We start from the raw sequence: 72089 nt of genomic DNA, 5'->3' as shown, positions 1-72089 counted from the left end.
GCTTACTGATTCACTATTATAAGTAAGATTAGCCAATAGTTGTACGAAAGTGAGGATAATCACTTGAGAAAAGATTGCCTTCCACACTACCCCGGGGCATATACTCGTATATTAGTACACGATGTTCATCCTCACAGCAGTAGCCGACCAATTTCACCAGATTTGGATGAGAAAGTTGCCCAAGAAATATAACCTCAGCCTACAAATTCACACCACTTAATAAAAGGGTTAACAAAACTAATAACTAGAGAATCCATCAGTGAATACAAATATAAAAATAAACAAAAGCCAATGTTTGAAATAGAAAGAAGTACCAGCCATTCTGTATGGCCTTGATAACTGTTATCCCCATCATGAACCTTAACAGCTACTGGAAGAGGCTGGATCCCCTCCCTTAAATCTTTAGATATGAATCCTTTATAAACACTCCCAAAACCACCTCCACCCAATACATGATCTTGTCTAAAGTTTTCAGTAATTTTTTTTAGTTCACTGTAATTGAATACAATCAATGGATTCGCAGCTGAATCTCCGCGTAGATCTTCTACTTCTCTAGGATTTGAAGGTAGCCTTCTATTCTCTTTCTTTTCATTGTGTGATGGGTTCTGATCTTTTGGAGATTCTGAAAAGATTGGAAAAGTACATCAGAATATACATACTTTCTAAGTCTTCCATTCGAACTTGTTTTGGCCTAATTAGAACTGATTTAGATACACAGTATATTTTCCATCTGAAGTATTATCCCTAAAAATAAGAATCTCAGTGAGTTAAACAAATAAAAAAACATGCAATGAAGAACATAAAAATATATAAATAAATAAAAAATCTAGGCTCTTAGACTAGACTCTCAATCGTCTTTTAAAAACAGTAAGAGCAGACAAAATTAATGGAAGGGGAAACGTCGAAGTATATGCTTTTCAGCATGTGATACCCATCTATAGACTTGTTGATCTAGGATAAAAAAGAAATAGAAACCTACGTCCCCATACTTGTTTACTCCCTGTGATCATGAACAAGAAAGTGATTTATGTATAACCAAATGGACTAGAAGAAACCAGCAAAACAGAGGAAAATAACAGAGTTGAGTCCTTAAAATGCATAAAAATGTGCAAGCACATGTAAAAAAATCATAGATTACACAAACTTACTTACAGAAACCTGATCAAACCAACCGAAAAAAAAAATGAAACAAATTCTAACCTGACTTTGTATTAGCTGATATTCTGTAAGTGGACAGTTTCCACAAACAGCAACAATTCCCCATCAAATGAAACACAGGAAAAAAAAACCAAAACCAAGTTTTTCACCAATAAACCATCATCAAACAGAGCTTACAACACATTGAACTTATTTACATAAGAAATGAACCATTTTTCTTGATTGCTTTTCCTTTTTTTTAGAAAGTGTTGAGAGATAAAGTTTCAAGGAATGTTGTGGGGTTTATGATTATGATATGGCATTTTTTTGAGTGTGGGGATACATGGAAATTCTTGATTACAATGATGTGCTCGTGTTGAGGCGGTGGGCGTTACTGGTCTCTTTGAGTTCTGCTGGAAATGCAATATCGAGGGCCCCTTTGGCTGGTTTTGTTTGATTCAAAAAAGCATTTTTTGTTATTCATAGTGCGTAGTGGCGCATTTTAATCTTGCCAGTCTTTTTCTGTGTTTCCTCTTTTCTAAGCGTGCACTTGTCTTCCTTCCTTCACTCTTCACTCTTCACACGCACACGTTCACAGTATCAAACTAACAACTACTTTACCGAACTTAATATCAGATACCATGCTCCAAGCAGTTGGATATAATCTGTCTCCTTGGTTCCTCTTGCTGCAAAGTGTCCCACTGCTTGGGTACAACGGCCCAATCATTTATTAAACAAAAATCAGACAATGGGTCTAACTGTGTAAGTGTCTTACTGGAGTTTTTAATTAGGTGTAAGAAATTGGAGATTTTAATTAACTGGAGAGCTTCTTTTTTTTTCGTGTGAAAACAAAACAATAAAGTAATAAACATGTTTAGTAGTGCCCTAGTGGATCTGTAAGGGGTTTGTTGATGGATAATTATAGTTTTAAAAAATTGAACATATAAAACAAAAATATTTGTTAATAGATTTAAAGGTAATTGATATTTTCGGTCAATAGTTTAATTGGTTGCTGTAGTTGTTAATAATGTTTTGACTATTGTTGTAGTTTATTAGAAATCCAATTTGTTCGTCACATCAGGGTGATTGTCTGCAAATCCAAAAATAAAATAGATGTCGGTTAGCAAAGTCGGTAAAATTTTTGGGTGATAACGCCAGATGTCTGGAGATCGAATCCCACCAACATCAAAGAATTATTGGTCTCATTTAAAAACAGGTTTGCCAATCTAAAAAAAATAAATAAATAATAAAATAAAATAAATGAAGGAGACTAGATATTAATCCATATTACTTCTAATAGTATCATTTTTGTGTTAATAACTTGAAAAGATAATTTTATGTAAAAACAAATTTATATTATCAATATAATGTATAACATATAGTATAGAATAAATTAACTCTTATGCTCTATTGACAAGAGCTTTTTAACTAGTACTTTTAATTTATCAAATTTTGCATATAAACAAAATTCTTATTTTGAAACATAAATTAGGACTGAACATCTTAATAAGTTTTGGAGTATATATTGGTCCATGAGAATATACTCCAAAACTTATTAAGATGTTCAGTCCTAATTTATGTTTCAAAATAAGAATTTTGTTTATATGCAAAATTTGATAAATTAAAAGTACTAGTATATTTCGATAATTGGACCAATATAGTTTATTCTATGTGCAAATGTTATTTTCATATCAGACATAAAATAAAAGTTACAGGCAGTTCTTTTAATTAATTAATAATAATAATAATAATAATAATAAATTATATTATAATTAAAATTAATGAAAAATATTATGTATGTATACTTGTATAGTGCAAAATGTAATAGTGGAATAATATTCACTATAATATTTAATTAAGATCCTCATGATGAAGATAAGCGGTCGGCTCATGCACACACATTACTAGTGGGAAGACAATCTGGATTCATATTGAGAGCATCTCTAGGTGGAGGCATCGACGGTCAATTTGCTTCCATCATTTCGAATTTTGGCCAAATCCAACTCTAGCTGCACTCAAATATAGAGGCATCTAGTGTTTAGGCGCATCCGTGGTGGCAAATTAGTTGTTTTGTTTGTGGATGCGGCGCGACAGTCCCACCGTCTCACATGAGTTTTTTTTTTTTCCCCAACATTCCATAGGACACTCAAAGTGTTGCGTGGGTTTTTACTATGACCACTTTTTATGGGGAAATGAGTATTTTAATTCCAAACAAATCTTAAATAGGACCCATTTAACCAAAATACACCATATTTTTTTAAGAAAAAGAATTTTAAAATTGTTAACTACTAAAATGGGTTCTAAGTTTGACTCCCACCTAGAGTTGGTCATTGTTTGTAAATGTTTGGACTCAAATCTAGTCTCAAACATGACACTTGATGCCTCCACCACCTAGAGATGATTTGAGGTTCCGAAAAAATAACGAATAAGTATGAGCTAGAATTGAGATTCATTAACACTGCTTTATTGATTTCTACTGTTGAGGTTACTGCTTTCTACTGTTGAGGTTACTGCTTGCTGAGTGAGCTGTCCAGTAATTGTCAACGAGGGGGTACGTGCCACTAAAGGCAAATGAGCTAGTGTTCCTGCTATCCAAATTCTAGTCTTGCACTAATTGATTATAGGGTGAACTAGTATTACCCCCTACTAGATGAGCCAATTAGGAAATTAGGGTCTCCCCCCTAAACACACGGTCAACTTAGTTTGACTGTTAACTTTCAAGTCAAACAACTGAAAATAACTTAAATGCCCCAACCTAATTAAAATTGAATAATTTCTTTTTGAAAATAATGAGGGCATTTGTGTAATTTTCAATTTTTTGACTTGAAAGTTAACGGTCAAACCAAAGGCCCTGTGTTTAGGGGAGAACCCTAATTTCCCATCTAGTGGGGAGAAATCCTAATTGGCTCATCTAGGGGATAATACTAGTTAACCCTTGATTATATATACTTACCAATAACCATGGTTCTCCTGTTATTCAACTATAAAATACAGTAGAAACATAATCTTAATAATAAAGCAAATAATTTAGCTACTACCATTATCCGATGACGTTCAACAACAGTTTACACGCACGCACATTGTTATATTTCGAAAGGCGGAAAAAGAAAAGTTTAACTACTAATAGAGATAGCTTTTGGATTGAATGTGTGCGGTGAATCTGGTTTATGCGTCACTTTGAGCATAATCAGGAATTGTTGTTGGCTTCCGTTCAGTTTACGTACCAACTTCATTTACACCATTTGTCCATTTTGATTGACGTACACTAGGATTTTGTAAAGAAACTCACCATATTGTATACTTTTGGTGTATCCATTGACAAGTTCTCAATAAAGTTTAGCAAACGAAAGCATTTTCCTTTTCCTCTTCATGGAATATAATTATTATTTGGGTTTTTTATTTCACCAATAAATTTTAAGAACGAAGCAAATATATCTTAAAGGATTGATGCTTTCTAGGAGAGGAGGGAAAATCCATTAAAAAATATAATAAATAATTTAAACACAAACACTTTTCAGTAACCTCACTACTAACTCATCGTGGAACCATTATTCAACAACCACTTCTAAAAATGCCAATGGCTAAGTTAGTGTGTGTTTATATATATATATAGATAGATAGGAAGAATATGTTTTTGCATGTATGGTGGTCCAAAGAAATTCCCTCCTTGTCTTGTTCCCTGGAAGTCCGTCTACTGATGACTCTGAAGTCTGAATCAGTCACACATTAGTTGGAAGTGACCAAGAGAGACAAAAGTTGAACAGCACTTAATTAATTGTTTCTCTTCTCTTCTAAATTTGTCCCCAAGGAATAATATATATGGTCTAACTATAGTGTTTCCAAGCAGATGAGTGGAGGTTCATAAAGCATTGAAGAAAGAAAAAATGTACACATCACACTAGACCTTATTTACTGAACTCCGCGCCATCACTATCTATGGTGCCTTTGTACTTGGATAATGGATACTATGTGTAGTGTGAAACAGCTGAGGACTACTGTATACTGAGAAAATTTGATAATTACTTTGGCCTTTCTGCCGAAATTCAGGACTCAGGAGTCGATTGGGATGGCGCTGAACTGGTGGGTCTGATCGGCCCCGACCACGCCCATGAGGAAGGCCGGTCTCTATGTAGATACCAGGAAGAAGCAGTAGACTCCCATAATTCTCGTGGTCAAGTTGAACTTTGGAGGGAAGATATCTTAGTAGCACCTTGAATCTTTTCATTTGAATATCTAAGACTTTTTTCTATGCAAATTTAGTTTTGCCTAGGAATTCACTTATTTCATGTATTTAGATTCAATTCTCACAGTGGTGTAATTATACTATTTCTCAGTTCAGTTATTAACATTAGCGTTCAGTTTCGATCTCCAGTTAGTTTGAGTTCTACTGCTAAGATGAGAATGAACTTTAACAATTCCGATCATTTTCAATTTCTTAAATTAAGTAGTTGCATTACTTCTACAGTGTAACACTTTTACAGTGATTTGTTGGGGTTTAATCTGATATCAATCGATCCCCACTACATAGATAATTTGTATTTGAACTCACTTCAACTCCAGACAAATTCTAAATATCAACTACAACCTAGCTAACATGTCCAACTCTCTAAACAACTATTAATAACAGATAATAATGTAAAGAAGTAAAACGCATACCACAACACAAAGATATACCGTGGTTCGGCCAATGGTGTCTACTTCCACAAGAGCTAATCCTTTTTATAAAGTGGGAAGGAAGATTACAATCATTCCTTTCAGTCTCTCACCTTACTAGATCACTTCTCTCTCTTTACAGGCTTATTTCTCTGTAAAGGTTATCTCTCAATCTTGATTGCTTTCAAGATTGGGTTTTCTCTCTCTTGTGTTGCCTTGGTTCGTGTTGGTTCTGTTTTTTTCGTGTGTTAGGTTTTTCCAAAAAAAACCCAAACCTTATATTGCAAACTCGCAGTTTTGCAAAAATAGAAATTCTAACGAAAATAGGCATGGGCGTGGGTGCGCTCTCAAAACACTGGAAGTCGTCCACGGCATGTGGTGCGTCTTGGCGCCTTTGCGAAAGATCAAACCGAAGGCTACAAGGCGGCCTCTTCTTCACGCTAGATGAACTTCTTTTCCTCCTCATGTGAGGGTAACTCCAACAATCTCCCCCTCTCGAATAGTGAGTGGGGATACCTCCATGCAATTTCCAAATCAACAGGAGGAGTCTGTTACCATTCCGCAAGAAGAATCTGACAAAACATCAAACTTACCTTTCGGTAAGACTTTGGTCATCATATCCGACCCATTCTTGTCAGTATAGATCTTCTCAATACACAAATGCTTGTCTTCGAGTACTTCTCTAATCCAATGATAACGCACATGTATGTGCTTGGATTTAGAATGAAAACTCGGATTCTTGCTCAAATGGATGGCGTTCTAACTGTCACATAGAACTACAAACTGTTTCTGCTTTAGCCCTAGTTCATCGAAGAACTTCTTCATCCATAGCATCTCTTTGCAACACTCAGCGGCTAAAATATACTCGACTTCTGTAGTGGAGAGGGCAACACACTTTTTCAACTTAGATTGCCAAGAAACTACTCCCCCTGCAAAAGTAACCAGATAACCGGAGGTGGACTTTATCGAGTCAACATCACCTGCCATGTCTGCATCAGTATAGCCTTCAAGTAAGGGCTTACTTCCACCAAAATACAAACATGATTTAGAAGTGCCCTTGAGATATCTCAATATCCACTTAACACCTTTCCAATGCTCCTTACCCGAATTTAACAGAAATCGGCTTACAACACCAACGGCGAAAGCAATATCCGATCTTATACACACCATTGCATACATTAAGCTGCCCACTGCGGATGCATAAGGAATCTTTTCCATCTAACTCTGCTCATGCTCACCCTTTGGACACATCTCTTTGGTCATACGAAACTGGCCACCAAACGGACAACTGACTGGCTTCGCTTGATCCATGTTGAATCTCTTCAACACCTTCTCAATGTAGCTTTTTTGAGAAAGCCACAACTTCCCACTCTTTCTATCACGAGTGATCCGCATCCCAAGTATTTGCTTTGCTTGACCCAAATCTTTCATCTCAAAGGACTTACTCAAATCTTTCTTCAGCTTGGATATCTTGTTGATGTTCGGGCCAACTATCAACATATCATCCACATACATGCACTAAGAGCACTATGAAATCCCCATCTGGAAATTTCTGAACAAACACACAATGATCGAAAGCAGACTTCTTATATCCTTGTTTCGCCATAAATGAATCAAACTTTATGTACCACTATCTCGGTGCTTGCTTCAACCCATACAAACTCTTTATCAGCTTGCATACTAGGTGTTTCTTGCCTTTGACCTCAAACCCCTCTAGCTGGTTCATGTAGACATCAATCTTTTTCAAGGTTTCTATGAAGAAAAGTTGTCTTAACATCTAGCTGCTCAACCTCCAGGTTCATACTTGCGGTCATATCCAATACCACCCGGATAGAAGTCATCTTCACTACAGAAGAGAAAATCTCATCAAAGTCAATACTTTTTCTTTGACCAAATCCCTTTACAACAAGGCGAGCTTTGTGCCTTGGGTGTGGATTATTCTCCTCATGCTTGACTTTGTAGATCCACTTATTCTTGAGAATTTTTCTTCCTTCCGGTTTCTCAACTAACTCATAAGTGTGATTCTTATGCAAAGAATTCATCTCATCATGCATGGCCTTCAACCACTTCTCTTTGTCTGTACCTTCAATAGCCTCTTGATAGTACATAGGTTCTCCACTATCCGATAGTAGAACATACGTATATGGTGGATACCTGGTTGAAGCTTGTCTCTCTCTGTCTGACCTCTTTGCCCCATATGCTGGTGCCTCAGGAGGATGCATTTCTGCTTGCTCTGGTGGTGGTTCATGCACTTCATCTGCATCTTCTATATCAATAGGTTCTATCCCATTATGAGCAATAAGATTCTCATCATGAGCTTCAAGCCCATGGTTCTCTTCATTCTCAATGCCTTCTACATGTTCCACAGTAAGAACTTCTGATTCTGACTCAACAAGGTCATTAGTGAAAGCTTGTAGCTTCTCACCCTCCTCAAAGTCTTCTATGGTTTGGTCTTCCAAGAACACAACATCTCAACTTCGGATTACCTTCTTGTTAATCGGATCATAGAGTTTGTAGCCAAAGTTCTCATCCCCATAATCCAGAAAAATGCATTGCTTGGCTTTGTCATCAAGCTTGGATCTCTCATCCTTCGGAATGTGCACAAATACCCTGCACCCAAATACCCTCAAGTATCCATAATCAACATCTCTGCCTTACCATACTCTTTCTGGATAATCACTATTCAGAGGCTTCAAAGGCAATAGGTTGATCATATGTACAGTTGTGCGCATTGCTTCTACCTAGTAGTTTCTAGGTAGCTCAGAGTGAGATAGCATGCATCTCATCCTCTCTACAATGGTACGATTTATCCTCTCGGATATACCATTTTGCTGTGGAGTTTTGGGAATGATCTGCTCATGACGAATCCCATGACTCTGGCAATACTCTTCAAACGGCCCAATGTATTCACCCCCATTATCTGAGCGAATACACTTCAAAAGCTTCTCTATCTCTCTTTCCACCATGCTATGGAATTTTATCAAACACGCCAAGTACTTCATCCTTGGTCTTCAGACTATATGCCCATACCTTTTTCGATGCATCATCAATGAAGGTCATGAAGTATAAAGCTCCCGTGGGACTTTACTTTTATAGGACCATATAAATCTATGTGCACTAGCTCAAGGATACTGTCCTTTTTGTGAGTCGGAAATCTTTAGAAAAAAATCCTATGTTGCTTTCCTACCAAACAGTGAGTACATCTATTTAAATGTGTACCTTTGATGTCTGGCAATGCCTTTTGCTTGGTAAGAACTTCCATCCACTTTTTCGCCCATATGACATAGTCTCTTGTGCCACAGTTCGGAGGAAGCTTTTTCTTCTGTCACATTTACTTCTGCTTTACACAAACTAGCCTGTGTTTTGTAAAGAGAGCAAATTTTATTCCCTTTGGCTGCTACAATGGAACCTCTACTCAGTTTCCATACCCCGTTACCAAACGAGTTTACAAAGCTATCATCATCTAACTTCCCAGCAAAAATTAGGCTTACTCGAATGTCAGGAACATGTCTTACATCCTTGAGTGTCAAGGTGTATCCGACATTGGTTCTATATGAACATCCCCAATGCCTGCAATCTTTGAGACTCCATTCGTTGCCCATCTTCACTTCACCATATTCACCACAGCTGTAGGTAGTGAAGAATCCCCTATGCAGTGTGATGTGATAGGATGCTCCTGTATCTATCACCCACTATGTATCCTGGCATGAGGTACTAAGACAGTACTCACCATAATCTGACACAATTTCCACTAGACCATCATCGACTAGTGCGGTAGTATCTCTGCCTGAGTTTACGTTCCTCTTTACCATGTCTTCATGTACACATTTATTATTCTTATCCCTCTTCAATGTTCTACACTCATACCTGAAATGACCTTTGGTGGCACAGTAGTAACATTGTCTCTGCGCTTAGGAGTTCTAATTTCACCCCTAGATTTGTTTCTGTCATCACCTTTAGAATGCGATGGTTTTTTGCTTCTACCTCTCACTCTTTTCTCTGTGACAAGAATTTCTATGTGAGAGGAGCTGCTTCTTGAACTCCTTCTAGTCTCTTCATTCAACAAAAACGCGATAGCCATCTCCATGGAAATGATTTCATCCTTAGCTGATCCGTGTAGAGAAACTGCTAACGTCTCCCAACTTTCGGTAGAGAGCCTAATATAAACAAAGCCTCAACTTCGTCTCCCATATTAATCTTCATCAATTGTAACTGATTGATGGTATTATGTACTTCATTATGATGCTCAAACATTGAAGAACCTTCTTGGTACTTCGTGTTGTCAAACTTCTTAACGAGCAGCACTTTGTTTCCGCCCGACTTCCTCTCATAGAGGTATTTGAGTTTCTTCCATAAGCCAAAAGTTTTAGTCTCTTAGGATACATGGTGAAAAACACTGTCGTCAATCCACTGTCGAATGTACCCAATTGCTTTTCTGTTAAGCTTGCTCCACTTCAGCCGTAGCAACCGATTCCGATTTTTCTCCTCCATTTTCAATGGGTTGTGCCTAGTCCTTGCAGTAGAGCAAGTCTTCCATCTTGGCTTTTCAAATGGTGTAGTTCTTCCTATTCAGACTCGTCATGCGAGTGTTCACGGAATGGTCCATCTCTACAAGTTATTTAAACTCAAATCTTCTCTCAGGGATTTTGTCAAACACCTTCCGGCCAAGATTTGGATAACACCCTAGGTTAATCTAACCAAGGCTCTGATACAACTTGTTAGGGTTTAATCCGATATCAATTGATCCCCACTACACAGATAACTTGTATTTGAACTCACTTTAACTCCAGACAAATTCTAAATATCAACTACAGCCTAACTAATATGCCCAACTCTCTAAACAACTATTAACAACAGATAATAATCACTACAACAGAAAGGGTTTTTTGCAACGCACCCTTTTGCAACGCCATAAAATCATTACTACAGGTCACCTATTGCGATGCCTTTTGGGGCTGCTAAAAGTTTGTCGTGCTATTAGGTTTAGAGTACATGGATTTATTTGTTGTGACGCCTCTTGTGTGGCAAATGGTTGTAATTATAATTTTAAGAAAAAGAAAATGCAATATTTTATAGGGGCTTTATTATTTACAATGTTGTAGTCACGGCTAAAGTTAAATTTATTATTTGTGACGCAGCGTTTGTTGCAACAAGTTTTTACGAATGCAAATTTTCTATTTGGTATAGTTTTCTTGCCACCATGGTGGTGTTGCTAATGAGTTTTTTTTGGGTGGGCCTTTTCTATTTGTTGGTGCTCAACCTAAAAACTGAAAAATTGAAAAACCCGAAACTGAAAAACCGAAAAAAACTTTCTTTTTTCCTAAAAAAAAACAAACAAACTTTCTTTTATCTATTACATTTTTTTTGCAACCGCCGCTCCCATACCCATCTGCAGGGTAACGAGTCTAAACCCTCCTCATGTAACTCTCTCTCTCTCTCTCTCTTGATAAACCATTTCTTACTTTGATTAATTTTGGGTTTCTTACTTTTGACTCTATTTGGATTGTTTCAGGTTGACTCGTGTAATTAATTTTACAAGTTGATTGCAAGTAGAGAAAAAAGTTTGAATCTTCAATTTTCCAGGTTGGGTATTCTTTGCTTTAGTATGCCTTTACATTTTAGTTTGTTTCAATTGTTTACTGTAATTTGGTTTCTTGAAATTAAAGTTTTGGTTTTGGTGTTGGGTTAATCTAAGCCGACATCGTCGAACTCTCATTATCTTCTCGCTAGCAGAAGAAAGTGCAGATCCGAAAACCTAACCATGGTGTTCATCAAACCACAAAGTCAAGGGCTTATTCAAGCGTTATCAAGTCAAGTTCAGGAGAAGGAGAGCTGGAAAGACTGATTACAGGGCTCGTATCCGTCTTATCAACTAGGACAAGAACAAGTACGGGACACCCAAATATCGTTTGTTGTGCGGTTTACCAACAAAGATATAATCGCTCAAATTGTATCTGCTAGTATCGCTGGTGATATGATTCTTACATCAACTTATGTCCATGAACTGTCCCAATATGGGCTTGATGTGGGTCTCACCAATTACTCTGCAGCTTACTGCACTGGCCTTCTCTTGGCTCGCCGAGTCTTGAAAACACTCGAGATGGATGAGGAGTATGAGGGAAATGTTGAGGCAACTGGGGAAGATTTTTCTATTGAGCCCATTGATACCGGCCAGGAGTTTAAATTCATTGCTAAGCAGTAAGATGGTCTAGTGATTATTTCATTGTATCATACCATGCCATGTTAGAAGCTACATCTCACTTTATGTTTGACTCTTCATTTATGTGTATGGAGTTGTCCATCTTTCGTGTAGCTTCTAAGTTGTGATTCTAGAGTTCAAAAATAATATCGCCAAGACTTGGGATTGTAATTCACACACTCTGACCGGTGTTCAAATTGGGACATCAGGATGATTAACTATTACATTTTGCTCTAGCTATAGTTCTATTATAGATGATCTGTACTAATTGGTTAATTAAGAGTGTCTTGTAGGGTCTAAAGTATTGGCTGCAAAGAAATATTAGTTCATCTGAAGGACTCAATGTGTACAATTTGATGCAGGTTGAGACACCACTTTTCGCAATGAGTTTAAATACCCCTCTAGCTTCCGTATCATCAAGACAAATAAATCACGCATATTAGATTCGGTACTTTCCTATTTATTGCACTTAACTTCAATACTTCATTATTTGTAATTCAATGTTGTTCCATATTGTCTTTGCTTTCTTGTTGGCTAAATATATATACGTGCTTTTCATTGTTCAGGATGGAAAGGAAATCAGGGGTTAGCTCAATCCAACAGGTTAGAATGGTTATATTTTCTTAGTGAATATCTTAAAGGTTCTGACTAGAAAATAGAATCCCTGATAACAAATTTGTTTTGCAATCAAAGACACTCTTAAATTCATATATGGACATCTTATGGTTTTGGTCTTCCGTTTTGACATGCAACTCAGTAGCCTTTTGCTTGCAGCTAGACTTTGCAGTAACTATGGGTTGTTGGCAACACTATTAGGTGTTCCTTTAACGTTTGGAAGGTGCAGTGTAAGCATCCAAACGATATTAGAAATAGTAGATAAAAGATATACACCGTCACTTCTGTTGTATAAGATTGCTATATTTATGCACATATTCATTTTTAGAGCTATACTAATATTACACTATTGGGTTTAGGTTGCTTGTGCTTGTATTATTGATAGCTCGTTGGTTGTTTGAGAAGGTGGTTGGTTATTGATAAATTAAGTCACAGCTAGATGGTGCGTTATATGGTTGGGGCTTCTAGAAAAGAATACCAAAGATGGAACTGTTGGAGTATTGACAATTGATCCACTTCATGTATTTCAATGGAGCTTTTTAACTGCTTGCCTGTTTTTTTTCTATACCGTCCTTTGGTAAGTTTGTTGAGATTTTGTTTGGGAATTGCTTGGCAGTTATTGATTGGCTTAGTAATATGAGATCAACCTCAACTCTTGATTAGAGGTTAAGCAACATTTAGATATTCTAGAAACTGTTTTGGGGTAGTATCTTTTGTCAACTTATATTGATATATTTGAATTTTTGTATTGTTGATTCCATTATGAAGGCCTAGCTTATAAGTTGTTTTGGGAGATCGGGAAGGTATATATATATGAACCAACAAAGCGGGTACCATGAATTGGTGACCTATCCCTTTTCCCACTTGGATCAAGGTATCAAGCTCGCATTACCACAATTGCTTATTGGTCTCATTGTTTCTTTCTTTTTAGTAATTATTCTATGTTGTTCAGTTCAAACTCTTTTGGTTTTGCTTGTTTTTTTATTCTTATTTTATTTATACCCTTTTAAGCTTTTGGCCGTGGGTAGAATATTGTTCTAACTGTAAAAGGTTGAGGACTTTTACCAATTGGTTGTAGTGGTGTTTCTACACCCTAGGTCTATAAATTTGATTTGGTTAACATATTTTCACATGCATTGCTTAATTGAGTGCATTTTAGTTTTGTTAATGGCGGTTTAGATAAATTCACTTACTTCTTTTTCAATTCATTGTACACTGCATTGGTCGATATATTGCCGGTAGATTCATGAAGAAAACATGGATGGATCTTTGTTCAAATTGGCAAACTATAGATATTTGTGAATTTTGCTAAAATCTCGATTCAAGAACTTTTCTAATTTAGTTGATTCTTTGTGAAAGTTATGTGATACAATGTATTAGTTGTGTGGCCGTGGATGCTTTAAATGATTTTGTAATGGATGATCTATTGATCTTAGTTAATGAAATATGTTTTGTTATGGCTTATTGTGAATTGACATGGCATTGTTATTGTTATCTGCATAAATTTCATTAGGAAGAATTCATCAAATTCAAAAGAATCAAATATTAAGCGAAAATACATACGGGTTAATTAAGAAAAGAACAAATGTAATGCAGTCTCCGAAAATAACAAAATGGACAAACAGTTATGTAAATCAGACAACAATATATATGCCAACAAATTCCAATATAGTTTTCTAGGCCAGCAATTGGAGTTTCATCAATCCAATGCAACAATTGGACTTTTACACTATGTGCACCATGCGAAACGTACTCCTCCAGTAATATTTGAAATAAACTCATCTGCTTCTCATTCAGTGACTTGAATGATAGGATCATGTTGATTGCTGATTGTTGCCTTCTACGTGGAGTTCGCGAATCCAGCAATGAGTTGGTGACGGGAGTAATATGCAGCCATGGAAAGAAAATTCAGAAGTGCCTCGTCTCCTTTGCTTGTACTGCAAGTAATATTATCTCCAGTAATGGTTCTAATTTTGTCTGCTGTGTAATTTAAGTTTGCATAACATTTCTGCCTTGTCGGCTTCCAAAGCATCATAAAACAAGCCAGGATTCAGCCCTTCTACCAGATCAATTTGGCAAACACCATAACCATAAAAGCTCATGTGATCAGAAAGCAACCTTGTGAAGGATATGAGTGCTTACTTACAAGCTCAACAGACTTAGATACAGGAACCTTTTGCAGATACAAATCAAACACAAAGGCTTGGTATAAGGGGAAGTTCGAGAAGCCATACACTGAATTTGAAGGCCAACTAAAAGGATTTAGAATGTTACAAACTGATGACCAATCGACAGAACGAGTTAGCTAGAGAGGTATATATTCTTAGATTTCACTTAAGGTGGTGATATTAACAGATTGACTTGTCACTTGAGTATATATAAAATTTGCGTGCTATAAGGAATGCAAGCTTTGTCGAACTAGGTATGGCGCTCTGGGGTTTTGTTAGCTATTCAATTCCTACAAGAAGGGAGTCGGAGAAAAAGTCAATAAATTTGAACAAGGTCATCAAACCAGGATGGGACTGGTATAGTCATATATAGAGTCCTTCCATTTGGATTTCTCTGAGCTAGCTATAGATTTATTGGGGGTCTGTATGTGGACAAATAATCTAAGAATTGATACAACTAATCTTAGTTATATGTAGGCATGCACAGTTAGCTTCTGAGTAAAGAGTTGATTATATTGTTGAGCTAGTGTGCAGTTGTGTTGGCTAAAGAAAATCCGTTGGGTAGTGGAGACCAGTGTGGATGTTGGAAAATAATTGGATTGTGCTTATTGTACTTACAGTTTTATGCGACCAAGCCAGTTTCAAAGGTTACAGCAAGCCATGAAGACTGTGAAAAGACTGAAAAAGGATAAGTATCACACCTTGTGGAAATTGGAATGCCGCGAGAGTGGGAGGCATGTTGGCCTTGTGGAAACATAGGAATAAAGTGTGGTTGGAAGGAGTTGAGAACTCAGAGAAACACCGCAAGCATTACTTTTAAAAGTTAGGTGATGCTGGTCACTGGTATTAAGGACACTGAAAATAGCCAACATGATCAATTTGGTATTAAACAACTAAACATTATAGGGGAAATTTGGCAGAGCACCAAGCACGCAAGCATCAAAGAAAGCTAGCTTCCAGTTTTCTCTTCAAGATGGCATTGGAAAACTCTAACACAAATGCAGAATCTAGCTAAAAGTAATCCTGGACCTGAAAATACAGGGGTGATATTCAGATAATATAATTGCAATTTCAACAAAGTTTACAACAAAGGCATGTATAAGATTGGCAACTAGTTACTTTACTGAATGTCTCGCAGTCTTTGAAGGCACTGAAGTAGTTATTCATAAAGGCGAAACTTGGCTATGAGAGGAATCATATTCGACTGCAGCAGTGAAAAAAAAATATATTTTAGGCGTTGTTCCGTAGAGATTAAAAGCCAGACACCAGAAATGAAGAAGAAAATGAAGTATAACACATATTACTGTCACAGTTTTACGAAACCGATGATGGTAACCACATTTTTAATTGCTTGAGTTTCTTATATATAAACACAGGTATACCAATTAACTTCGAAAAACATAACCCAGAAAAAAAATAAAATATAAAAATCTGCCCTCAAGGAGTTGGCCTATAACAGGTACTCAGATGGTTTTTTCTTATAATAAGAAAACAAAAAATATATACATATATTCATCGTGAAATGGGATTAGCCCGATGGCCAAAATCATTAGTCACGACTTTTTCGTTGACTAGCTAAAAGCTACAGTGATGCATAATGATTCTTTTGCTCATTTCTTTTCATGAATGCAAGCTGTTTATGTTCTCACTGGTAACGTAAATATGAAACTGGATTTTAGTAAGAGTTTACCATAATTTAGCTGTTATAGTAGAATCACAGACCTTCTCAAGACCAGAACATTTAATCTTGGTGCAAATGAGTACTTGCAAAGTTGTAAGCATAGTACAAAATATCAGGATAAGGGTATTTATCGATATTCAATTTCTTGATATGTATCGTGGATATATTCTCCTCTTTGAAAATATTTGATATTATTTCATATGCAAATATCGTAGATATATCCAAAATATCAAGGATATTTTTTGATATATCATGATATATTATTTATATTTATTTGAAATATAATGGTAAATATTAAATAAAATTGTTATATACATAAAATATCGCTAAATATCTCCAAATATCACAAATATCGTTGATATTTGCAATTTGATATATATCTCTCGAACATATAAATTGATATTTATATATTTTTCTCTAAAATCTCGATAGATATTCCCAAATATCACAATATATCACGATATTTTGTACTATGCTTGCAAGGAAGGATAGACATCGACTTTATTCTGTACCGACACAGTTAATATGGTTCATGAAATAAAAACTTGATTTGATTCTGCATTGAAGTCAGTCATCCTTATTTCTCATGGTTTGGTAATCTAGGTGAGTTGTTGGATTATCTAGGTTCGTATCATCGAGGGTCTTTGTGTTTGAAAACATAATTCACCGGCACTTGCCAATTAAAATGTATAATTTAAATGAAAACTTATATAAGGTTTTTTAGATTTCCACCCCCACCAAGTTTGCCAATTAGATTTCCACCCCCAGTTCTTGATTATTAGACTTCCATCCCAATTTCACAGCATGACTAAGTTAGCTCTCGTTGACTCAATTCCATCCGTTTGGTGCATGTGCAATGCCAAATCTACCCTCACCATGTAAAATGTCCAAAATACCCATTGACTCTTCTAAGACCAAAATCATTCCAATTGCCACGTGTCATCATCCTATCCATTTAATCCAACGACACCAAATTTTTTTATTAAATGGCACCCACTACCCCCTGCCACCAAAAAATTACGGAACTACCCTCACTCATGTTTACCCCCTTCGCCCGCGGTCATCATCCTAACTTATTATCTCAACAATGAGAACACCTCATGCAACACACGTCTTTAGTAAGTGATGATGACATCACCATCTTCTTCCATCAAACAAAGGGCACCGAACGTAACTTTGATGAATTGAAAGCCCCAAGTTAAACCTAAAATTCAAAACAAATCAAACCAATCGGTGATCAAAATTCATTCATAATTTTCCAATCAAACAATTTCAGAACAAATCAAACAAATCAGCGATAAAAATATTCCCACACGCATGGCCTTCCTAAACTGCTTTTTGTACTGCTTAGGCGAGACTACAGTAGGGGATGAGTTTTTTGGCCCACCTAAGATGCCTGAAGCCTTCACCCATGTCTAAAGGTGCTTGTCCCATGTGTACTATCTCACGAAATTGATAATCCCAAGAACCAGTTCGTGCTTCTCCTTGTCCACCACAACCAGTAAGGAGTAATCCATTACGTCAATAGACTATCAACAACAATGAATATGATACATTATCCCAATCCATCCATTACCAACTCAATGATTTTGCACAACAATTTTGGTTCTTCAAAGATACAGTAATATTTGAATCAACAATAGACTCGACTTTGAATAAAGAAGAATAGTGTTGGCCGAAGGATGGAGAAGGAATACTTTGTACATGATTACTTGTGCTAATTTGCTCCATTTTCTCATACTATTGGCTTTTGGAGTGCACTTAGGACTACGATGGATTTGGTACTACTGAGAACTATAGTGGTGTGCTATGTCATGACTGTTTTCTTTGTTCAAGTAAATCTTTAGTTTGTACTTTGAACTTCATATAACCTACTGTTGCATGTTTCATGTGTAGTTTTAAGTTGTCTGACCATGCTAAGTAACTAGTTCCATATTCATTCACCTTTGATGCATATTGTTTATAGAAATTTTCTTCTCTTTCATATCTTAAACCAAAGTTGTGTTTTCATATATCACTCTTATAATAAGCGGACCGCTTCAAGAGGTGGACCAGGTGGAGTTTTGTGGAGACAACAAAGTTGTAATGAAGGCATTAGGAGAACCATAATCAAGCTATAACTGGAATTACTCAAGCCTTAGGGATTGTATAGTAGAAGGTGTATCTAGTTTGAATGGTTGTAAGTTTATTTGGATTAAAAAAGATGTCAAAACTTTGTTGCTCACCAACTGACCAAATGGCTGTGAGGGAGTAATATTCACAATCTAATGAATATCAAACACGTGTCCAGTACAGTAGAGTTAACAACCAACCTCATATCCTCATCCTCAGAGATCGCTTCATAGTGACTCAACTCGGGAGGCGACCTATGCAACTCGCGCCCAAGCAATGCACCACCAACTGATCTCATGTACTCGTCCTGCGAGTTTGCTTCAAAGTGACTCGAGTACAGTAGATGATCTCGCCCAGAAGTGATCTCCTCGATACTCGCTCTCCCCATCCCACAACGGCTTGTAACGTATGACTTTATGATTGTCATCAAGACCAAAGCTTCAGGTACGCACCACAGTATGTAAATGCCCTTAACTTGCCATCATGGCTCTCGAGACCTGGATCTGACCTGACGTAAGAGAGTGGAAGGCTGGCACCTTGCCTATATAAAGAGGATGAGGAACTACGTCGACTGATTCAAGTCTCCCCAAGCCAGAGAGAACTTTTTAGGCAGTTCGTCCAATTCAATCCCAAACTAACTTCGGTCAATTCAATCCCACAAACACCTTTCTCTCTCGAAGATTGCCTACATCTCAGTAAGGTTAACCAAATAAAATCTTTACATTGCCGTGCATTTCGATTTCTTGAGATCACAACCATTCAAACAAAAAACCTTCAAACAAATCTCAAACCCACGAAGCCTGGAAAGCCTCCAGGATCAACTGAAGATTATGGCCACAAAGATGGAAGCCATGAACGGTAGCATCACCCTACTCCGGTAGGAGAACATAGCACTAAAACCCGTGTCGAGTCCCGTGAACCCCTAATGGAATCACTGCTGAGGATGGAATTAACGAGGTCAACCAACAAATCAACAGCCTCTTCCAGTGGATTGAACAAAACACTGTCAAAAAGGACACCACTCAGGTCGTTCAAAAGATGCTGGAGACGTATCGAGCGCCCCCCTTCACAACTGAGGTAATCAATAAACCCTCCCCCCAAGATTTCATTCGGCCCTCGGTTCTATAATATGCGATGGCAACACGTAGCTTCGCTATATTCAGCCTTGCACTCTACAAAGGCGCTAGGAGTTCGACCACCTACTGTTGCCACTTGTTTCCAATTCAACAAGCTTAAAAGATGGAGCTCTCGATTGGTTCTAGTACTCGTTTGGGACCAACTCAATTGACAACCGAAAAACTAATCGACCGGGGCCGGCCCCAAGATGTCCAATAATAAACATAAGACAACCGACCTCAATTCACTCTTCCAATTGTCTCGAAAAGTGACGAACCAATTCGCACCTTCCTGGGACATTTCAAGACAAAGCTATTGTCCATGGAGAGCAGCCTCAAGGAGTCGTTTGCCACAGTGGCCTTCACCAATATGATCAGGAAGAACACTGATTTTTCCGTGTCGCCATGAAGGAACACCCCAAACACGGGCCAAATCGACAATACACACATGTAGAGAAGTACATCAAGCTTGTAGAAGGCCTCGAAAAGAAAGATCAAGGCAGCAAGTGAGGCGCCGCGGATCTCGATAGTGTCGTATCTTCTAAGAAGTGACCCAGGCAACAGGGTCAGCAGACTAGCACCCGAACCCACACCAAAAGAGAGTTCGTGGTGCTTACAAGATCTCTGAGTTATATACTGGAGAAAATAAAAACAACGGCCTACATCGACTGAGGTAAAACGGCCGAAGACACACCAGAAAGCCGCATCTTTGCGTTTTCCATAAAGCAAAGTGTCATAAGACCAACGAATGCCGCGTGTTCAAGCACTACCTCCAAGACCTCATTAAGGCAGGCCATATCAAGCACTATACTGATATAGCTGATGGCGACCTACACCACAAGCTCATGGCGACCGCAGAGAGTTAAGTTGAACTCCACCACGCGACGATTAACGAGGGTCGCTCCCTTTCGAGGACGCAAATGGAACGATCTCGTCATGATCATCGCCAGCACCCATCTGACAGAGATAACAACAAAATGATCAACATGATCACCTTCTAGGACGACTCTATCACATCCACAAGGGAGAAAAGGAGACGGGTAGGCGCCTTACAAGAAGTCTACCAGTTCTCCTCACAAGCGGCTCTTGCCCCACACACCACTGACCGCAGCTCAGGAGATATCACTTTCACTGAGGCCGACCTTAACAAGGTGTGCCTCCCGCATAACGATGTTCTGGTTGTCCATGTCAAAATCAGCGACTGGATAGTAAAACACGTTCTGATCGACCCAGACAGTTCATGCAATATTTTGTTCTACTAGACTGTCAAGGAGATAATATCGAAAAAAAAAAATTGTTAAGGAGATGAACCTGCCTAAGTCGGTTATGATTGATTCAATAGCCCCTCTATGGCTTTAATGGATCTCGAGCGGACCCAATTGGTGACATTATCCTACCTGTCTCAGTTGGGTCACATGAAGACAAAGTCAGTATTAATACGCGCTTCAGCATTCTGGATGTCAATTCGTTCTATACTGCTATTTTAGGACGCCGTTGGATCCACAAGATGCAAGTAGTTCCATCAACACTTCATCAGGTGTTACGCTTCCCTGGCCCCAGAGGCATGATGGAGCTCATAAGCAATCAGATCGATGCTCACAATTGCAATCAGATCCTCTCAGTTGACAAGCCCGCTGGGGCTTCACTAAAAAACAAGGGAGAGATCGTCAAAACCAAGCTGGCAGAAGACTTCATCTCTGAGGTCAAGACCTTGACCAAGACCCCTCGAAGCAAACTCGCAAAGGAAAACACTAGGGGCTCGGTCAAAAACATCCCTCCAGAAGTCCAGACCCCATAGGTCACCCCACCCCTCTCAAGGAGACACTGCAAGAGACCAAGACCCCAAAGGTCGTTCAATCCACTGAGGTGGCTACTTAGACCGAGCTGAAGAAAAAGGTCAACTTAGGAACTGAGGATGACCACAAGTTTGTTTATATAGGAGCTAATCTTGATCCTACTCTCAAGGCACAACTTGTAAGCTTTTTTATCATTAACTAAAGATGTTTTTGCTTGGTCGTACATCGATGTGCCTGGAATTGATCCCAATATTGCATGCCATAAGTTAAATGTTAACCCAAATGCTAAACCAGTTCGCCAACGACCTCGAAAGCTATCCCTTAGGTTCCAAAAAGCAATCAATGAAGAGGTCGAAAATCTCAAAAAAATTGGCTTCATTAGGAAGGTCGATTACCCTGAATGGGTCGCTAATATAGTAGCAATCCTAAAAAAGAATGACACAGTTCGCCTTTGCGTGGACTTTACCAACCTAAATCAGGAAACTCCCTAAGGATAGCTTCCCTTACCAAGAATCGACCGACTTGTGGACCGGACACGTGACCCACGAGCTCTTTGTCATTCATGGATGCCTACAGTGGCTACAACCAAATCCCACAAGAAAAAAAAGACCAAGAGAAAACTTCATTCGTAACAGAGCAGGGGATTTACTGTTACAATGTCCTCCCGTTCGGCCTCAAGAACACTGGAGCAACCTACTAGCCACTCGTCACCAATATGTTCCAAGACATGTTAGGTGACACCATGGAAGTCTACATAGATGACATGATCGTCAAAAGCAAGAAAGTTGGAGATCACTTAGATCACCTCACACAAGCATTCTCCAGACTTTGGCGAACTCAGATGAAGCTTAACCCTGAGAAAGGACTCTTTGGAGCGTCCTCTGGGAAATTTCTGGGGTATCAGTGATAGGGTTATATACTAAAAACATTACTTTTGTATTAACTCTAATTATTTATATTTTGAATGAAAATCATATGGGCAAATGTTATGCATATTATATATGTTATTAGTTATATGCATGCGTCTAATACTTTATGTTATAGATGATATGGTGTGTGGTGACACACAGAAGATCATATCATCAGTACCTTATAAAGTATAAGTAAACGTTCACAACCTAAATGGATTTGGACAAACCATTAGTACGGTTGTAATATAATCTGGCATTAGTCTATCTTGACTACAAGATTACACTAGTACACTTTGTGTGTATTGAACAGGGCTAAGTGAGGTTGTTTCTCTTTATGCTGACTATATAAGAGAACAAACACCTCTGTTATTATGGATGTTTGTCCTCTTAATCCGGATATAATAACGGGCACTTACGTGCATTGTACATTGCTTTAAATCATCAATGAGTGAGATTCATTTGTGAATCAACAAACTTGATGGATTGGGTAATGACATTGTATGTAAGGTGTGATGTTGATTATAGAAGGAATCCATGACCCACAGGAAGTCGGGTTGATGATGTCCCCTTGAAGAGCTCATAAGGATTGTCATGTAAACCCTGTAGGTAGATTTAATCCTACATGACAATAAGGTTGAGTGGTACTACTCAAGGAAATAAGAAGTTGATTAATGTAATTGTTAATAAATTGACTTAATCAACGGGCATTCGATATCTTAAACACGGGGAGATCAGGAAGCATATAATATGGTGCCCATAATCGTAACACGTAATTTGGGATTATGGCGGTAGTACAACAATGGCCTTTAATGGAATAAGTCATTTGTTGATGGACTTGGGCTATGTGTTCTGGGCGAACATGGGAAGCCCAAGCCCGTCAAGAGACCTAACCCTAATTTCTCCTCATGGTCCCTGTTGTAGCCTATAAATAGAAACCTCTTTCTCTGGCCATTTTTCACAAAATTTTGCTCAAGAAAAGTGCGATCCAAATTCGGTTCCAATTTTGTAAATGAGAGAGGCCAAAAGAGAAATAAGAAGCTAGAAGATTGTTGCCCACATAACGTCCATTCTAAGAATAGGAATACAACAAAAGATTAAGAAGTTGCTGATTTCGTAGATCTTGGATTCTCAGAGATATCACAGCTGATCTAAAGGTATAAATTTCTAACCTAAATTGTGATAACCCTTTATTTCGCTGCGCATGGGTTTTCGCGGTTTGTAGTAAATCATTCCATGAAACCATAACAGTTCCTACAATCGGGTCTCTGGCGTGGGATAGAAGCAAACCCTGATCAGATTCGAGTGTTCTTGGACATGCTCGACCCAAAAACAAAGAAGCAGTAAAAACTGTCAGGAATGGTGGCAGCTCTAAACTAATTCATATCGAGAGCATCAGACAAATGTTGACCTTTCCTACAAATTCTCAATAAAGGTGGACAGTTCTCATGGATCAAGCAATGCTACCAAGCGTTCTCCATTCTCAAGGACTACTTGTCAACACCACATGTGCTGGCCAAACCAATTGATGGTGAAACGCTGGGGTTATACTTAGCTGTGTCTTACTTCACTATCAGTTCAGTTATCTTCAATGATGAACAGAACGCAGAGAAACCGATCTACTTCACAAACAAGACATTGTTGCCAGCTTAGAAGAACTACTCCCACATTGAAAAGGCAGTACTGGCACTACTTTATTCAGCAAGAAAATTCAGGCCCTACTTCCAAGCACATCCAATCAAAGTGCTCACCGACCTGCCACTAAAGAAGTTCCTTCTTAAAGCCAACAAGACAACTCACATGACAGTTTGGGCAGAAGAACTCGGTGAACACCACATTGAGTTCACCCCACATTGAGTTCACCCTAAGAACCTCTCGGAAGGGTCAAGTCGTTGTGGATTTTTTAGTAGATTTTCCAGTTGATGACCTAAACTGGGAACCAGCTAAGGGCAACACCCCATCCTCTAAGCAGCATGACCCATCCATATGGTCACTCTACATAGATGGAGCTAGCAATCTAGGTGGCAGCGGAGTCGGAGTAGTCATAGTGTCACCAGATGGCTCTATGGTGGAAAAATCAGTTCGCATTAATTTCACGACCTCCAACAATGAAGCTGAGTACAAAGCCCTGATCATGGGAACTTCGCATGGCATTAGAACTTAATGTTCAGGGGCTCAAGCCCTTTAGCAATTCACAACTGGTCGTTCGCCAGGTTACCAATTAATATACCACCAATGAAGATAACCTCTCTAAATACCTTCAAGTTGTAAATCAGTTACTGCCTTCTTTCAAGAAAGTTACCATACACCATTTCCTACAGGAAGAGAATGGCCACGCTGACAGTTTGACATACCTCACAACCCAAACACCGAACCGTGACCCTAGGAAGCTACTCATCGAGGTCATTGATATACCTGCTTACCAAAACGAGCACGTCCTAGAAATCAGCGACCTATGCCCACTCTCTGACACTCAGATGAGCCAAACATGGATGCAACCTATCATAGATTATATCCAGTTAGGCAAAGCACCAACAGATCGCATCAAGGCCAGACAGGTTCAATACCAGTCAGGTCGCTACTGCCTAGTAAACGACAAACTTTTCAAAAAGTCCGCTGGAGGACCCCATCTGAGGTGCATAAGCCTAAAACAGGGTTAGATGATTTTCGCAGAGATCCACAAGGGGGAATGCGGAAACCACGTAGGAGGTCAATCTTTGGCTCACAAAGCTATCTCATAAGGATACTTTTGGCCAAGAATGCAGATTGATGCAAAGAAGTATGTACTGAAATGCATTAAGTGCCAAACATTTGGCCACAATATCATCCAGCTAGCTTGCAAACTAATCAACATTGCCAACCCTTGGCCATTTCACATGTGGGGCTTGGACATCATGGGCCCATTCATTCCACAGAAAAGCACAGACTTCCGGTTTGTCCTAGCTGCAACAGATTACTTCACCAAATGGGTGGAAGTGATTCCCTTGGCTCATGTCAAAGAATCTAATGTCAGAAACTTCATCTAGACCAACATTATCACTAGATTGGGCTTACCCCACATATTGGTGATGGAGAATGGCTCCCAGTTCAAGGGAAAAACAGTCAAGGAATTTTTGGCTAAGTGGAAGATCGTTCACGCGTTCTCCACCCCCCAATATGCTCAAAGCAATGGTCAAGCAGAAGCCAGTAACAAGGCAATCCTAGAGAACTTAAAGAAGAAGATTGAAAAGAACAAAAGTCAGTGGCCAACGCAGCTAGAAAACATCTTATGGGCTCATAGAACGACAACTTGTTTTTCTAGTACAGGCGAGTTACCATTCTCACTATGTTACGGTACCGAGGCCGTCATTCCTACTGAGCTAACAATTACAACAACTCAATCTGAAATCATTGAGTCTAGTCAGAACGATTTCATTCTTGCTCGAGAGGTCGACTTACTTGAAAAGCGACGCGACCTAGCAACCATTCGAGTGGCATCCTACCACTAAACTCTGAGGAAGACATACAACAAGCGAGTTAACCCTCGAAGTTTCCAACCTGGCGACCTAGTCTTGAAGAAGACTAAGAATGACTCGAAACTGGCACCAACATGGGAAGACCCTTACATAGTGGAACGAGTCGTTGGCAATGGAGCATATTTGATCAAAACCCAAGACGGACAGGCATTACCACGTCCTTGGAATACTTTCTTGTTAAAGAAATTTTATCAATAAAAAATTCCATGGCCATGAGTTCTTTCTCTTAGTAATATACACATAGTTTTTATTTTGCATCAATGCACTGCAATCTTTCAATGTTATTAAATAGACGCACAGCTCGCTCTCTAAGAGCAAAACGTTAACTGGAACTAAAATGCTCTCATCAAGAGCTCAAACATTCTCCGTGCTAAAACGCTTACTCAAGCTCAGGACTACATAGCACCACCACTTCTCACTAGTTGGGGACCTATACTTCTAGGACCGACTCAGTACAGAACACTCTCTAAGAGCCAAACGATTATTTGAACTTAAACGTTCAACAAAATAAAATGCTCACTCGAGCTCAGGGCTACACAGCTCACAGGCTACTTAGCTTTAACATTTCTCACTAGTTGGATACCTAGACTTCTAGATTCAACTCAGTGCAGAACGCTCTCTAAGAGTAAACACGCTCACTCGAGCCCTAAACGCTCTCTAGAATCAAAACACTTGTCAATCGAGCCCAAATACTTCAATGCATCCTAAGTCTTCCTAGATGACAGGACATACATCTCCAGGTCAAAATTCCTACCAAGATGTCAAAACAACATGCAACAAGCATTCAGATGAAAGTAAGCTAATACTTTGAAACAAATATGCATTTTATAAGAGCAAAATACAAACTGCCTGAACATACTTAGGAAACCAGTTCTATAATGTCATCATCCCGAACGCCCAAAACAATCCGGGAAACTAGTTCGTTTAAATACCAAAATTAAAGCAAATAGTAAAGGCGAACTGCCCAGGTCACCCCAAGTTATCAGCTCTTAATGTATCTGGCCAATGCCATGCAACAACAATAAATAAGGCGAACTACCCAGGCAAGCCCAAGAAACCAACTCTATTGTATCATAACAACCAATCACAAAGACAACCAAAAACAAGGGAACATTCACTCATAACTGACAAGATTCAAGAAACATTTGGCTTAGTTCGACTAAGCTTAGCTTAACCTCGATCACTCCCCCAGTTAGTATGACTTGTAATAGCGACCTCTGCAAAACAACCAGTTCCAAGGTCGATCAGTTCAAAACAAACAAATATTGCTCAATATACAACAAAGGACACAAAAACATACCAGCAAAATTGCAAACCCTAGTATGAACTGCAAACCCACTAGCACAGTAATTTCCAATTAATAACAACGGCCTTCTCTCCCAAGGCTCGTTGCTCACACCATCTAGAACACTCGACTTCCCCGTTAGCGTCTGCAAACTAAATTTTTTAGCACGAGATCGCTTCACAGTGAAGTGCTCAATAATATCAGCGACCTCAACACGGTACCCCCCGCTCTAATTCAACAGGTCGAATACTCTCAACAAACGCCAAGTGTTGCTAACGAACTGGCAAGGCGCTTTCTTACAAAAGTTCAAAAAGTTACAGGTAATTTTCGAGAAAAATATCCTCATGCTAGCTTGCAATTGCCCCTCACAAACTACCACCCCATATCCCCGTGGGATGAACGCATTGCTTATAGCGTCAACGTCATCCCCTATTTCATGTATCTCCAGGCCGCTTATATTTATATCATAAGCATCCCTCAAATCTGCAAAACTTTCCGAAGCACGCTTATCTACATTTCTAGGGGGCAACCCGCTAGAAGAAGAACCCTCACACCGCCATAACTACTCTCCAAAGCAACTACAGATTCAAATCTTACATATTTTTCTTCACTCCCAAACAGTACCAACCCTACTATAACCTCCTCCGATCGTGTATCATCGGAGTAAGACATGTTGTGAAAACAAAAAAATTGAAAAAACCTAACAAGCAAAGTTTAACTATCAAAACGAGAGAAAGAAAAATGGAGGAGATAGCACTAACCTGAGCACTCAACGATCTAAAAAATCTGAAGAAAATGAAACAAAATAGTAACTCTTCAGTTCCCCAAGCTGTCTCATACACGCCACCTGTTCAATTCCCAATGCAGGCCATCATTGCATTGAACCCTAACCGACACGTCTCCTTATGTCTTGTCTTGTCGACTCCCACAAAACGAGGCGGTTATTATTACGCATATATGCTACACACGTACTAATATTCTCTCTCAGCAGGTCGCTATAACGTACAAAACGACCTACTGAGATGGGGCTGTGTGATGGAGTAATATTCACAATCCAATGAATATCAAACACGTGTCCAGCACAGTAGAGTTAACAACCAACCTCATATCCTCGTCCTCAGAGCTCGCTTCATAGTGACTCAATTCGGGCAAGTGACCTATGCAACTGGCGCCCATAGCAATGCACCACCAAACTGCGAGCTTGCTTCAAAGTGACTCGAGTACAGTAGACAATCTCGCCCAGAAGCAATCTCCTCGATACTCGCTCTCCCCATCCCACAACGGCTTGTATCGTATGACTTTATGATTTTCATCAAGACTGAAGCTTCAGGTACGCACCACAGTAAATGCCCTTAACTCGTCATCATGGCTCACGAGACCTGGATCTGACCTGACGCGGGAGAGCGGAAGGCGCAGGCACCTTGCCTATATAAAGAGGATGAGGAACTACGTTTGGCCTGATTCAAGTCTCCCCTCAGCAGAGAGAACTTGATACGTAGGAAAACCTTTACAATAGGTTATGCATAAGTTGGATTAGTCTTTTCCTTTGTTTGTCAATATTGAGTAGTTGCATTGGACCTGTTTATGCTACTGAAAGAAAAAGAAAATGATATTTCGCCAAAATAAAGACTTTGAAGTCCTTGGAATGAGCATAGCCAATGTTCTTTCTGAAGTTTAATGCAATTGTTTGTCTAATGAGTTCACTTCAAAATTGCTTACAAAATTTTAAAATGTTATTCATTATTTTTTATGGCGGCATAGAACAAATTATTACTTCCTCTTAAATTAGTTATGCACAGTTATTTAAAAGACATGAACTCTTTTTGTTGAGCAGATGATGTAAGGAAGTGGTAGCTTGGATTGAGCTGATGATGCTGACTGATTCGGACAGACTTCCTATTGTTGTGTATGCGTGCGAATTGGATTTCCTTATTTGGGTTGTAACTTGTTTATTTGGTGTGAAATCATTTTAACTTTTCATGGGATTTAAATGTTTGGTAGATCATTATCTTGTGAAGAGATGGATTTGAGCTTGAAATTCGTTAGTAATCAAGAATTTTGTTGTGGGGGTAGATCATTATATTTATTTATAGACATGAGCTCTAACCATCAGGTCATGCTGTGAAACTTGGGGTGGAAGTCTAATAATCGAAGAACTGGGGGTGGAAATCTAATTGACAAACTTGGTGAGGGTGGAAATCTAAAAAACCAAACTTATAAAAGCATTATGGCAGTTGCTGTTTTATCGTACAACTTTTTATGTCAAGATATCATCATGTATGAATTGGGAGCCATGTTTCGCCTTCGATGTAGGAAGTATTCATGAACGGGGTTGCTTCATCTAGGGTAAGCTGCTTGCTGTACTTTACCCTTTCGCTGTGGCTTGCTCCTTCTCCATAGCAGCCATACTCACCGAAGAAGACAGTCCTACAAGAAACTCAAAACCAACACTTATCAAATTATATTCAAGAGATGCAAAGAAGTAAAGTGCAAAAGAAAAAGTATTATCAAAAATTTATCATGTACTTTTTAGAACTTCGGTTGCTGAAATCATTCCATCCTTCTTTCGATACTATCCCTGACATATTTGCATTGATGAAAACAACTGTGGCAAATGGGCGCCATGCTCTCCCAAGCCAAGCATTGCCTGTTCCTGTGATTTTGCAATTGACAAAAGAGAACCCCGTATTCTCTTTTAATGATGTTCTTCCATGTCTTTGTGATTATTGCATTCACCGACCGACTTTTCTGTGCGACAACGTTCAAGATACAATCCTGTTGAAGTCAAACACTTCACATCAAACAAGCTGTTGCATTATATCAATCAGTATTCTTTGTGTCGTTGGAGAATTGAAGTCTTGCGTGGTTAAGTTATCTATAATAGACTAGCAAGTTATTTAGCCTAATTCTCTTCAATTGTACAATAAATAACATTGCAATACAAGCCAATTTAAGTAACATATAACAAACTAAGGAAAAAAAAGTTTCACATGTTTCTATACTGCTGTCCACTGGTTTCTACAGGTTTTTCTTTAAAATCTGTTGTCTAATTCTTTCATAAGACTTGAGCAGCCACTGTACATAGTTTGGTTCAAAGAATAAAGTTCTTTCCATCTTCAGCCACTGATATTAAGATACTCTTTCCACTAACATTTACACTAATTCAAGTAATCAGCTTAGACGGTGTAGGGCCAAAAGTATCCTCTATCATCAGTAACATTGCTTGGTTAGTTCCTGACCTAGTTAAAGAGGTAACACACCTTACTGGTACTAACTACACTTCCCAATCCAGATACTGATGAACAAGATTACATTGTTTTGACCACAGATCTTTGAGAAAGTTTTCTGTGTCCTCATCTTTTGAACTTAAAAGTGGAAATAAAGAAGACTAAAGTGCCTAGGAATTCCCTAGTTCGGATCTCATATATTCATCCTAGAGTGGCAGTGTTTGCTTGGAAACTATGTCAGAACACGGCAGCTACTGATATCTCCGTCAAAAGAAAAAGAATTCAAATTGCCTCAAAATGTTACATTTGCAAGAAACAAGAAGAAGACCTATTCTTACGGGAATCTGATTTTGCTAGAAGTGTTTGGAGATGGTTGACATCGTTGTTTGACTTCTGTAGTAACTCCTAGCAGAATGCCTCGTCATCTTAGAGAGAACAGAAGTAGCAGTTAACAGAGGATAGCTAAATTATGGATAGAATCAGATTCTATAAATAGCGGCAGTTCAAGCTTTCACTACAGGAAATCTGCCATGGAGCCTGAAAAAGAGGTGGAGGGCAAGCACACAGCTGATACAGGAGCTGACGATTTGAGCTATGTGGAGGGAAGGGAATGTTTCTGCAGATAAAGCTGCTAATAATGCCTACAAAATGCCTCGTAATGAGTTATTCTTGATTGAGGGAAAATCCACTGCTTACTAAGTGGGATATACCTTTAATGCCTTGTACTGGAGTGGTTTCTGTACAAGGACCTGCAAATGATTGCTGGATGCATGAGGTGACTACCTAGTGGGGATATGCATAAGGTAGCGGATATCCTTGAAAGATAAGTACTCTTTATGCTCGCCAGCAGAGAAAACACATCTTTGGTTTTGTCATTTTAAACCAGATATCGTCTGCACGGTTAAAAGAAACATGGGGTTCTAGCATATGTACACTCCAGTCCTGAATGATGGTACTCAATATCTAGAAGGTGCAGAGGAAACACTACTGAAGCAGAAGACATAGCTAGGGCCATGGCTTGTGGTGCTGCATATACTATATGGATGTCAAGTGTTAATCCATTTTTTGGCATCTTAATGAGTGAGATTTCAACTATACGTAAAGCACAGGAAGACAGAATATAATATACACACAAGCAATCAGTTTGAATGTAGGCAAGTAAAGTCGTAAAGAAGTCTAAGAAAAGAATATAATATTCAGACAAGTATCTAAGAAAAAGAGTCTGTATTTAAAAGAGAATACAATTGGAATGTTGATATTTTGCTACATTTGCATTAAATTAATAAATGAACCAGTCTTGTAAGAGAGAAGATATTGTGATATCTTTAGAATGAAAAGTAAACATGGAGATATGACAAAGTAACCTAGCTTGTAATGAACATACCTCAAACAGTGATCTACCGTTGCCGTAAATGAAGTCAACACTTCCTTGAATAAAGCATTCTTTGAAAAAGTGCTTGCCTTTGTTGGCCAATATGGTGTCTTGGTAACTGAAGAATCCGCAACTGAAAAAGGCAGCTTGATCTCCCTGCACATTAATTGCAACTGCTTGGGCACCGTCTCTCCCACTAGGAGGAGGAGCAGTGTTCTTTGCAGAAACAAAAGTAAATAAAATGATATTAGTAGAAACACATAGTGGTTGAACCGGAATAATGTGGGGAGTTGAACCTTGCACCTAAACAAGATAGTCCAAACTCCAAACCAACATGCTACTATGTGTTTCTTGTATAAGAAATTTATTTTGATATATAATATCAATTAATATTGAATTAAAATATATATTTATTCATTTTATTATTGTAATTATTAAAAACATTTGCTAAATAAGACTGAATTGAACCATTTTAACAAAAAATCGGTTCGATTACCGGTTCGGTTTTCAAAACATTGACCACATGACTCGGGCAGTAATCAATGAACATACTATCTTATTATTTGTATTAGTTGGTACAATCAATTAATTTTATATACCTTGAAACTGATATCGTAAGCAGTAAAGTTTGATGCAAAGATCCCTACTGTGTGGCTACTTGCTGTTCCTTTGGCAGACAATGCTGTGTCATTCCAGGCGATGATGGTTGTCTGATATCCTTGACCTTGAAATATTACATTGGACTTGGTTCTATCGACTACTACCTTTTCCCTACCGGAGGAAAGACAAAAATAAATCAAATTTTAGAAGTAAAATATTTTAACTAATAAAAATAGGACATCAAATTTCATATATAGTGATTACTTAGAGTTGTGTGAAGTATATATATCTTGGAAAGTGCATGTATTTGTAGCCCCAAAAGTGCCAACATATGTGGGTGTATACACTAGCATTACACATCGTACAAAGTCTCATGGTACAGAATTGAACTAGGTTCCAGCATTTGTTTTTTCCAATCTAAAATTATAACAACGTATTTTCTCAATCTAAAACTGTAAATTTACTAGCAGCTATCAAAGGATAATGTAATGAGACTCTAACCTGTACGTCCCTGCACCAATGGTGATCAGCGTCTTCGAACGGCAATTTGGTGGAACCGCATCAACAGCTTTTTGAATGCTTGTGAACTTAGCATCGTGTCCATTCAAGCTAACTTTGAGTACTAGACCAACTTCAGCATGGAATGTACTTGGCTTTAAACGCTAAAAAGAACCAAGGTAATTAGTAACACGTACTAGAATAGCGGTAAACTGTTCTTTCCCCCTTCCGAATATCAGTACTGTTTATAAGGGGTGAGTTTTGTAGTTTGTTTACTTGGCACTTGTATCCATTAACATGAAAGAGAGAGTAGAGGTTTTGCACGTTGAGACAGGGATAAATTATTAGTGCACATGAAACATTTTAATGGATCACCCAAGAAAAACATTGCACCTCTGACCTCTCAATCCCTATGTGCAACATTTAACACCAAAGTTTAAGAATTGATTGGCTTGTACGTTAGAGCATGCGTCACCTATTATATATACCAATGCAAGTAGATTGTGTCACTTGAAAAAAGTAATGATTTTCATTTGGATTATAACAAAACTCATCGATTTACTCTCAGCCTTCCCATTAGCCACAGCTCCAGGAGCCGCCGTTGATGAATCATCTTTTTGGGCTGTAGATGGATCTTCAGTTGCACCCCTCGAAGTAAAGATAAAAGAGAAAATAAGTAAACATGTAAAACATACATAGACAGAGTTCTTGTTCAAGGCCATCATTTATTCCAACCTTGAACTTCAGAGTAAAAAAGCTATGTGGTTTAATTCCTTAGACCTTAATTTCTTAATGAATGAAACAAATTAAGTATGGTTATATAGAAGAATATGAAAGCGTGTTGCAGAGATTAGTAACTTGTTGCATGTAGTTTAGGGTCATTATCTTAGAGCAACTACCTAATGAATAATATGGTTTCTATGAACCTTCTGATGAATGTTCCGACCACCTATATTTGTACGCATGACTTGATGGAGTGCGTAGATGCATATTCCCAAAAGAGAAAAAAGAATTGATGGGAAACAAAAAATGAGCACACCCTGGTTGATTCAAATCTTACCCAGAAAAAAAAACTTCGGAAACAAGCTAAGTGAGAGTGACGGACAACAAATGGGCCTTGGGATCAATTTCTTGTTGATTAATTTCGTTCAGAAATATTGGCAATTTCAACCGTTATTTTCTCCAACTTTTAGATCATTTTTACACTGCAATTATTGATTTTGATATTTTAGGATGAGTTAACGACCAAAATATACAATGTACTTTGGTTTTGGTTTAAAAAATTACAACGCACTTTGGTTTTGGTTTAAAAAATTACAACGCACTTTGGTTTTGCCAATTGATCAATTTTGTTCAGAAATATTGGCAATTTCTACTGTTATTTTCTCCAACTTTTAGAACATTTTTACACTGCAATTAATTATTGATTTTGATATTTTAGGATTAATCATTGAGATGAGCAAATTGCAAAAGGGGAGCAATACTTCTGCCAAGAATCTAAACAATGAATGGCTCCTTAAATTATGATGCAACAGGTGGGTACTTGATATGTTTCATTCTTTTCTCAAAGGTTTAACCAAACTGATACCTTAAAAAAAACAGTGATAACTGGAACACAACGTTTAAAACTGAATCGGTACCTACTTATTGCAAAAAATTCATTGCATGTCGAGTTTCCTGTCCAGCAATTGGAGTTTTACTTCTCCAAAGCAGCGATTGGACTTCTTACGCTATGTGTACCATCTGACCACGTGAGCCAAGCGGTGACAACGCCACTTCTTTGCCGTACTCCTCCAGTAATATTTACAATGAAACTCTGCTTCTCATTCAATGACTTGAAAGATAGGACACTGGGAGTGACAGAAATATTAAGAGAAGGTTGATTGCTGATTGTTGCCTTGTACGTGGAGTTTGCGAATCCAACATTGGTGACGCTCCTGGGGAAATGGGCTGTGATGGGTGAATCTGGTTCGTAATAAGCAGCCATGGAAGGATAATTCAGAAGTGCCTCGCCTCCTTTGCTTGCACTGCAAGTAAAATTCTCTCCAGTAATGATTCTAATTTTGTCTGCCGTGTAATTTAAGTTGCATAACATTTCTGCGTAGTCAACTTCCAAAGCAATCATACAGCAAGCCGGGATTCACCGCTTTTACTGGATCAATTTGGCCAACACCATAACCAAATTCACTTTCTCCTTCATCGATGGTTTTCATTGGGGAAGCTGCAAAAATATATAAAGATATAAATAATTAACCAGATTGAAGATTCAGTAGCATGCACTCATTGGTGATTTAGGTTAAAAATAAAATGTTGTGTTTTCAATAACATTTACTTCGATTGAAGAAGTATAACATTTACTTCGACTGAAGAAGTATAACATGTTGCCGTTAGATAAATATGAGCTTTTACAATTTATCTATGTGAACTTCGAATTTACCAAGCAAAAAATAATTTCTATAAGAAAAAGTGACATCAGACTACACTTAGTAGTTCGGTCAAAAATAATTACTCCATAGATTCTTCCCATTTATGAAATTCATAGAAGCAAACAACCTTACCAGTGGTCATGAGAGCAGATTTAATGGCTGCAGGGGACCATGTTGGGTGAAATGTTTTGACATAGGCAGCTGCCCCTGCTGCATGAGGACAAGCCTGGGATGTTCCGGAGACGATATTATACATTACTGAGCGTTGGTCGTATCCAGATCTTGAAACGAGGCCTTTTGGAGACCATGCCGCTAGAATGTCAACTCCAGGAGCACTTATATCTGGCTGCATAATATACGCAGATAACGATGTCAATGACCAATAAGGGCATAAAAACAGTCATAATTTTAGCCCATAAAAGCAAACAACAACACAGAATACCTTGAGAACTGCAGGCGTTAAGATAGAGGGTCCTCGATTAGTAATAGACGCCAAAGACGGAGCACTAGGATCATACACAACTTCACTTTCATGAATAATGGCAGTGGCGTTTCTACAAAAAATAAGAAACAAACTCTTCAAACAACATCAGAAACACGATTCACAGACTAATTCCCCAACTATATATTTTAAGCCAATAGATAGATGGTTAATTTGGAATGGGGGCCATCTTCAAGGGAAAGAAACTTAAAAGTTGAAGAACTGCATTAGGCTGCATTTTTATAGGCTCACCTGGTGCTTGAAATATATGATGCAATATATTCGCCATCAGAATTAGTAACAGCAGAAGCTGGTAGAGGATATGGATATGGAACATCCCATTCTCCAACAGTGGCTATCATTATTGTTCCATAAGCACCGTACACTAAAGGGCCGCTCCCGTCATTCCCCAAATCGATTTGATTGCATAAGACAATATTCCCTTTTGTTAAGTTCTGATCCATTTCGTCAGGTTCACAATACCTATCAAATACATGAAAGGAATATTGTCAAAAACCATTCAAGAAATTAAAACAAAAATCTGTAATGAGAAAGTTATAGCTAATTACTCGTCTTGTACGAGGGGGTAGAACTTTTCACTTGTAGGAAAAACATTAATTGCAGGCCCCTACTCATACACGAAAAGTTCAAAGTTAGACAGTTAACATAGGTAAAAAACATCCTCACTAACTTATTGCAAGTCGTGCCAACATTGTTAGGAAACTAAAGAAACTCTTACCGTAAGGGTTTTATTGTTCCCGAGTGTTATATTCGTTATGAACTTACGATCCGTGGTGCTTGCTGCTACCGTCAGTATCCACGGTGCACCACTTTGTATGGTAACCGCTAAGAATCCCCTATTTCCAGCAGAAGCTGATGTGAGAATTCCATGCTGCATGGCATGAAATGCCCCGACAGCAATCGCACTTTCAGAATAATCAGCCAAATCAATATCTTCTCTCCCAATTGAGACAGATAATATATCAACTCCATCCGCAATTGCGTCATCAAAAGCAGCGAGGATGTCATGCTCAAGGCAATTTTTTTTCCAGCACACTTTGTACACAGCAATCCTAGCAGATGGAACAGCTCCTCGTGCAGTTCCTTCAGCAAAACCATAGTAGCTGACATTTTTAACTTCACGTCCAGCTGCCGTGGATGCAGTGTGTGTGCCATGTCCTTCAAAATCACGTGGGGATCTTTCTTCCTCCGAGTGAAAATCTTGGTCACCTTTGTAAAACCTTGCCCCTATAATTTTGCTGCAGTTTACATACGGACAAGGAAGTGAGGAACAGAACGTACAACTAATTAACTGTCTCATACTCTATTTACTATTCGTTGCTTGAAGAGCTAAATATAATATAACCTACAATGACAGCCATACGAGTTAGAAGGTTCTAAATCGATCATAAGATTTAACAAGTATTAATGAGTAGATAGAAGAAGTACTTGTTGCATGTGATATTTTGGCAAATGCCCTTCCATTTCTTTGGAGGAATCCCAATACCATTATCATTGAAGCTCTCAGACTCTGGCCAGATTCCAGTGTCAATTAAACCGATAATAACGTTGCTCTCAACCTCAGGTATTCTCTTCACAGTACTCGGCAGACCCAAAAAATCCCAAGATCTAGTAGTATGAGTTTTAAGTGTTCTGCTTGGGAAAACTGAGATTACACCTTGCGCACCTACAATTCAAGTTGTTTAATACAGGGTAACATACTATAACAAACACTAAAGAGAGTATCAATCAAAACCTCTGTTTTCAAAAGGAATACATACCAAGTACCTTCTTACTCTCCTGTTCTGTGAGCCAGGCTGCAAATCCGTTGAAACTCTTTTTGTAGGTGTAAATTAAGGATTCTACTGGAGCGCTACTCCAATGATTCAACAAAGAGAAAAAGTTAGAAATTACGGACAGCACTTCTTTTAAAGTGTGTTCTCTTCCTTCATCTTAAAATTAAATGCAAATAAAGCATGGAATAAGTCTATGAGTTGGACATAATTGATTAACCAATATCCCTGCTATGTTTTTCAATGCCCTTAGTTATTACCATGAACAGTTCATTATAGTTGAACAATGACTTCTTATGGCAGAATTTCTGCCAGAGTAGTCCCCACGATTATGGTGGATTCATATTCATGGGTGAATGGAGTAGTGTGCATGTGATCTTTTATGTAAGTGATGGTAGAATGCATATCCTTCAGATGACTATACGTAGATTGATTTACTGTAAGTAGAATATTTGTTAAAAGGCTTCACCATGAGGCTTCAAAAAGATGTTGAAAATGTTAGTTTCGAGAGTGCATCGAAGGATTTATGTGGTTGTGCTTGACGGAATTGATGAGAAACTAATGCTTTAAGTTATTCTATAATCTAATGTTACCAGTGAAAATTTGTATGTGCAGCTGGCACAACATGTAAACTGGGGGAAACCAGATAGAATCAGAAGCACAACCAATCCAACTCATGCGATCACAAAGTAACCATGTGCAGGATAGTAGAGGAGCTTACTTACAAGCTCAACAGACTTAGACAAGTTTAGTATCGATCTGATAAAAATGCTTAGTATAAGGTGCAGCTCAACAACAGAGGCTATTCACCGCTATATGGAAAGCGTTGACAAGGATATAGAATGTTAAAAACTTCTAAATGGCTAACCAAGCTTTTGTGAACTTCAACTGGGATAGCATATTTTGAGGATGGAGGTCTAAAGCAGAATGATCTGCTGACCATGCTCTATTGTTGGGAGCCAATATTAAACCCAATGACTGCTCCTTTAGACTGAACAGACTATGGGGGAGCCACCCCTTATTAGAGCAATTAAAAAAATGATCTAAAGGCATAAAAAGAAGGTCAGGGCATGGAACTGAGATTATCTGTCATGTAGCACCAACTTACACAAAAAACAAAATGAACTGATACACTTCCAGGACTAGTTTAGCAGAAGAAAGATATCCGGATGATACGATTGCTTCAAGAGTGACTAAAGATATCAAGGTCTGAATCAAGTAAACATCAGAACTTCGTTATGGAGAAAAATACGTAAATTAAGTGGAGGGAGGAAAACCAAAGAGATTCAGTATACTGTACTTTCATGCACCGAGGAGAGAAAGACAAGGCCTAGCACAAGCACTGATTTCTGAAATAGAAGCTGAAGATGTTGAGCTGGCTACTGACCAAGAAAGAATCAAAACATACGTTGTTGACTACTATGAGAGCAATTTCAGGGAAAAGCAAGTGGATATTACTAACACCTTGTTAGTTTAGACCCAATTGCTTGGAGGTCTTTTTGGTTAAGATAACACCAAAGCTGGTTGATAATAGGTTTGATGAAAATTTGAGAGGTTGATACCATAAGAACAAATTGGGCTCATAGAAGGTAAGCATTCTCAAGAATAGGTTTGATACCAGTTAAAATTTATGGTACTTTGTATGGGTACCATCTACGGGAAGTATGTTACACATTTGGCGTTATCAAAAAATGGATATCCTGGATCAAATTCATTGTCACTACTGCCAAAATATCTCTTTAGAAGGGGTGGCCCTTGTACGTGGGTTTTTAAAGGTTCAAAAGGGTGTGGGACACAAGGTGCTGAGGAGCAGGGAGCAAATAACTACTTAGTGGAATGTAAACTCTCTAAACACATATTCAGAGTGAAAGGATTTCAAGGGTCCAAGTCATCTGCTCTTGCAAATAAATGACATAATTTTGTTCAGTAAAAGAGAATTCACAAATTTTACGAATATCTCTAGGTTAATTACTAAAAAATATCATCTCTCCAATGGACTAGGTATGAATGAATCAGAATGTAAAGCGTTCATGGGAGTAATGCCCCTTAATAAGCAAGATAGACCGGTGGAAACAGTGGATGTTGAAAAGGGTATTTCCCTAAGAAATACGTAGGAAGCACCTGTAATTCAAGTCAAAGTGGCTAGAGCTAGCACTAGATTGAGGCCTGATAATTAAAATCAAGAAGAAGACAAAAAGTTGGATAGAAAAGGTGCCATCATTTCAACAACAGAAGTATAGTCATCGAGTCTGTGTTACGCATCATTCCTATCTACAGTATGGCCATTTAAATTTGGCCTACAAGTTTAATAAGAGATTCAGAAAGAGTAAAAACTTTATATGTGCCGAGCCTGAAGTCAGAAAGGAATGAAACAACCATGAAGTGGGACCATGGGAGTTGAATTGCAACCCTTGTGATGACGGACGTTCAGAGATAAAAAAGTTGAAAGAGGTGAAACTTAGCCATGTTAACGAAACTAACATGGAGCTTAAGGAATGGAGACAATGACTTTGTAATACTTGTGATCGGAAAAAAAAAAGGGTAACATGATAAATATCATAGGCCTTCCTTTGTATGATCTGGGCATAACCTGGGGAAACTAGCAGTGTATGCTTAAGCACAGTTGATAGTTGGATCAGGGGAAAAAAAGACCTGTGACGGACCATCTGATAGATTAATGGTCAACTCTATACAAGGTTTTTTCTCTGTCAAGCAAGAAAGCAAAAGCTGACATGCTGTTACAGTGAGAACTCAGGTGAGTACACTGAACACTTGTTACAAAATTGTAGTATGGCCAGTACAGTAATGCAATATATATGCATACGGCAATGCAACATATATGTATAAAGCAAATAAAGTTTTTTTTTTTCTAAATTCGTTTCAAATTAAGATGAAAAACCTGTGTGCCTCTCTAAGTACTATTGATTTGTATCTAGATGCACGACCGCTTGTATATCACTGCAAATCTAGGTTACATGGACATGCCATATTTTGAAAAAAATCTGTGTCGGATACATATCCACATGTCCGTGTCAGACACATATTGTATTTAATTTACCTCGAATTTCTGATTTACCATCTAATTTAACAAATTTATAATTATTAAAAAATGAATTAATTATTCCTATCCGTGTCCCCCGTGTCGATCTTCAACTGCCAGATCCCGATTCGGACCCGCACGCTGCGGACACCGGTCAATGTAACCTAGATGCCCGTGCCTGTGTCAATGTAACCTAGATGCCCGTGCCCGTGCCCGTGTCACCGGTAACTGGAAAAGGACGTCTCAAACAAATTTATGTGGTTTGAGCAGCACCAAAATATGATTGTTTGTGTACTCATCTTTATAGTGAATTTGGTAGTGGAAAACTACATAGAACATCTTCAGAACACACTATTGGCATCTATTATGCTCGGAAAAGTTTTGGTAAAGTTTTTTCTATATCAAGCACATGCACACTAACAAAACTCTGAACAGCTGAAATAATTTTTCTAAAGGATAGAAGAAGAAAGAAAAGTATACCTGCCCTCAAGGACTTGGCCTAGAACACTCAGATGGTGAGATTCAACAGAATGCTCTTCCTTGAGTTTTGCGCCCATGTATACAATGTAAGCCTAACCAATTGTAAGAGAAATCAGTATCTCTAACTCTCTTTCAACCAAAACACCAAATTGAAACAAAGTATCAGAAGAACTAAATTAGATACATCTCTTGTATCCAATGTTCTGTATGGAAGGATATGTTTTTTTACCTTTCTCTCCGTTTGGGCATTGACAGCAAGTTGGTTGACACCAACTGAGACTAGGAGCAACGTCAAGACTATCCATGCACTGGTGAAGAATTTAGCCATTGCAAAGGAACACCAGAGGCTGTTTTGAAATTCAGACCCAAGATGAAGCGAAGCAGAGGAGTTAACAAACGTATTTTTTTTGGTAAAACAAGGAAGTTGAGAAACCTTCCTGTTCTGATAGATTTGGTATAATTTGTCATACCATATATAGGCACCAAAATCTTGTGTACTTTGGAAAGAAAATATTTATGCCCTCAATAGAAATTATGCTAAAGAGATTCTTTTAATTAGTTTGTTTCCTTTTCCATTTGGGTGCATCATTATACTTTCTGCCGTGCCCAGTTGATAAAGAAGTCCAACGTTCGAATATCCGGTAATAGTTTCCCTTCCTTCACCAAAATTTCCATGAGTTTTATATTACAGTACTAACAAAGGAAAGTACAACATTCATCCAATTCAGTAAGTATCCTTCATGTGAGAGAGGAGGTGAGCATTATTACTCCATTACTGGAAGAGAGGAAGAAAATTGAGAAGTCCTTCTGGACACGTGTTCAAGGTTGGACTCGCACGTGGACTAGCATTTTCTGGTAGTACATTGGGATTCTTGCATGAGTAAGAGTACGTTTGGCAACTCTGGAAATTCTCACATTAACTTATTTTCGTGGGTATTACCATTCCCATAGGTTGTTTGGTAAAAATAACGAGTGAATTAGAATTTATGTGAGAATAGGACTACCACATTCGGCGTACTTGAAGTCGCACCTATTTGCATGAGAAACGAAAATAAGATTTGGGGGGAATTCTCTCAAAATTAGTTGTGGGGTTGTTACGTGCATATAAAACCACAACTCAACTCGTCTTCTTCACATCAACTCGTCATCGTCATCACTATTCAATTACTCCTTGGGTAACCATTCTCATCAAAATTTATGTTTTTATTTGTCAATTTTAACCATGTCTTCTTTACTTCACTTGCTTCTTTTAACATCTTCTTCTTCAAAATTGTTGAAAGTGACTAACTAACCAAATTTGAAGGATTCCAGCAGTCTCTGTTTCAGGTGCTATATTGTTTTTAGATTGCATGGATTCATGTGTTTTTGGTTGTATATAATGAACTCTACAACCCCTCCTGCTACAATCATTAAACAGGTTTTTTTTTTTTTTTTTAAGTCTCTCTGTATATCTGCATTTTTGTGTTAAAAGAATGAATTTTTATCACATTTTGTTTGTTTTAATCATTTTGGTGATCAAATGAAGAGGAGTGATAAATAATTCATGAACGAATCCGGTTTTGATACCATCGATGTTATAGTTCTTTTCTATGACATATTTGTTTTGGCTTGAAACTAAAACTTCTTTCACAATACCGGATCTAAAATCTCCATATTGTGCAAATTTTGAGGTGATTTCATTTTAGCAAACAGTTAAGTAGTTGACAGCATTCTTGCTCAAATGTCTCTTTCGATTTCCTTCTGCCGTTCTGCGAAGAAAGTTATCACTCCGCACTTGTATAAGGGTTGATTAGTATAAACATTTCTCTTTGCGTCATCCTTTTATCTCATTTAAGATCTAAAGATAAGATCATGAAGTAAAATTTAGACAAGCTTAACTAAATACTGCTTGAGTTAACATAATCTGATCATAACATCTGATGGATCAAGGAGTTTGCTAGTGTTGTAGAAATAATCAAATGAAAAAGATTAATTGTTCCTATAAAGAGCTATAACAGAGAGCGAGGTAGCTATATCCTTCCATCACAATTTACATACCTTATAGAAATATAGATAATGTGTTCAAGAAACTCCTTTTTTTCTTCTTTAGAATTGATTGCCAGCTACAAACATGCTTGAATATCATACATCATATATTAGATGTTAGTGTGGCTGAGACCTTGATGATAACTTCCACTTAATTGTACTAATGACATAGCACTTTGCAAAAGAAAATTTGAGGTATGATATGGGGTTATCATGAGCCTTATTAGCAAAATGCTTCTGGAGGAATTATAGCCTTAGTTTTGAAGTGAATTTGCTAGCTTTCATCTCCGCCTTAATCAAATCAATGGGGAGACCCAGAGCACGATGTAAGAGATTTATCGATTGTTGTAAGTTCAACTCACTGTCCCTTTGCACCGCTCTTCCTCTAACTGTGACTCCGCATATTTGCACAATATCGTCCAAAGTTACAGTCATCTCCCCAAATGGTATATGGAAGGTGTTGGTATAAAACCCCATATTTTTGGGTTGGATATTAAACTTCTAGTAGGCTTTGAGGAGTTAAACCAGGCCCATTATAATAGCCTGAATAGCTAGGTTTGGTTTGACCCAACCGATTGATACAACCAACCCGATAGACTTGAACTTCGGAAACAGAGAACAAAAACCCCTCAACTCCTCTCGTTCTTCCTCATGTCTTTACGTACCAAAAGTGAGTCGTTTATTGGGGAAACTTGAAGAGATCATGGAGAAGATGATTAGGAATTGGTGCTTATGACTTTTCAATTCAATAACCTCTTTGGATCAACCCTCACAGAGAAGTTAATGGATGATTTTCAGTTTTGGAGCAGATCTGACACCTTTCACCAAAACAGTTGTATCATTTTCTATAGTGATTGGTTTTAGACGCCGTTTGGACTGTTGGAAAATAGATTGAAAAATCTTTCTGATGATATATGGTTAATAAGGTGGTTTGTAGAGAGACGTTACAGTTTTGCAGTTCTTGTTGGGTAAAATTCTGCCATGTTCTTGTGATGAAATTGGGAATTTGTGACCGGATTGTTGGATGCTTAATGGTAACGTATTCCTACTCAAATCAGTGTGTATATTACTGATTTGGAACTACTATCTAAGGTGGAGCTGCAACATGAAGTGGTTTGGGTTTCTAAATCATGAATAGAAGAGATTCTAACATGTTCATCTTCACCACACTTTATGTTAATCAAGGGTTTTATTTGGGGATTCTGTTTTCATGATTAAGAGTAGAGAAGATAAGAGGTTAGGGGTCATGGGTGTTCAATGAAGTCATCAATAGACCTTGTTCTTGCTTATAATTAGAACAAAGTGAGAGAATTCATAATACAAGTCAGTTCTGCCATGTGTTACTGAAAACGATGTATCTACATCTACGAAACTCGCTTTTGTATGCGGTTTGGTGCGATAGGAAGTTAATTCACATATCTTTCAATTGGTATATAGCATGATAGCTAGTTCTAAGGAGACGATTCAGAAATTCAGATTGTTTCGGGGTAAAATTCTGCTGCCTCCTTGTGATTAGTAGATGATATTGGGCGATGTGGATCAGGTTGTGGAGTCTTCCATATTGGTTCTTGTTGCTTTTAATCTCTTATACATCAGGCAAGTATATCTACAAGCTTTTCTTTCGTTTAAATAAATTATGACCAAGTCTAGTTTCGACTTAGATGTCGACACTTTTACAATGCATTTTAAATTGAGATTGGAAGCGTGTATTACCATAATTAATGTGCGTGTAATTCCTTTTCCTGCTGAGTTTGTTTATTGTATGTTGAACTCATATGATTAAATACTATATATAAGTGTTTGGGATCATTTGCATATGTTGCACTTGTTGAGTTCACTTGTTTTCCACATCCTATAAATCTTATGTAGATGATAAATATTTCTATTGGTCAGTATTTGGAAGTATGTGTATTTGGAATTAAGTGTGTGTTCATTTGATATGCTTGGTATATTTTATTTAGATCTGAAAAGACTAGTTTGTGGATATTACTTGCTGGGCGCGTGATTTTTACGCCCTTACAGATTTTGCAGGTGTTTGATTCTTGACCACGTGGAGAGAGAAGTTGGGATATTATTCGGGTTAGAACTTGGACACTTTGTTTTTGGTTTTATATTTGCTAGTTATCCCCCGTATTTTGACTTATTGTAATGGTTTCATTTTGTAAACCGGTTGCTTAACTGCTTTGGCATTTGTCGAGATGGTTAAGTAGCTAGGTCCTCTGACTCATTATATCTTGGGCTTGTCAGCTAGGATATAGTGGGTTTGGGGGCGTTACAGTTGGTCTCCGGATGCCATCTCTCCACAAACGTAGAGACCAATGGTAGATCCATATGCTCGTGATAACTTAACACGAGATCATGCAACCCAGTCCTTCTCAACCCGTGGGCAAATCTCTGAGACCTTCTAAATTCATTCATAAAATCCCATTGGCAGAACTTCGCTAAGTGCGAAACACACTTCAACGCTCCGCGATCCTCCTGAAACAACGAAGCACGCATTAGATATACTTGAGCAGAAACAAAAGATTTTGTAAAAGAAAATCAAAGTACTACAGAAAAACAAAATACTACCCTTCTCTCCTAAACATCGCGAGCGACATGCACCGCATAGTCATACAACAACTCTGACTCATACGGGCCACCCTCATACTCACCTCTTTTAAACTCCAAATCATCATTGGATTTTCTTACAAAATCCAATACCAAAGGTGCTTTTTCCACTGGTGGTACGACTTCTACCCATAGTACAAAATGCCGCGATATAAAATATCGCGATATATGCCGGTTTTTGGAGAAACCGATATCGAAATATTCATGATATGTTCCTGGTAAAAGAAACTCCCTCTGCCGGACATTTATAAAAAAATATCGATATTTCAAAGAAAAAACACGATATATATTGTAAATATCAGTGCATATATGTAATAAAAGTACTAGTATTTTGGTTTGAAATCTTATGTTCTTATGATGATGGAGAGTGAAGCCAAATTGGGAATGAGTTCCTCCTCACTTCACAGCATATCAAAGATAAAGAGGAAAAGAATGTTTCAAACATTAATTTTCGATGAGTACCAATTGGGTATTGGCTATTGGGAAATTGGGAAAGTCAATAGTGGAAGATTTGGTTGCAAATTTGCAATAGCAGCAAGAATCATAAATAAGGTGATGAAAGGAGTATAAATGGGTGGGCTTGGATTTAGGTTTAGGTTGATTCAAAATGGATACCTTAAACAAGAGCATGGGTGATCTAAGTAGAGAGATCATATGGTTAAGAACTTGTGATGAAATAGAAAGTGGATCTAGCTTTGTATTTTCTTCACTACCCATGAAAAGTTTATGAAGGACTTCCCTTGAATCTTAAAATGTCACATTTCCTAGTGAGCATGAACAAAGTAGTTCTTCTTCTCACAGACTCTTTCTCACAAAATCAATTGAACGGCCTCAATATTTACGCCTATTTAGCTATCCACAAGAAAAATGGTAGAAACACACTATGCCATTGGAATTTTCTGATAAATATCGATATTTTGTAAATTTGTCAAGATTTCAGTGTTTTCAAACCTCATCTTACCCATCCTTCAACATTGATATTTACCATAAATATCGGAAAATAGCTAGTCCGATATTTTGCCCTGGCACGATATTTTGTACTATGCTTCTACCACATTTTCTTCCACATCATCATCCTGCTCATCCCGATTGTCATCCTCTTCGTCACCCTCCTTTTCCCCCTCCTCATGACCCTCCTCATGACCCTCCTCTTCCCCTTCCTCACCCTCCTCACTCTCCTCTTCCACTATACTCTTCCCTTTGTCCATATTTACATCTAAACCTACATTGTTATCACTATCTACACTATCTACACTCAATGAATGAACTTTGGAACCTCTTTTTCTTTGTGGTCCACTCTACGCGCTGATGCTGATGTTGTTAAACCCTCTGCCCTTTGTCTCTTTCTTCCAACTGCGTCACTACTAGAGGAACTGTTGCCAAATAATTTCTTCACACCATTGAATGTAGTTTTCGCTACATTATTCACATTCTTTGATCGAGACCTATTGTTATAAAGAAATATAAAACAAATATTAGTAACTATAATAAGTTTAATCAAATCTACTAAACCAAAAGGAGTGAACTAAATTGTTTTTCACATAATAGATAGAAACAACAAGTAATACATAATAGATAGATGTACAACCATAAATAAACCCAACTAACAGAATCAAAGAAAACTTAGCTCTTGACTAGGTTAATTATCAAACCAAAATACCTAGATTAGCCTAGATTTGCATCCATTTTGGTAGGATTTTAGTGGTGTAAACACCTACCTAGTCCTTCACTCAACCCCATTTAAGTTCAACATCTACCTGGAAATATTCCCAATATATGCAAGTAAACAAGAATAAGCAGAGTTTAAAGTCTAAACCTAAGTTACATTGACACGGATAGATGATCCCATATCCGACATAGATACAAACTATCTGACACGGCAAAGTATAAAAAATGGAAATATATCACATACAATGTGTCCAACACGGATTATTTTTGACATAAGGCGTGTCCATGTTATATAGGTCTAAACTGATCTAGTAAATCAATAAATTCAAAAACTCTTAACTTCGTAAGACCCATAAATAAACTTCATAACTCAAATGGTAGTATCTCCCTTAACATATTCCCTAGTGAAAATGTGTGAAGCTTCCATTTGCAATACTAAACAATGACCACACAATTCAAACCAAACAGGTTCCTCTAATATCCAAAAACGCAAACCATCAACAACTAAAGAACATTGCTCCGAGCTTCTCATGTAAATTCCGCAAAGCATAATAATTTATTTTGGGTTTGTTCTACCATATACAGAGGCAAGAAAAATCACACTATAAATTATGGACTAACTAAACTTAAACATAAAAAACACCAAGACATTGTAATAAAGTTGGGTTTTCGAACCTTGACAATCAAGAATACAAAGAATATTTGAAAAAAAAAAAATAAAAAAATAAAATCAAACGACCTCACACTGGGTCGGTTGAGAAGTATCCAAAACGATCTCACTGGGTCGTTTGGTGCCTCTTCAAAATGACCTCACCGGGTCGTTTCAAATTTTCTCAAACAATACGAAACCAACAGTCCAAACAACTTGCATTTGGTAAAAATCAACAATAGAAACCACAAATTATTCAACAATAATAACCATACTTATTATTCAACAGTAGAAATCACAAATTGAAAAACTAGAGTTTAATTAAAAAAAATTAAACAAAATACACTCAGCGATATTCAAAACTGAAGGAATCTTTGTTTGCACCAACTATCCTCGCACAAAATCAATTGGTACGCGAAATCAAGTTTGTTTTTGGTTTGTTTTTGGATTTTTGGTTGAGTTTTAGTTTGGTACGCGAGTTTTGGGTTGAGTTGGTTTTTGATACTGGTTGAAAGGGTTTTTCCGGTTTTGCGATTTAGGTGGGGAGTGTATTGGGCTTTACTGTTTGGGCTTGGGCTGGAGGCTGCCCAATCCAATTTGTGTGGCGCCCAATGCAGGACTCTTTGGATCTTTCAGGTGAGAGACCACCCACCTGCGTCTATGGAAAATTGTGTGAAGGAAACTGCTTCTCTAGTCAAATGTTGTTGAGATGGCTTCATTTTTATCAGTTCCAGATTTTCAGATGTTAAGTGCATATGCAAAGTAGTAAGGTTCTGATTAGCTTCACGAATGTGGGTCAAAATCTTAAGGATGGAATGGGAATTAGTTATAAAACTTGGTCAATGGTCTATCTCACTATCTGTATTCCAGGATTATACTTGTGTTGGAATATATCGTGAGAGGAGTAATGGATGGTAATTTACATTGATACGGTTCAGAACAACTGGGGCACCACAATTTTAAGATATTCTAATCCTAGAGGGCTAGAGGATTATTACAATCTACGTTACTGAACTATATGTCGTGAATTAAGGACCATGAATTCTCATTTCTCAAAGTTCTTTTTTTTTTTATCAAAGTTCTTGATATGCCAAATTGCTATTTTGACATAGAGAAACACTTTATAAGACGTTCTACACATCTTAAGGTGATGTAGAAAATGTTATACAGGCCCAAGTTGTGATAATTAAGTCGTATTTCCCATAAAATATATATATATATATTCAAAAAAAGCAATTTTTATTTTCCTTTTTCTTCTACTAATTTCCTATTTTGTAGTGATTTTTTTTTTTAATTTTTTTTATTATTATTTAACGCTGTTGTGTAGTTGCATTCATTTGGGGTATTATATAAGTGGACAAGTGTCAAAAAGACTTTGTAAGGTGTCAAAAGTTTGTTTTTCCACTCGAGGGAGAAGATCCCGACCCTAAAGCCTTACCACTAAGTAAGGCTGTCAATGGGTACCCGTTTAATCGGAACCGTTGAAAAAATCATAGTTACGGTTCCGAATATTAGGAACCATTTAGAAATGGGTACTAAAAAAACCGGACCATATAGAACCGGAATCGAATGGTTTTTAAACAAAAAAACCAGACAATAATCGGAATGATGTTATCATATTTTTAACATAAAAAATATCTAAATAAAGTATATAAAAACTCAAAACATTTATTTATATATTACTGCATTCTATTTTTTTAGTGTAATATATAGTTTTTATGGTATTTAATATTATAAATAATATGGTTTATAACCTTAAATATAGCTTACAACCTTAAATATATGGTTTTACGTAGCTTTATTATTCAATGACATAGTTATTTATATCAATATTTAAAAAGCAACTCGTTCGTGCGATAATTTTGTGTTTTTAGTAAACATTTTTTTAATATGACCAATAAAAAATGTGTGTAAATAGTGAATATATTAAGAACCGAAATGAAGAACCGGAATTGGGATTACCCGCTAGGAACCAGTGGTTATGGGTAAGGTTCCACAATTTTAAGAACCGTGAAGAACCGAAACTAGAAAATTAAATGGTTCTTGGTTCTTACAACACTAAGAACCGGAGGACCATTGACACCCCTACTTACCAGTATATTAATAAAAAATATTGAAATATTTTTAGCCTTACTCATTACAAATAGCAAATACAAGGTGTTCCTAAACACTATAAAAAATTAACACTACACAATCAACTCATACTCTAGGTTCACCGATACCTAATAACTTGTCGAGCATATAACAGCCTCTAGCATCTCTGGGAAGACAGTGAGCATTAGAAAAAAATCTCATGACAATCCAAACTAGTTGCAATCTTAGCTAAAACACCTACGACACGTGTACCCTCTCTGAACACATGAATAAATGAAACATTTAAATAGTTTGTCATTTGAAGAACCTTTAACAATATGTTTGTCTTAGAAACCAAGGCGTCAATGATGCTAAAATTATGTCATGGAAAAGTTGGTTTAAGTTGGGTTTTATATATCATATGTTTTTTGTTCTATAACTGTGATACCCCTAGACGTGGCCCAAGGAGGGGGTATGATGGAAATGCGCCTAGCCCGGATTTGGGTGACGGCTGCGCCATGGTGTGATCCCATTTCACTTAAGCGTCTATCCAAAGATCTTGGCTATTAGTATTTGATCATCCAAATCCTAACGTCGAGGCCTTTTCTGGATCGTTTCGCTGTGGGGTTGGTGAGAACTCCATAGTTAAGCGTGCTCGGGCAGGAGTAGTGCTGTCCAGAGTCCAAAAAACCCAACACTATCGGAGGTCCGCAGTAGCTAAGTGGGGACAATATTGATGTAGTAGGATGGCGCGAGTCGTTACAAATTGGTATTAGAGCTTAGGTTAGCCTAGATAGGGAAAGTCTAGGTGATCCTCGAATTGTGGTAAATGGGTGGTAGAAGTGTTTCTTTGTGATGTCATAAAAACAAAAACACAAGAAGTCAACAGAGTTGGACTAAGAAAGAAAAATTCCTAACAAAGAACTAAAAATCTAATTTGGAAAAGAGGAAAAAGATCTTAAGGCCAGGTTGACAACGAGGATGATTAAGAGGATGTACATCATTCACAAGACTGTTGAGTTGATCAATCTGCTGAACAATCTGCTGTTGAAGTTCACCCTAGTTCGCGAAAATCTCGTTGTGGTTCTCCATTATGAGAGCGTGATTTTCCAAGAACTGTGAGTGGTTTTGCAAGAATTTTGTGTTCCACGTCGTGCATCGTCTGCCATTCTTGTAATTCCAATAGACTTGTAATGATGACGTCTTGACGTGCGTGCAATGCCCTCAGGCCTTGGTGATCTGAAGAAATTGAATGCCTTCCATAGGATTAAAAATGTTGTCTAGAGCATCCTCACGAAGAGCTATTCAAAGGAGGGGGATTGATCGTCGTGTTCATCGACCAAGTTCATTGCAACATCTGGAGTCCAAAAACCGGCTATGTAATCTGAGTGAATTATGATAATGCCAGCTGTTTTAAGGGGGATTTCCGGATAAACAGCTTGAAAATCCTAACGCAACATGATTTCCATCACTATGGTTGGCAAAGGGGCTCACCATTTTCTAGCTCTAGCAATCGAGTTCCATAGATATTGGATTATGCAAAAAATCATCTCTTTGAGTCTGCATCACCCAGAGTAGGTGGAGAAGGGGTTTGGTCACTTTAGATGTTTTTGATGTTCCTACAATATTGTGTGCTAACCAATGGAGTACAACTCGTTGATTCTATTGCAAAGAACGCTGAAGAACAACGTGGTTATATTGTGTTTTCTGAATATGCAAGCATCAATACTTTTTCAATGTTTTTATGTTATTTCAATACCAACAACTTGAGTTTTCATGTTTTCATTAGCTTAAACTAAACAATCTATACTAAGAGTCTACTTTTCTTCTTCTCAACTCCTACACTTAAACTCCAAACAATTTAGGATGAACCTCACTTTTTACAAACTCTTTGAAGTTACCACCACTAACTAAAACAACCAAATGGCACCGCCATCATGGATTGGAGGAGCAAGAGTGCTTGGTTGAGAATCTAAGGAGGAAGCACCATTCTCATCTTTCCATTTCTATTTTTTTTTTAAAAAATCGTCATTTTATTTTGTTGTTTTTCAGTACTGATTTACTTTCTTGCAAATCAGGGTTCGAGACCAACAATTTGGAGAGGGAGTGAAGACACGGTAAAGAGCGACCAAACTTCACCGAGGTGGTGGATGGCATCATGAAGCTAGCTAGGGGTGACGCTTGACCACCTCAGGCACAAAGGTCTAGTTTTTTGGCAGCTCAGTTGGTTTTTGATGAATAGTTGAACACCAAACCCAAATTTTGTAATATAGTAGGATAAATCAGTGGAACTTGTTTGTAATAGTTAGAGATAAAAAAAAAAATGAAAAAAATTGGGAAAAATTGGTTTTTGATTAATTTGTGTGGATGAACATGAGTTAAACTTGGTTTAATTAAGTTATATACTTACCAAGGGATTGGAGTTTTAATTGTCTTAGTTTAAGTGTGTGAGGCAAGTTGTGGATCATAGCTCACACACTATGAATCAACTTGGTAATCAACATTCTAAGTCCATTTGTCTCTAGTTAATATCAATCTAAACCTAGTTAATCTAATAGACTAGTATAATATTAGTATAGTATTAGTTTAGTTTAAAGTTTGGGCCCTTGAAGGCAAGGTTGTATAAATTATTAAAAACCCAACTTGTGGGCTTTTTAAGTGGGCCTTATTGTAACTTAAAATAGGGTAAAACTCAAAAGGTTAGGTCTGATTCTTAGATCACGCGCCAACCGACGTTGCCTTCTCCTCAAGCAGTGTGTAAGCACGACTTGAGAGGTTAATTCTAAACCTCCTCGAACCCCAAGTAAGAAGATACCTTGTGTATTCAAGCATGCTTACGTGATTGTTTGAAATTTAATTTCTGCACTGCAATTTACATTCGCGCATAAGGCTGAACCCAAGCCACATAACAACCATTGGGAAGTCATTCGGGTAGGTAAATTGGACGTTGCTTGATTCTTGAAGTCATAGACCAAAAAAATGAATTAAAATCAATCAACTAGAGCCCAAGTCATGCTCCTCCAGAAAAGGACAAAAATATAGCCACAAGGATTTAGAGTAATTAGTTACCAGATTCCGATGGACCAACTACCTTCCTCACTCCCCTCTCCAAGATTCATCATGAGTGAGATTCTTGGTAGCACACCACTTGGTGAAGAAATGACTACCTACTCTTCTGAGACGTGTAGTAGAGCCATCCTAGTCTCGCGCCCAATTGTTTCCCTGAACAGGGAATAATAAAATATAGACCAAAAGCAAAGTTTTCAAAACTCCATACTTGCAAAAATGAATTTTGAATTCTTGAGCATACATTGCACCGTTTGCAAATGTTAGGATAGTTTTGGGGTCTTGCTAAAAGTGTATGATACTGCGTTCAGGCACTTCTAATATTAGAAATAATAAAACTTACTCACGTAGGAGAGCACGTCGTCCTAGACAATCTCCTGTTTCTAGTCCTCCATCTCATAAGATGGCTGACGAAGTAATGCAAGCTGGAAAGCCTCTCTCCAACTTCTTCACACCGTTGCAAGATGGGCCTCCATCTTGCATACGACTCATACTGCTCACAAGCGATTTTCGCATTCCATCGAATGTGTTCAATCTTCTACCCATCTTCCATGGGGTAGAACACGAGTTATCTTACGAGCATCTACGCCGGATACATAAAGTATGTAATATTTTTCATCATCCGAACGTCACCGATGATCTGGTTAAGCTACGAGTGTTTCCTTTCACTCTAGCTGGTAAGAGTCACGCTTGGCTTCTTTCACAGAAGGCCGAATCTTTCGATACATGGGAAAAGGTTGTGTTCTCCTTCATGAAAAAGTACTTTCCGCCAAAGAAAATAGTAAAGATAAGAAGCAGGATACAGTTCTTCATATAGAGTCTGAGTGAGACATTTTCCGAAGCATGGGATAGATTCTCTGACCTACTCCATTCATGTCCTCATCACCATAAACTAGAAAAATCCTCTCTTGTCCAATGTTTCTTCAAAGGCCTTCTTTCAGAACACAAAGTAACCCTCGACATCATGAGTAATGGTAATTATTTGGATAGAGGTGCAACTGAAGCCTTAACCTTTCTTGAAAACCAAGCTAAAAAGAGTACCCATTGGGGAGACATAAACAATTCTAGAACAGCCCAACCTAGTACATCTAAGGCTAGTGGTATTTTTGAGGTAAAATCAGATCCAGAAATCAAAACCTTAATCAAAATCCTCACAAGAAAGATAGATGCCCTCACAACCAAACAGAAATACCAAACTCCTCATTCTATCATGAACATAAATATCTCACAATGCAATTTCTGTCTAAGCTTAAATCATATAGATGCCACCTGTCCCCTGATCACAAACCTATCATCACTTCAGCCAGAAGAAGTATGTACTCTCAATGTACCAAATACAACATGGACACAACATCCAAACTTTGCATGAACTAACATTCCACAAAACCAACCATCTCCAGGTTTCAACAAACCAACAAATACATTCAGACAAGGACAAGGGCAAGGTACCTATAACAATCATAATAGAGCATTGGTTCCATCCCAGTTTAACCAGAACTATCAAAACCCACCTGTCAACAACCAAAGAGACCTAGTTTCCATTACACCATCAACTAGTGTCCAAACAGATAAGCCTACCGAAATAATATTATCTGTCATGCAACAACAAACCCAAATCCTAGCATCTATGCAACAATCTCTGAACTTGTTAGCCCAAGATAAACCCCAGAAAGGTGTGTTCCCAGGTCAAGCTATTCCTAATCCTAAACCAACAAACATAGCCTTTGAAACAACAAGTAATGTGAACGAAGCTAGAGCGCTAAAAACTCTTTCTTAATCATCCCATCTATGAAGATTGAATCCTCTTTTCCGATGTATTCCTTTCCCATTCTATTCAATCTTTTGCTTTAAGGGGATACATCAATAAGGTAACCGGACCTCTCCATTTGGAGGATGTGGTTGTAAGTGCCGGAGCCTTAGTCCACTGTATATCTCATATATTCTTTGTAAAATACTTTTTAGTCATCGTTGGAGTACGTAACTGTGAACCTGTGGAGTGAGTATACAAATTTTTTTTTCTTTATTTTACACTTCTTTTACAAAAATGTTTGTTTTCTTTGTTATGTTAATGATAAGATTCTCGATACATCAATAGTTAAGTGATTTTTCAAAACGGGCAATGGATTTTACATATACCAACCGCTAAAACAACGCAATCTAGGGGCAGTTTGAGATTAGCTTTGCTTACTAAGGGTCGCCTATATCATTGAGCTATTCGCCTAGGTCAAGACATTCCATATCTTGTGCAGTAAATCTCCTAACTCACGTAGCTGAAGCTCTGTCTATCTAGATTGGGTTCGCCACAGAACCGACACAAAAGTTGCTTAAGATTATCTATTATGGTTTGTTTTCAAAATAGTAGTATCTACAATCACAACTTTTGAGTACGAGTTTCTTAGAATATCTCTCCATAGTTTTCAAAACCAGAGGATATAAAAATAAAAGTTATATACTCCGGAGTAACCAAAATGATATCGGACTAAAGTATAATTTTATCTTCTTGGCAAAACCTCTATATGGTTAGAGATATATTTTGATTGAGAAAACCAACTAAAAAAAAAGAGACAAGGCATCTCCAAATGAGAATTAAACAAATAGAGTAACCCAAAGTGATACTATCCTCTGTTTAATTCTATCTTTTGCCTCCATCTTTCTATTTTGTCTCGAGAATCTGACGTTAAAAGACTCAAACTTGTACAAAATTTCCAAATTTTTCCTTTCTTAAAAATCTTTTCCTATTCGTTTAAATCTTTTCCTTTCTCAATCTCTCTCTTTTCAAAAAAAAAATTCTTCTATAGCAAACAAAAACCTTCTACCTAGCAAGACTAGATAGATCAATTTCAATAATTGTGTGTAAGCACTTCCTAGAGAACTACATCTTAAGATATGGACACATATACCGAAAATCATTCCTATTTTAGGTAAGAGTTCATACGCACATAAGAGAGAGCTATGAGAGAAGGTTGGTGCTTGAACTATCAAACACCAACTTGCCCCAGTCTTCAACCACATAATAATTATGTTTATAAAGTCTACACGTGTTATTCTCCAGTGCATTTACGCACGGTCTAAGAGAGTAATCCAGCCATTTGGTTGGGATTGACTCAAGGTTTCAAAAACTTCCAAGTCTTAGGGATCTGACTTAAAATGACCCACCTTTTTAAAGTTTTAGTCAAACTTATTCAAAATCCAAAAAAATAAAATTAATTAAAATTTTATTATGTTATCTGTACATATTTCCTTACATTTCTTTCCATCATATGTTTCTCATCCACCATTGGATGTGAGTGTACCCTATACCATTACGTTTCATTTTTTATGTTGATCATTTTGGTACCTCACGGGTCAAGATCAAACGAGTAACGAAGCACGGATTGGCTCTTGAAGTTGCCAAGACACTGAAGACAAGATTGGAATTTCTTGATTTTATTTGGGCTTGGGCCAAAATTTCAATTTCATTAAAGAGGCACGTGCCATCAAACTATTTAACCCACGTGACCGCCCAACTTCCTTTATTCTTCCTCACAAAATCTCCAACCCTAGCCGCCCACACCAGCTCGCGACCGCCCCTTCCTAGCTCGAGACCGCGACCTCACCTCAAAACACCACCACTCCAAAATTTTACAGTCTACTCCATTTTCAACCCTCATTATATTCCAACTCAAAACCCCAATTTTATCAATCCCTACTCTAAATGGCTCGAGTTCTTAAAATCGTGCTGGAGTAAAATTTTAAGAACCTCTTCAATTCCGATCTATTTAAAGTGCACTTCAAGGCTGAGATGAGAAGAAGAGGATGGGAACCCTTGGTTTTGTTGGAAGCTGTGGTGTATTCTCCCTCTCTTACTCTTTCATTTTATAACTGCATGCTTAGAGGGGAGGATGACTGCATCACGGTTGTCAAGAATGGTCGCTCGTTGGAGCTCACCAAGGAGGTGGTGAGTGGAGTTCTGGGGATTCCTCTAAAGGCTTATGTTCAGACAGAATAGTCTCCAAACGGTAAGACCATCGATGTGATGATGGTAGAGACACTTCTCGAGGGGGTGACAAGTCTTACTGTGCTTTTCAGAGTTCGCTACGAAAGAACCAGTTGGCAGTATCTCAGTAGACAACCTACAACCTGCTAGGCTCAGCCAAAGCTTTGGATATAGGTAAGGCGATGCTTCATCTTTTATGGATTCTTTAAGAACAAAAGAATAACTTCTGCATCATCTCCTTTATCTTTGAGCAGCTCTACAAACCGAAAAAGTCCACCGCTCCTTTACCAGTGCTGGTCACTAGGATCATGCAGCACTGGGGGTTCTAGGCCACAGACGCCCTAGTGGAGGTCAAGGACGCTACCACAGATCCTATCTATGCCCACTGCGTCTAGAAGTTATGGCTTCCACCTGAAGCTAGAGCCGCTGAGCAAGCACGCTCGACTGAGAAGGTGGATTACTTCGCTGAAGATGCTACTCGACAGTTCACTCAACCCATGGACGGAATTCACTTCCTCCATGGCGGTCAGAGGACTCTGCATTCGTATCTCCACCAGCTCAGGGAAACTCAAGGTAACATTATAGCAGAACAGCGAACCCTCAGAGAGGAGCAATGGTCCTTCCAGCAGGAGCAGGGACGTTTTCAGCATAGTGTCACTAGAACACTGTAGAGCATCAGAGACGTGCTCCCGCGTAGTGATAGACATGCTAGGGCCCGACGTCATCAAGGAGAAGGATCTTTTCGACGTCGAGACGAGTCACGCATGGATTATGACTAGGCATTTCCCTAGTGTCTTTATAGTTGGATATATTTATTTTTCTTTTTCTTTCTTACGAGTATGACGTAGTATAAGTTTAATTATATGCTTAATATTATCTGCTTGTTTTATTTTGTTTTTCTTGTGGAATTTGGTATATGAGTAGAAGGTAAAACAGATGCATCACGCCAAATTTTTCCATTTTTCTTTCATGCATTTCATATATGTTTTCAAAAAAATACAAAAACTCAAAAAGATTTCATAGTAGAATAAATATCCCTAGTGTAATAAACCATGTATTTCTCGTTTTATATCAAACAACCCATGCCCCAAACTTATTTGGGGGTGGCGTATTTTCATTATGAAGAACATAATACAGATGTATCGCCGTTTTTGCTCATGTTTATATGGTAATATCTTTCCTTAGCTCTTCATACTTTGAAGACAAAGCATAGTTCTAATTGAGGATGATATAGTAACATTTTGCAAAAACTAGGCATTTTCTATATATTAGTATATTTCTTCCTTTCTAAATTTTTTTCGAAAAAGATCAAAAATATTTTTTACATTTAGTATCAAAATGTCTTGTTTTCTTTTTCTATGATGAATAAAAAGTTTAGAAGTCTCATTATAGCAAGAGTAAAGATTCGTTCTTCGTACTTAAACTAATATATGTACAATAGTTTCTGCATCTTTTCATGAATGGCATGCATCATCATTTATTTGTATATAGCAGTGAGTTTTCGAAGCCAAGGTTAGAACAATTAAGTTCCATATCCTGTGAGAATCTAGCCAAAAGCCTCATATGAATGATTATTGAGTGGTGACACAAAGGATGTCCGGATAGAAAGACCACACGTCCACTTGCTTGATCACCACGCTATTCCTAAAAGATAATATAGTCCTTTTTTAGATCGATATAGCCAAACAAACGTTAAAAACCCAAAAATATAGTTTCCTCTAGTTACCCCTCTTGAGCCTTCATTCTTTCTAAAAGCCTTTTTATTCTTCACCAAAATTTCCTAACCCGTTACTACACACAATAAAAAGCTTACCCAGCTGATGAGTTGAGAACTGGATGGATACCAGAAAAAGAAAAGAGAATACCTTGTACAAAAATAGAACAATTATTTGCTTCAAAAAGAAAAGAAAATAAAGAGAAGAAAAGAAAGACACATCAAAACCAAAACTCCAACAAAATAAAAGGAGTCAAAAATTGAATCTCCCAAAAGTTCAAAATTAAAGGGAGACAATATCAGAAACAAAAACAAAAAGAAACAAAAGCAAGGTTTGAACTCCCAAAAATTCAAAATCATATGGAGTCACAAAGCCAAAGGCTAAAAGAATGTATCACAATTCGGAAGCAAAGAACAAAGCGAGGTTTTTCTCTGGTTACAAGTATCTTGAAGACCCAGTTTTTCAACTTATCAGATGTTGTTTTCCCTTCTTTTTTCTTTCTAAACTATCACCCTAGCCTCGTAACTCATAATAAAATACCTCTAGCTCGATTAGGAATAGGATGGTGTGATAGTAAGTGACAAGCGTGATCAATCGACCCCGGTTTCTTTGGACGTCATTTGAGTATGTGAGGAATATAAGTGCCTGCTTCACTTGAGAGAACAAACCTTGAGTGAATCTATCAGAGAGTTGTGATTACAACACACCCCTGTGAGAACCCACTTTAAGGACGCTCTCCAAAAGCCTAGGAAACAACTCTACTTTTGCATTTCATTGCTCATGTTTTGCACATTTGTTTTTAGATGATTAAATTACTATACATATGTTATTCTAAGTTCAAAGGAGTTTGTCATTATTCACCGGCCCGCTAATGAGATGTATGAACTTTTAAGAATAAATAAGGAAACAAGACCCTTTATACTAAATAGAAGAAGTTTGTGAGTACCTTCACTAGAAAACTCTAATGAGGCTTAAAGCTCATCCACTAGGGAATTTCTAGTGGTTTAAGGCTTGCATATGGTCAATGCAATCGCACTCTGCGAAACGAGATTAGTATAACTTATAATAAATCACTCATTTGTGATCTTAGTTTTTTCTCTCATCCTTGCTTGAGGACAAATAAGATGCTATTTGGGGGTGGTGATCAGCTCCCAAATGTGTATTTTATTACCCTTATTTTACTACATTACAGCCCTTCTTACGCTTATCGAAAATATAACTCATAGCTTTTATTGCTTTTTTCAGGTTATGGAGTATTTCAGACCACTTATCCTAAACTGTGTCTTAACACCAAAAGGAGCCTTAATCATGCTTATTATGAAGACCAGAAGCTGCTATGAAAAAGTGCTAAAAAAGTCAAAGTCAACGGTCAAAGTCAAAGGTCAAAGCCCTCAACTTATAAGACTAGAGATAGAGGCCCTTATCTCAAAATATGACATTCTCACAAAACCTACCTTGGTCAAGAAGAAATCAAAAAGAAAAATAAAAAGCAAAAGCAAAAGAGAAATGTGAGGTGTCACAGTTTGTAATGGAGAAGGGCAAATCTGTAAAAGGCAAAAGTAAGGGTATATAATCTAAAAGCTAGGGAGAGAGAAAACATCCATTGCTTTAGGGTCCAAACCATTTGGTTTGTTTTAATTTCTTGTCTAGTTTTTCAATTCAAGTCCTTTACTTTATTGTTCTTCGTTTTCTTTTATTTACATCTTGTTATTTTACTTTGTTTGTTTTCAATCTTCAATCTTATCTTGTTGTTCTTATTTCAATCTTCAATCAATATTTCTTTCAATGTTTTCATGTCATTTCAATACCAACAACTTGAGTTTTTCATGTTTTCATTAGCTTAAACTACACAATCTATACCAAGAGTCTACATTTTTTCTTCACAACTACCATACTTAAACTCCAAACAATTTAGGATGAACCCCACTTCTTACAAACTCTTTGAAGTTACCACCACTAACTAAAACTTCAATATCTCCAGGGCGAAGCATCGATCTACCTTCTCTAGGATCAGTGAGGAAATTGACAGGAGCCTCTTTCTTCACTTGTATACCAGCACACCATTAATACATCTAATACACATGATAATATATCTAATATTAATACATCTAATACACGTGATAATATAAACATAGATAACTTCTCATATAATTAGTAACAAGGTACAAATTTTTACAGAAATTATGAAACATACAACATTCGTAAGTAGAAGATTAAAATGCAATTACGTTAGTAGAACACACAACATAAGTAATTAATATTCTATAAATACTAAGACGCCTACTAGTAGGGCAGGGAATCGGGTCGGGTTGGACCTAAACCCAACCCGACTTGAATCCAAATAGTTCGGGTTTGGGTTGATTTTCATATCCATTTTTTTTATTCGGGTCAGGTTTGGAGTCAGGTATGTCGAGTTTGGATTCGGGTTCGGATACAAGTTTTGGGATTTTTTAAATTTTTAGTGTTATCCGATCAGGTTTGGTTCGAGTTCGGGTTAAATATTTTGGTTTGGTTCGAGTTCGAATTCGGGATCAGATATAGTAAAACTATTCGGGTTCAGATATAGCCATATCCGACTCAAAACCGACCCATTTCCTGCCCTACCTACTGGGAAGCATCAGGGTTAGAGGAAGAAAAACCAGGATTTCGGCGACAAGGGGATGACCTCGGTGTGGCATGCGTAATGATATCACAGAAGAATTGCACCATGCATAAATTTTCTTTCTCCTCTTGAAGTATCCACAGCAGGTGAAGAAACGTCTTATTAATGTTAGACGTCTTGGAAGTGCCAATCACATTGTGACCTATCCATTGAGCCACTGCAAAATTGGTTGCGACGCAGAGAGTGTTAGTATGCACACTTGGATACTGTATTGTCTTGGAAGTGCCAATCACATTGTGACCTATCCACTGAGCCACTGCAAAATTGGTTGCGACGCAGAGAGTGTTAGTATGCACACTTGGATACTATATTGTATTCCCCCTCGATAAGTGTGTCGAGCATATAGTCATACGTTCTCGGGTACACTGACTGCTGCATTGTTGGAGCACTGCCCAGGAGTGGAATTCCACTGATATCAGATATCAATTCCAAAGTGAGCTCATGGTGCTGCCCGTCGACCGTGACCCAAAATTATTCACCCTGGAAACCTCCATTGTTGTAAAATTTGAGCACCAAATCTTTGGAGTAATACTCCTCATTTTGGTGCAGGAGATACTCCCAACCTCGATTCTCAATCTCCTCATCGAAAAATAGGTGGAACATACCACCATTAAAGAGGTTGTAAAAATTCCTCTCGACTGTAATTCATCTGTTCTCGGCCATGGAGGGAGCTAATTGAAAGGATGAGAAGGGATTTGAGATGAGGGGATGAAATGGGACTTTCTTAGAATTTGAATTGGTGGTGAAATAGTCATAGGCACGACACTGTGGACACTAGATGGAGTCGCGGGCGCGACTCTCGGGCTCCAGGCCAGATCCAGTTTTTTAGGAAGAAGAGGAAGGAAAGAATAACGCGTGGGAGGGGGTTGCATGGGATAAAAAGGTCGTGCACACGTGATTTGGGTCGGGTTGAAATTTTGACCCGAGACCAAAACAAACTGGAAAATTCCCATCATGTCATGGATTCCTCAAAATGCGTAAAACACAGATTTCTGATTCGTTTGAACTCCAAATTTGACAAACGAGCTACCAAAATGATCAGCATGAAAAATTCTATCTAATGGTATATAGAATGCTCAATTTGAAATTTGTTTATGAAAAAGGTGGGGAAGAACTATACAAAACATGAAGGGAGCCAAGTCCCATGGAATCAGGATTGAACCCTTAAGTTTTTTTTTAACTGTACAAGGGAAGATTAACGTGTTAACATCACTATTATGACTATTGAACTCTTTTTCAATCGAGATGATCCTAGGCAACTTTTGTGTCGGCTAATCGAGAACCCAATCCAGCCAGACAGTGGCTTCACTTTTATGTTTTGGGGGTTTTACTGCTCAAGACAATACCGTCCTGGACCTTGCGAGGAGCACGACAGACTAAGCTACCCTTATTACATATGGTATATAGCCTCAAACTACCCTTTAGAAGAATGGAAATTACATACTTCCAGGGGTTGGTCTGGGTAGAGTCCATTGCCCGTGTCCCTAGTAGGTAATATATGATGTCCTACACGAAATCTTTTTGTGCACAACAATAGCGCAAAGGTGAATTGAAAAAGACACGAGTATATACATGTTGAGTCTTTTAGAGTCAGATTCTTAAGACTATTCCCATCATGTGGGAGGAACGACACGGCGATGAAGTTGATCTTGCTCCGCTGGTGTGAGGCAAGTGTACACCTTGGACAAGCAAGCATCTCCAAGCAGTTGAAGACTGGGGCAGGAAGGCGTTTGACAACGCATTCATCACCCCATTCTGCGCACGTCGTTTACAAGCAAAAGAACTACAACCTTGACCTATCTGAGATGGGTGTGACTTACACCAAATGATGAGCTGAATGTCGGTAGGAAGAGAGAAGAAAAGAGTAGAGAAGGAAGGAGGTGAAATTTTGGGCACCCATCTTGTGCCAGAATGATGGTTTGCTCGATTATCAGAAGACATTTATACTCAGTTCTGAACTAGAGTTATTGGTGGACTACGGTTTCGATGCTTGTAACCACACACTCCAAGAGAATTGAGAAAAGAAAAGAAAGGAGGGCCTGACTACCAAAGTGGTGTACTACCTTTTAATAAAGAGGGGATGAAGTACACCAAGCAAATCTATTAGTCTTCGTAGACTGGATCCTATATAAGAGTCCTTTCTACAGTTGGAGATCATAACTCATGGTAATATTTAAGGTGTTGACCATTTACTTGAAATTTGATGTTATCGTTTGGATTTTTCAAAGAGATTGCCCCGTAAGGGGTGAAAGCGGATACAATGAACGGACTAGACCATCATGTTTTTCACTTTCCTAGAAAAATGTGTAATCTTGAGTTGTAAAGAAAAACATTTTGACCATTGTTGAAATCCTTCCGCAAAAGATACTTGTCGTGCACTTTTTTCATGTTAGCTTTAAAGATTTTCGAGAGATCATAAGCATCACTCTGAATTTCCTTAAGCTCATTTATTTGTAATTTGCACTTCTCGCCTGCCGCGTTGATATTATAATTGAGGCCTTTGATGGCCCAAAGAGTACGCTGCTCAAGTTCAACAGGCAGATAACAAGGTTTTCCAAAAACTAGGCTGTAAGGAGACATCCTTATAGGTGGCTTAAAGGTCGTCCGGTATGCCCACAAAGCACCAGATAATCGGAGAGACCAATCTTTCCTAGATGGATTAACCATTTTCTCCATAATGTTATTTATTTCTCTATTAGAGACTTCCACTTGGTCACTGGTCTGAGGATTATACGGAGTTGCTACCTTGTGGGTAACTCCATATTTCTTTATTAAGGAATCAAAAATTTTATTACAAAAATGTTTTCCCCCATCACTGATGATAGCTTTGGGGACACCAAAACTAGAAAAAATATTTTCTTTTACAAAATTCACGACAGTTCTATGGTCATTTGTTCGACATGCTATGGCTTCAATCCATTTTGACACATAGTCAACAACTACCAGAATGTAGAGTAAACCATGAGAATTTGGGAAATGACATATAAAATCGATGCCCCAAACATAAAAAATCTCCACAATTAGAATGTGATTTAAGGGCATCATATTGCATTGAGTAATGCGACCCAGCTGCTGGCAGTGAATACTTGCTTTACAATGTTCATGCGCATTGATAAGAGCCAAAAATTGTAGTTTTAACCCCTTAATAATATTACATTTAGACCAATTATGTTTATAATAAATAAAAGTTAGTACTGTTTACGTGCTTTTGTGTATTCCAGGTATTGGAGTCAAATATGTGAAGAAATATGTCACTTTTCCAAGAGAATGGAGCAAAGGTTGCTTGCTAAAAAGTTCTATGGTTAAAGCCGAAGTTTCAAGGAGAAAAAACCTTTTCAAAGCTCGGTGAAAGCTGAAAAGTCAAAGTCAACGCGGGCAGAAATAGAGCAGAAAAGTCAATAGAACTTCTATAGGCTGTATCATTGGACTCAGACATCAGAATTGGGCTTATTATATGTTAAAATGACTGGCTCGGAAAGAGATTTCTAACAGTTCAAGCTTTGATCCAATCAAAGGAGTATAAGTGGTCAAAAAGACTATTGTAGTAATTTCTAACAGAGAAACCCTTTTTGGACTTAAGTAATTAGGTTTTGGGCTTGATTTAATGGCCCAAAACATAGCTCCAAAGCCCATGCATGAAATTGTAAACCTAGCTCTCTCATATATAAAGAGGACTAAGGCTAAACTCTATTATCTAACTCTTCCATTAGATATAATAATTTAGAGCTCAACCCAATTACTTAGAATAAGAACCCCTTAGTTAATTAAGCTTTCTATCATTAGTTTTCTTTAGTTTAAAACCCTAGTTATTGTTTATTAGCCTAATCACCATTAATTCAATTCAAGTTATTCTTAATAAAGTAGTTCTTCATTATGTATTATTCTTATTCTTTCAATAATGATAATCTAATGAATCATAGCTAAACCTCCATTAGAGGGGTTTGATTGAAGCTTTGATGATGACTTGATGTATTAGTGTAGAATAAGTTGTAGTAAAATATTCCACTTTAGAAGGTAGTTAATTCACCATAAGAATGAGTTTAAATTGCCTCACATGCTAATTATTAGTTTGTAGAGATTGTCATGAATAATTAGGGATTAAAAAGACCTAACATTTATGTGAAAACATAAAGATTAGGATTATAACAAATCTATACTAGCATATTAATAATTAATCAAGGTGGAATCAAATCCCCCTAATACTTTTCTTCTCGTTCACATCTTTTCATTAAATTGCCATAATATAGTCTAGAATATCTTAATTAGTTATTTCCATATATTAGTATAATTTAATTATTGCTCTTATTGATATTATAGAATTGTTAATTTAGATAAATTATTACGTCTAAGAAACTAGGAGTGGAACGAATTCTGACTCCACATTATTGTATGATAATCGAGAGTAGGACTTTGATCTAGATAGTAAATCCACTAGCTTTCTTATTCCTAGCATAAATCATTATTCATAGGGTAAGAAATAGTCTTTTTACTTTTATCAAATGGTGTCACTGCCGTCTTAGTTTTGTTAGATTAGTTTCCCATTGTGTTTTCAATTCTTCCAATATCCCATTTCACCCACTCACCCGATTGTTTTGTTCTAACTGTGGTTGTTATTTTTTCAGAATTTTTTTTCGAAACAGTACCGTGAGTGCGCCCACGCCCTCTTAACTCTATCATCTGAGTGCTCCGCCCTCTTGTTACTGGAATTTTTTTTTTCCAAACAGTACCTTGAGTGCGCCCGCGCCCTTGTTTACCCTATACTTGAGCGCTCCCGCACCCCTTCTGAAGAAGCCCGATTTTCACAAGTTAGTCACCGGCTCTCATTTTATTCAAGTTATTTTTACTATTTAGTGTTCCGAACTTCTTCAATACACTGAGATCACGTATCAAAGACGCTATTCATACGCGTAGCAAGGAGGCATTTAGGTATTCCTTCTTTCACTCCTCATCTCTACTGTCAGAGGAGTTTAATTCTAGTATATCAGGTTGCTGTTTGACTGCTGCTAGTGGTTTTTTTTCATATTGGCCTTAGCCTTGCATGTGATTAAGGTCCGGTAAGAGTAAACCATCTAACGTTATCTATCGTAAACGTCAACGCACACGCCTATCTAGAATATCACACACTACACCTGCATTAATGGCTGAAGAAACAGAGACTCCTCTCTTTGATTTTTACAAAGCCCTAAACGATAGCCCTAAGTCATGTATCGTTCTTGCAGACCCAGTGGGGGATTTTTGAATTCCCCCTAATATATTTAATTTGTTACCAGTTTTTCATGGGTTATTAGACCAGGAGAAGCCTTATCAGCATATGCATAGGATAGAACAAGTTCTTACCATATTTCATCATCCTACCATAGGTTCGGAACAAATTAAACTAAGGGTGTTTCCTTTAACCCTAGCCGATAAGGTGACATCTTGGTTAACTGCCCAAATGCCTAATTCTGTGGACTCATGGGCCAAACTTGTTCAATTGTTCATGGAACAATTTTACCCACCACTGAAGACAGATGAAATGTTTCAAAAGATTCATTTCTTCTACCAGAATCCTAATGAATCCTTTTCAGAGGTCTGGAATCGTTTCACTGATCTTCTCATTGAATGCCCGCATCATAACCTTGCGAAAGACACGCTTGTTCGTGCCTTTTTCAAAGGGTTTTTACATCATCATAAAGAGGTTCTTGATATAATGACTGGCAGTAGTTTCCTTGGTAAAGGAGCCTCAGAGGCTTATAGGTTTTTAGAAGATCAATCTAAACATAATAATAACTGGGGGGGGGGGGTTTAATGACATCCTCCGCTCTGCTAATTCTTCTTCCCCAGTTAAGGTTGCCAGTATGTTTGAGGTTAAATCTAATCCCGAGCTTAGAACTTTAATCGAATCTCTTACGAAAAAGATAGAAGTCATTTCTGTTCAACAAAAGTCTACTCTTGTCATGAACGTCAACTCTATTCCATGTAATTTCTATTTGAGTCCTGAGCATCCCGACTCCTATTGTACTTCCTCTTGTCTATGAACAACCATCCGCACAGCCGGACAATGTTTGCTCCTCTGGGGTTTAATAATCAAAATGTTAGGCCAGCGAACAACTACAACCAAGCTCCACCTAGACAAGGACAAGGCCAAGGTAATTATAATAATTATAATAATAATAGAGGTATTTTTTCGGTTAATAACAACTATCGCAACCCACCCGTTAATAATCAACGTGAAATAGTTCCTGTCACACCACCTGTGGCCATTACACCTTCACAACCGGATCGTTTCGAAGCCTACATGCAAGCTAACCTACAAATTTTACAATCCATACAATAGTTAACCCAAAAGAAAGCCCAACCGAAAGGTGTGTTTCCAGGTCTAGCTATACCAAGTCTGAAAATGCCAAACACAGCCTTTGAAGTAACCGGTAATACTAGTAATGATAATTTTAACGTAGGTGAGTTAAATGTCATTACCACTCTCTGTTATGGTAGAGTGGTTAATAATACCAGTGGTTGTTGAAAATGAAAAATTACTAGATACCGATATAGAAACTGAAGATCCTACTCTTGTAGACGTACTAGTTAAACCACAACCCAAGAGGAAAGCGGCTAAGGGTAAAACTCCTATTGATCCATATGTTAAATATAGAGAAAAACCACCATTTCCCCAAAGACTAGCCATGTTAAACAAGGATACAAATTTTGACGAGATTAGGAAAGTTTTTAAAAATCTAATGATAAACTTACCTTTTCTTGAAGCTATTAAAAAATTACCACAATATGCTAAGTTTCTAAAAGAGTTGTGTAGTACTAGACGGAAAACAAAACATTCCAAAAGACGCCTTTTTAACTGAATAGTTTCCCACTCTTTCTGAACATAATAGAATCGTTAAGTACAAGGACCTTGGTCGTCCCACTGTACAATGCACATTAGGGGATACCCACACGACGACTGTGCTATTAGACCTGGGGGCGAGTGTTAACTTACTCCCTTATTATCTATATAAATAAATAGGTCTACAAGAGATGCAACCAACTAAAATGGCATTGTAATTAGCTAATCGTTCTATTAAGTATCCTAAGGGTGTGGTTGAAAACGTGCTGGTTAAAGTTCAAGATTTTTACTACCCAGCAGACTTCGTTATTCTCGACACAGAAGTCGCTAACGACTCTGTTCCTATCATCTTAGGTCGTCCTTTCTTGGCAACTTCCAACGTGTTCATAAACAACCACGATGGCTCGATGTCTATGTCCTTTGGCCATTTTTCTGTTGAGGTAAATATTTTTAAAATGATGCAACAATTACTTGATACGACTATCGATGGAGAAGTTAACATGATCGAGAGCTTAACTCAAGATTATTTCAACAACACGTTTCCAGAGAATCAGATGCACCAATTCCTTTCCTTCGGAAGTTCTAACTTCGACGATGACTCCTACTTAGAGGAAGTCAATGCCTTTTTCGAGTCTTCTCCTATCCTAGATCCTTCTGTAGCTCCATCTTCTGAGTTTGAAGACCTCTTACATAAACAAGTCTTCACTACTCAAGACGAGGACCCTCTAGAAGCCTTTTTACCCATTCCTCCCACCCCTATGCTTAAACCTCTTCCTGCTGAGTTGAAATATATCCAGCTTGATCCGGATGGTAATCATCTAGTGATCATATCTTCTCAGTTATTTGCTGATGAAGACGCACATTTGATTAGGGTGATTAGGGAACATCGTTCCGTGATCGGTTAGTCCCTAGACGACATTAAGGGGATTGACCCTAGTGTATGCACACATCGCATACATTTGGAGGATAATACAAAGACTTCACGCGAACCTCAGCATCGCTTGAACCCTGCCATGAAAGAGGTGGTATGGGAAGAAGTCTTACGGTTACTCGATGTAGGTATCATATATCCCATCTCCGATAGCGAATGGGTAAGCCCCATTCACGTATCCCCATATAATAGTGTAACAGATTTGTAAAATGTGAAAAAAAAAAAACTCCGATTCCTATAGTAATGGGGTAATGAAAAGGAAATCAGAGTTGGCTCTTGATACCATGTCAAAGATGTTTTATTGAATATTTATGATAATCTTTATTGATATTTCTAGTAGTATATATACATAAATATAGAGATCTCCTAGATCCACATATCTAGGAAAAGATAATACACTTACTAAAATTACAAGATACTTGCTAATATATCTATATCCTACAAGATACTTGGTAATACTAAACATAGTAACAAATTGTTACTCTAACAGATTGCAATCAAAAGGGTAATGCAATTGCCCTACCTTTTGGTGTTGTTACCTGGTGGTGCAACAAAGATGACGCTGAGCTTGCTGTTCTTTTCTTGGGTACAACCTCTAAAACCCACAAAGCTGGTGAATTTACTGATTTCTTTCTAACTGGAACAAATAGTATATTCATTGGATTTTCTACTGAGCTTGTTGGGCGAGCTTGGGATTTGGAAAAAGATACTACAAAGATTCTTGTTGCAAGTCAGACTGGAAATGGCATTGTTAAGCTAGAAGAAGGTCTTACCCTGCTAGTGCTAAAGTTGGTGGACAGAGATGGCATCGTATTGAATTGTGAGGAGGCTCCATTAGATGTTGATGTCAAAGATGGTGGACGTGTTGTTGTTTTGAACACTAAGAATTTGCCTTTGGTTGGAGAAATTGATTTTGGGGCTGACCTTGTCAGGATAGATCGCTCACCCATGTGCTCCCCTGGTTTCTCTTGACTTATGTTATTAGAGGGAGTGGTCGTGTACAAGTTGTTGGAGTGGATGGTAAATGGGTCCTGGAAATAAAACTTAAGCCTAGAAATCTGTTCATAGTTCCTAGGTTCTTTGTCGTCTCCAAAATTGCTGCCAATGATGAGATGGAATGGTTCTCCATTGTCACCACTCCCAAGTAAGCCATTCTTATTGTTATTTGCTTTTCGTGCGTGCAATATATTATGTGAGGGAGTAATATTCACATCTAATGAATATCAAGCACGCGACCAGCATAAGCAGGGATCCTACTAACCTCATGTCATCGTCTTCCAAGCTCACTTCATAAGCAGCTCGCCTCATGTAAATGGTCTCCTTCAGCTCGCTCCAGAGTAATGCAGGTCGAACAGACGACCTGAAGCAGAACGCTTCACCTGATGACACCATCCCTTATCCAAATGCAATCATTATCAGGGCCATACCTATACTACTAATCACCGTACGTAATGTATGAACCACTACAACTATTCCCCATCATCACAGAATTCCTACCAAAACCAACCTAACACTCATCCTTGATCTCAACCACACATCTGTACATGTCAATACACGCGTCTCGCAGACCTTCACACTCCATGGCTATAAATACCACCTACATGAACTATGTCAGACCTGATTCTACTCTCCCCCCAGAAGTGAGAGATAGATACGTAGGCAATTCGCTCAACAACGAACTCGGTCTTTCCCATTTCCAAACCCATTCTCTTCTCTTATCACATTTGTAAGGTAGAGCTAAAATGCTCCTTTACATTGGCACCATCTGTGGGAACAATTTCTTGAGAAACCACTTTACAAAAACAAAAATATTCAAGCCCACGAAGCATAGCAAGCCTTGAAGCTCAAATCCCGGGCTTAGCAAGTTAATTAGGTACGATGAATGAGCATATCACCCTGCTCAGGCAGAAGAATGTTGCTTTGAAAGCACAAGTGGACGCGCAAGCCCTACTTGGTGCTTTCACAAAGGACGGTATCAACAAAGTCAATCAGCAGATCAATGAGCTGTCACAAAGAATAGACCAGAGTGCAGTTAAGAAGGACGTCATCCAGATCGTTCAGAAGATGCTAAAGACGTACCGCGCATCCCCTTTCATAGCTGAGGTACTCAGTAAGCCTTCCCCTCTAGATTTCGTCCAACCAAACTTTGCAATGTACGATGGCAGCACGTGTCCAGGTCAACACGTAGCTCGCTACATTTAGAGCCTCGCACTCTATAGTGCCCAGGAGTTCGATCATCTCCATTGTCGTCTGTTTCCTGCCAACCTGCAAGATGGCACTCTCGATTGGTTCTTTTCACTCGATAAAGAACTTCGAGAATCTCACCGACCTATTTGCTAGCCAGTACGTCCACAATAGGCGTAAAAAAGTAGCTCTAGATTCACTATTCTAGCTCTCACTAGGCAAAGATGAAACCATCCGCGCCTTCTTAGGTTGGTTCAAAACCGAACTACTTGGCATGGAAAGCAGCCTCAAAGAGTCATTTGCCACATTGGCATTCTCCAACGCCTGCCGTGTTCGCAACACAACGCTCTCCAGATCGCTCATGAAAGAACGTCCAGAAACTTTATCTGAGTTGTATGCTCGAGTAGATAAATATATCAAGTTGCAAGAAGGCCTGAAATGTCAAGGCCTCACAGAAGAACAAGAAGTGGCTGCGATCTCCGATGATGCTCCACCTTCAAAAAAGCGACCCAGACAGCAAGGACAGAAGTCTGGGAACATAACGAACAATAGCCGCGAGTTCCCTGTCCTCACCATAATCGCCATAGTGTCCAAGCTCGCTCTCGTAGCAGA

The 72089-nt window shown here is 38.0% G+C and overlaps 1 protein-coding gene, 1 long non-coding RNA gene, 1 other non-coding gene and 3 pseudogenes across 7 annotated transcripts in view; 2 read left to right on the top strand and 4 right to left on the bottom strand.

The window, feature by feature from the left end:
- Positions 1–1719, bottom strand: part of LOC147485744 (Protein kinase superfamily protein) — a 3141-nt gene extending 1422 nt beyond the window's left edge. Inside the window, exons 1-3 of one of the 2 annotated variants that reach the window (XM_086575106.1) lie at positions 1201–1719; positions 315–622; positions 64–199 (exon numbers count right to left, since the gene is read on the bottom strand). In XM_086575106.1, coding sequence (XP_086431232.1) covers positions 64–199; positions 315–622; positions 1201–1264 — 508 coding nt within the window. In that variant the 5' untranslated portion in view covers positions 1265–1719. The remainder of the gene's footprint in view (positions 1–63; positions 200–314; positions 623–1200) is intronic. The other variant, XM_086575107.1, reaches the window with a different exon arrangement.
- Positions 1720–29384: 27665 nt separating this feature from the next.
- Positions 29385–33603, bottom strand: LOC147485743 (putative pectinesterase 14; annotated as a pseudogene). Its single transcript, XR_015202746.1, has 7 exons — positions 33444–33603; positions 33275–33291; positions 32885–33045; positions 32383–32554; positions 31796–31999; positions 29711–29959; positions 29385–29611 (listed from the first exon to the last, which is right to left on the bottom strand). The product of XR_015202746.1 is annotated as a putative pectinesterase 14 (transcript).
- A 776-nt stretch (positions 33604–34379) lies between these two features.
- Positions 34380–41619, bottom strand: LOC147485742 (subtilisin-like protease SBT4.8; annotated as a pseudogene). The gene is made up of 10 exons (XR_015203216.1): positions 41331–41619; positions 41102–41193; positions 37570–37661; positions 37238–37475; positions 36528–37047; positions 36358–36416; positions 36041–36271; positions 35750–35861; positions 35440–35653; positions 34380–35102 (listed from the first exon to the last, which is right to left on the bottom strand). The product of XR_015203216.1 is annotated as a subtilisin-like protease SBT4.8 (transcript).
- Positions 41620–42017: 398 nt separating this feature from the next.
- On the top strand, positions 42018–52555 carry LOC147485741 (uncharacterized). 2 transcript variants are annotated; one of them, XR_015203217.1, is made up of 4 exons: positions 42018–42276; positions 42413–42518; positions 45149–45205; positions 52205–52555. It is a non-coding gene; the product is annotated as an uncharacterized LOC147485741 (long non-coding RNA). The 2 variants fall into 2 exon arrangements; XR_015203218.1 differs by having other exon boundaries at positions 42416–42518; positions 52205–52242.
- A 14505-nt stretch (positions 52556–67060) lies between these two features.
- LOC147485740 (small nucleolar RNA R71) lies at positions 67061–67164 on the bottom strand. The gene has a single exon (XR_015203370.1). It is a non-coding gene; the product is annotated as a small nucleolar RNA R71 (small nucleolar RNA).
- Positions 67165–69449: 2285 nt separating this feature from the next.
- The window catches only part of LOC147485739 (glutelin type-A 2-like), a 13925-nt pseudogene continuing 11285 nt past the window's right edge, over positions 69450–72089 (top strand).

This window comes from Coptis chinensis, chromosome 7 (assembly GCF_015680905.1).
Source record: "Coptis chinensis isolate HL-2020 chromosome 7, ASM1568090v1, whole genome shotgun sequence".
Classification (NCBI taxonomy): domain Eukaryota; kingdom Viridiplantae; phylum Streptophyta; class Magnoliopsida; order Ranunculales; family Ranunculaceae; genus Coptis; species Coptis chinensis.
This window is presented reverse-complemented; position numbering and strand designations above follow the sequence as displayed.